General features: G+C 52.8%; 1 protein-coding gene across 1 annotated transcript; it reads right to left on the bottom strand.

Annotated features, from left to right (window-relative positions):
- Nucleotides 1-344: 344 nt before the first annotated feature.
- Nucleotides 345-31,694, bottom strand: PLCG1 (phospholipase C gamma 1). Its single transcript, XM_085313940.1, has 31 exons — nucleotides 31,546-31,694; nucleotides 30,319-30,412; nucleotides 29,932-29,979; nucleotides 23,849-23,933; nucleotides 22,466-22,549; nucleotides 21,862-21,884; nucleotides 20,611-20,683; nucleotides 19,697-19,798; nucleotides 18,698-18,816; nucleotides 17,271-17,356; nucleotides 16,806-16,926; nucleotides 16,182-16,350; nucleotides 15,724-15,846; nucleotides 14,684-14,785; nucleotides 14,262-14,449; nucleotides 13,713-13,913; nucleotides 13,081-13,200; nucleotides 12,164-12,344; nucleotides 11,731-11,808; nucleotides 10,262-10,365; nucleotides 9,955-10,051; nucleotides 9,711-9,780; nucleotides 8,751-8,908; nucleotides 8,110-8,206; nucleotides 7,332-7,556; nucleotides 6,290-6,438; nucleotides 3,832-3,946; nucleotides 2,941-3,102; nucleotides 2,608-2,696; nucleotides 1,608-1,792; nucleotides 345-1,012 (listed from the first exon to the last, which is right to left on the bottom strand). The coding sequence occupies exons 1-31, from the start codon at nucleotides 31,577-31,579 to the stop codon at nucleotides 970-972; spliced, it is 3,525 nt and encodes a 1,174-aa protein (XP_085170066.1). The 5' UTR covers nucleotides 31,580-31,694; the 3' UTR covers nucleotides 345-969.
- Nucleotides 31,695-55,295: the final 23,601 nt, after the last annotated feature.

The following is a 55,295-nucleotide window of genomic DNA, read 5'->3' as shown; positions in this document are numbered from 1 at the left end:
TTGCAGCACAGCTAGCTTCTAAATTGAACAGGGGCCCCAGGTGGGTTTCACCAGACTGGCAGGTTCCTTTAGCTCCCTAAGAGGAGCAGGAGGCAGCTCTTACCGCCCCGGAGCTGGACCGAAGGCAGCTCAGCRCCCTGCTCCCCGTCTCCAGCCCCAGCAGCAGCGACTGCAGCAGCTCCCTGCTACCTGGCGAGCGCCGTTCCCGCTCTTGCTGTGCTCCCCACGAGTCAGGACAACAACAACTGCCCCGAAGGTACAAAAATAAACCACAGCTCCCTGCCGCGAGCAAGGGCTGGTTCTGCAAGCAAGGCACGGTGCCAGCGAGCCGAGACATCACGCAGTTACTTAATACTGACACTTTTATTGTCGTTTAAAGCTAGAGTGGCCTTGTAAACGTGGAGTTTCACTACTGGACCCATAGGCAGTGGCTATACAGGTAGGTAGATGTAACACCGCCGGGACAGAGGGACGCGCTGCCTTGGTCTCGTATCCCCCGGCCCCGGGCGCGCTCCGGCCCAGCCCGGCAAACAGGCTGCTGGGGCGGCGGCGAGCGGTTACAGCAAATTAACGCTGCAAAAGGCTTCCCGGCAGCTGCGATCGGAGCCGCGCAGGATCAGGAGCGCCGTAAAAACAGTCAGAGCGGAGACGGCACAGGGCGCTCAGTCTCTTTTCCTTGCGGTTATAGACAGTTTTGTCTCTCACCTCGGCGGCTGGCAGGCTCTACACATCAATACGCTTCATTAAGGGCTTCATGGTGAAGGTTGGTGGGTGTTTTGGGTTGTTTTTTTTTTTTTTTTCTTTTTCTCCTCTTTTTTTTTTAGTTCTCCACTCGAACACACTTCAGCGGAGAAACTGGAAAAAGCTGCCTGAAAGTAGGCCATAGCAGTGCCGTTTCCATAGAAACCAGTTCACAGCGTGCCGTGAGAATCCCAAGCACTGGAGGTGCTTTCAGCAGGCCGAGCTGGGCTACAGCCGGTGGTCCCCGTTGACCCTGGTCCTCCGSAGTGCCCTGCAGGGTGGGCACAGAGAGGGGCGCAGAGCTGAGCCGGCGCCCCGGCCCGGCCGGGCGATACGTSGCTACGCTCCCGCACATCCGCGCCACAAAAAAAACCCCGCTCGGCGGCAGGAATGTCGGTGCTGGCGCAGGAGGTAAATGCCAGGGAGGATTGCTGGCTTCCCGCTGGCGCCGCGCCCCCGCCGGACCTCTACCGAGGCCACGCTGGTCAACAACCTACCGGCCCGCAGCTAAACCCCCGCTGCGAGGCCTCCCCGCTCTGCCGCGCTACGTCTCCCTTCACCACCCGGGTTCCAGCCCCACGTGTCCCCCCCGGCCCCCGCAGCGGGTTTTTTTTTCCATCTGGGCTCTCAAGACCGTGCCGTCACCTCTTCGCTGTCTGAGCAGCAAGGAGGGGGCTCGGCAAGTCAGCCAAGCTCGGAAAAAGCTCCATGAGCCAAAGCTCCCTCCTCCTCCTCCGCTAGCCCAGCTGCAGCCGGCTCACAGCCTCCTCGCGCCTCTACCACCGCCTAGGGCTCATCCCTCCCTTCACCAGGTTCGGGGGCTTGAGCTAGACAGAGCTCAGCCAGCCCCGACCCAGGCGGCGTACCTTCGCTCCCGGCTGTCGAAGTGGTCAGCTAGCTGCTCCTGCGATACCCGAAAGTCCTCGAACGGCTGCTGGTACCGGGACTCAAAGGACCCCTCTCTGGCTCTGCCTGCCAGGAGCTGATGTGAAGCGTCCCCAGCTCGTTCCCGGAGGACCGACGCGCTGAAGAGGTTGATTTCACCATTCTCCTGCTTGAATCGGAAACAGGCAGCGGTGAAGGGCTTGGGATGTCAGAGCGTGTGCAGCAGGACCTGCCTTTTCTACAAGATGTACAAGTGTAGCACGGGGCCCTGGCTGCACGGAGAGCTAACGTGCACGGGTGTCCTAGGGCTGACAGTGTCTCTGGGTTTGCACTGTGCAGCTGCTCTTGCCTTTAACAACCATCCCGGGCTCCCAGCAATATAGCTTTTAATGAAGAATTAAAAGAAACATCTGTCTCAAAGAACCCTACCYTGCCCTGCTCGTTCCAACACAGATGGTCCTGCATTGCCATGCTCCATGACATTAAGCTAGAACATACCCCAAGAGCACATGGAGATCTGGGATGGAGCAGATCTGCCTTCTTCAGCTTTTAGAGAAGGGATTTACAGGGAAGCCCAGGCAGGAACCTGCCTGCAACACCTCTCAGTGCAAGAATTGAGCCTGGTATGACCAGTGTTTCCCATTCCTGCAGCCCTCTGACTACAGAGCAAGACTTAAAAAACACCCTCGGACCACAGGAGAGAATAAGGGGAACAGAAACAACCCCAAGGAGACTCATCTGCAGCTGTGGCCAGGGCTCAGTGGGACTCAACTGTCCTGTGTGTGTACAGCTAATGCTGTGCTTCAACCTGACAGACGAGCAGAAGTTGAGGCTGCACCATTGTGGGTGTGGAAGGAAGCTTGCAAGGTGGGGAGGAAACCCAGCAGTATAACAGTGGTTAGCAAGGAGAAGTGGTGAGGGCTCTCTGGCTTTGCACCCAAGCTGTGTGGCCTGCTCACCTCTTGTGTGAACCACTCTTACCTTGCTAGGGAAAATGTCTATCTTGACGAGCAGGGAAGCTAACTCCAGGCTCTCACTGTAGTTGTTCTTCAAGGGTACAGCTCGGAAACCTAGTGCAGAGACAGCCTCAGCGTTACTCACAGCACAGGCAACGTGCTAGCTCCCATAGCACAGACCTCGGAGGGGGAATTTTCCAACTGCCCTCCCCTCCTCTGGTGGCCCTGAAGTGTCAGTGAACCCAAAGGATGTTAGCAAAGGGCTTCTTGCTTCCTTCTCCTACAAAACTTTGTATCTCTCTAGCTAATTATTTGATTAGCGGACCAACATGACACAGACACTCCCCGAGCACTTTACCTGTCTTCAAGCCTTTCACCAGGAAGGTAGCCTGAGCCAAGAAGTTCTCATCGCTGAACATGTCCTCTTCATACACCACAAAGCGGAGGAAGGCAAAGTCGGGATTGCTGACCTGAAAATGGAACTGCTTCGGGGTCCAGAGAGGGTTCAGGCCGTTGTCCGCTGTTCACAAAACACCACAATCACACAGCAGCCCCGGCACTCGCTCCGCAGAGCCACGCACCCCCTGCGCCCCTGCTGCTCCCYGGTCATGGTTCAGCCTATTTGTAGCCCAAAAGCAAGGAGTTGGAGGGGGCAGCAGCTCACCCTGGCACAGTGCTTTTCTGTGGTGCCCACGGTTTATGCAACGGTTGAGAAAACATGCCAGTCTGCCCCGTAAACCCCACTTATTCCCCTGCTGGGGAGGTTTCCAAACATGTGAACATCACCCTCCCTGCCTTATTATTGCAAAAACCGCCTAACAATACACCCAGGACACTGGCCAAATTTCAGGGGAAACAGAAACCCAACCCGCCAGTGTCACCTCTCCCTCCAAACACGCCGAAGAACGGGGCCTGGCACCACAGCTCCCGGGCGCGCAATAGCSACGGCTCCTTGGAGCAGCCTGGGAGGCCCCGCGGCTCAGCCCGGCCCCCGGGGAGCTGGGAGGGCACGGGGGTGCCCGCCGCGGCCCCGGTCCTCGTGCCGGTGCCCTGCCCTGGCGGGGCGAGCACAGCCTTCCAGGGACTAGCTACAACCGAAACCGCGTGTCTCGCTCGGCTCTCGGCTCCCCGCGGTCGCTAACGGGCCGCGCTGTCTCGTGCGTGACGGACCCCCAAAAGCTGCTGAGGACAGCCACGAGGCCAGCAAACGGCACCTCGCCCTCAGTGCAGGCGTTGCAAAGGAGCTCACCCACAATCTCAGTTTTCTGTTTCGCGTTGTCGTACTCAGCGCCGGACACCTCCACCTCCACAAATGGACAAACGATTCCCCTCCCRTTTTTGGGAAGGTGCCGGGCTCCCAGGACCTAGGGAAGAGAGCAGCAGAAAAACCTTGTAAAGACAGAAGCCAAGGAAAATACTTTGTTTGCACACCAAGGAATTTTCTTTCCAAACAGATCACCCCAGCTCTGCTGATCGGAGGGAGAAGGGACACGGCCCAGCCTGCCTCTCAGCAAAAAAGAGCTCCCAAACCTAGCGGCTACTGTTACCGATCACCCCTTTAATTTGCAAGCCACAAAAAAGCTAGCTGAACCACCTCAGGTCCCTGCACGCACTCTGGTAGCCAAGCCTGTGACTGCAGCATCTTTCCTAGAGCCAGTGAAGCAGGATTCGCAGTCTCCTCTGAGCCAGGCCACCGAGCCGGGACTCCTTTTCCTGGCTGTTCCCCGTCTCTTGCAGCACGGAGCATGTGGACCTACTTCACCAGAACTCCTGGGCCTCACTGCCTTGAGCGTCAAACAGCCCTCCTCTGCGGCTGTTCCCCCTCCTGCTTGCGGCACTGTCTGTGCTCAATGCAAACGACAACCTGCTTCCTCGCAGGAGAAAGAAATCCCAGTTCCCTCTTGCCCGTGGCCATATGTCGCTCCAGTGTGCTGTCTGCACGCTGCTGTTGCAGGGGAAGGACTCGCTGCCAACGCTGGATCATGTGCTTTGAGTCATGCCGGGCTCGAGACGGCTTCTCCATCCGTGAAAGCTGGCTTTGGTGGGGACATTGGGCAGTTTTGCCAGAGGACGAAAGGCTGAGCCCATCTCTTAAAGGGGACGGCGGTCGCAGCTTCACCTCAAGATGCAGGAAGAGTGTGTAGAGCGCTGTTTTGTAAACGGTGCCGAGAAACGGTGCCAGGGTTTCCTCGGGAGACACYGGTCATGGGGTCAATGATGCTGATGGAGCAGAATGGGGGCATCCTCTCCAAGCACGGTGCTGACCCTGCTCAGTGGCATGGCTCCAAAATGCAGGTTGCCTCAGAGGGGCTGGAGTTTTTGCACATTGTCAGAAAACTGCAAGCCCTTAAGGGCAAGATCTCTGCTGCCTCATGCCCGAGGTCTGTGTGAGATGAAGGGGACATGCAGAGATGACTGCTGACCTACAGGCAAAGGAGCAGCCAGCTCAGCTCCGGGACCACTAGGGATCTCTGTACAGGCTGGTGCAACAGCCACCGGTCCAAGCATGAAAGCCATCTGGTCTGGCAAAACCATGGCCCTCACAKCCCTCCACGGGCTTGTTGTGAGCACGGAGAGCTGCCCGGTGCCCTGCAGGCTCTCTGCACTGCGGCTCCACGAGTGGGACTGGAACAGGCCAGCCCCAGCCCAGCCAGCAGGGAAGGGAAAGATGCAGCGGGAATCTGCAGCTGATCCTCTGCTAACCCTGCAGCACAGGAAGGTAGAAACAGGCTGAAAAGTCTGCTCCGACCACGATYGAGCAGCTGTGAGGAGAGGGCCTTGGCACCACCTGAACCCAGCGCCTCTCCCCCCTGCCTGGCCCCTTCCCGGCCGCTGGATCAGGGTGTGCTGGGAGCACACACACTGACAAGGAAGGGAGGTCTGGCATGGCTGGGGCCGGCTGCGATTCGGGGAGAGCAGCTGGGCAGCGAGGCCCGGCTCTCCTGCTCCCAGTAAGGGACTCGTACGCATTTAGATAGCCCTAAGGGAGCGCAGGGACGAGGCCACACACCTCGTTCCCCTCCTCGCCCGCTGGGGCCAGCGTGCGGCTGCCCACCAGGCCAGGGTTGGCAGGACACGGGGCCTCTGCAGCTCACGATTGCCATCTGCTGGCACCAGCACCCTTGAAGACAGCACTGTATGGAGGGCATTGCTCCATGTTCCATCTTTGGGCTCCAGGGTTGCAGTTTGCTTCTGTGAGGCCACGATGAAGGCAGTAAAATAGCCTCTTCTTTCCCCATGTAGAGAGGCAGTAGGATTCTCTCCACACTCCAAGCAAAAAGATTCCCCAAATCAGCTGGCACTGGAGAGGGTCATCCAGTAGCTCCTGACACTCCTCTGCAGGGACCTGGGAGTCTGTTGGCACTTTCCACCTAAAGAAGCACCCCCAGATCTCCCCTTTCAGCTATTGCAGAGTCAGCTGAAGAACAGCAGTAGACAGAGGCCAGAAACCCATGCAAAAACGTTGTTTCACCCCACTTGCCCCAACTACTATAAACGCATGGGCTCAGCCCCGTCTCTCCCCCCACAAGGATAACCGTTCTTCTGCACCATCCGCTCAAGGGGATGCACGCTGCCTCCCCTGRAGATGGGCCCTCTGCCTCTAACAAGGGCAATGGAGCCAGGCCAAAGAGGTCTGCAGCCCCTCTCTGCCCTCCCAATGCTACTAAGGGTGGCAAGGAGGGATTGGAGTAGAAGAGAGCACCCACCTCAATGGAGATGGAGAGCGGCTCGACTCCACGCAGTGTGCTCTTGTCGAAGGGGTCGAAGAGGTCATCTCGCATGTTGGCCGGCTGCAAGACGTACCCRCACTGGCCGCTGGACATGAACAAGGCCTGGTTCATCTGCATGGGCTTGTCTAGGGAACATAGGCAGCAGATGGGTGGAGAAGGCCCTATGGCTCTTCCACCACCACAAGCCAGACCTCCTGGGCTATTTGTGCCTTGCAGGAAATCCTTTACTGGGGGATGCAGTTTATCCCTCCAGACCCCTTGCGTGCCATGGGCTAACTTAGTCACTGCAGCCCCTACATGCGCTTGGGCCAGGAGATGACTTCCCCATGTGCGATCTGCCCAACCACTCAGTGCTTCACTGGTCATCCCCCTTTTTCTTCTCCCTTCTCTTTCCACTTTTCTRGTGCTGGCTCTGGCATTTGCCAAACCCCTCTGTGAGATGCTTTAATTCACAAAATGAATAGAAAACCCAGCAGAAAAAAAAAACAGGTCGTTTTCTGGTGGGTTTGTGAGCTGAACCGGCACGTAGAAGGGTCTGGCAATAGCCAGTGAAAGAGAAGAGCTGGATAACACGGCCAGAGCAATGGCAGTGGGAAACAGAAGTTGGGGAAAAGCAAGTGAAGCCTCTGCTGCTGGCAGCAGCGAGAGGCAAGGGTGGGTCAGACCTTACAGCCACAGTTGTGTCAGTGTCCCAAGGCTAAGGCTTTGCTGTTCCCTTTGGTAAGTCTTCTGTGGGCTGCCAGGGCCTCAAGGGGATTCCCTGCTGCTTCTCTACTTCAAAGCTTCCCTTCAAGGCTTCCCTGCACCACAACCTCTTGGCTCAGCCTAGCTCCCCAGGTCAACCCAACTCCTGAGCATGTCCTCTCCGTGGTAATGCTGTGTGTGGACATGAACACAGGTCTGCRCAAGTCTCCCAGCACAGGGACTGCRGAGGTGCACTTGGCACATGGGCAGTTGACTTGGAGGAGGCACAGTCTACCCCAGGAGCCTGTCCAGCTCTTCCCTCCACTGCTCTCACCTGGTGTCTGGAAGTTGAGCGCTACCAGCTGGCTGCCACAGATCCACATGGGCAGGGGGTCGTAGTTGGAGGAGTCGAGGCGCTGGCCCTTGGGGTAGATGCGGGAGAGCTGCAGGCGGTTGTACTGCAGGAACTTCTTGCCTTTGATCTTGTTGACGTACTTTTCTGCCTTGGTCTCAGGGAAGGAGGACATATCCCGGTAACAGGCCCTCTCTGTGCCAATCTCTGGGAGAAGACAAGCGCAAGTCATGAACATTGATCGTGGCCTGGCAGGAAACCTGCTATGGGAAAACAGCCACCTCAGAGAGGTCTGGCTGCTCCAGCATGCTCCCTTCCTACACCAGCCACTTCAGCCTTGCCAGGCCCCTTCCTAACACTGCCCTCTCTTGCCCTGGCTCCGATACTGCCAGGTCTCACAGACCTGACTCTGCTCTGAACTGGGTTTGCTGGTGCCACAGCAAATGCAGACGGTTGAAAGCATCAATACCACTCTCTCTGATTAGACAGCCCCAGCTCCCCAGCCCCACTCCCCCAGCAGCTCTGGACAGTGCCAGATCTCAGCTGCAGGGAGACAGAGAAGGGGACTTCCACCCTCTGGAGGAGAAAATTTTCAGATCTTCAATATAAATTAATTCCAGAGTGCTTTGGACCCCCGTTCCCTACAGCAAAAGGCCAAGAGAGCCTTGTCCTTGGGGACACACAAGAGGGTCCACAATCCCATGGTCACTGCCTGCTACAGGCGGGAGATCAGGAGGGCCACCAGGAAACTGATGCTCACTCTCTTCATCGAAGGGCACAGGTCGGCAATAGACAACCAGCTCTGAGAGCTCCAGGGCAATCTTCTTCCTTCTCTCCATCATCTTGCCTTCGGAGAGCTGCCAAGAGAGGAAGAGAGGCTTCAGGCCCAGCTCAGCAGCTGCAGCCAAGGGCAGCATGCAGCCACCTCACCACAGGCTGGGAAAAGTTGGCAGGTCAGCTGGCCCTCACAGGGGCTACACAAGAGCACCCCTAAGAAGGGATCTCAGCAGGTCCAGCCTCCTGCTCAGAGTGGGACCGGCACCAGCACGAGAGCAAAGCAGCTGCAGCTTCATCTAGCTGAGGCCTGACACCCTCCAGGAAGGAGATCCTCCACCTCTCTGGGTAACTGGCTTAAGCTGCAACACCCTCCTGATGAACTTACCTTCCCGAATGCCCAGCCTGAACCTCCCAAGCTGCCACCTGTGGCCACTACCCCTTGTTATATTGCCCAAGAAAACTCTACTTTTACTGTCTTTGTACCTCTCCTCCCAGGAGTTGCAGGCAGCCATTAGATCACCCTCTCCCCCAGCCTAAACCTGCTCCCTTGAACTCTTCTCATTTACCTTGGAAAATCCAGGGCTTTGCTACAAGATGTCCCCATTCAGGGCTCTCCAGACTCACCCGGGCATCAGCYGTCTGGGCTGCCTCCCGGATCTTCTTCACCCAATCCAGCAAGTCCTCGTGTGTATCGGCTGCCACATCAAGGGACAAGCGCGACACCGAGGCCATGCTAATGGAGAAGACGAACATGCGGTTGTTCTTCCCCTCGGGGCGGATGGCTGTGCGGGGAGAGGGAGCAGAGGGGAGGGTCACTGGCAGGTGCTGCGCAGAGTCCTCCATACCAGGGAGGGAGCAAGGAGGAGACAGAGGCTATGGGGCTCTCATGACTGACTCAGTCTCTCCACCTGAGAACAGAAACTCCCACTTCTGCTGATCTAAGGCAGAAGTTGCCCAGGAAGCAGTAACTGATGATGCAGAGTGCATCCTGAGGGCACTGAGAAGATCCCTGTGGCCTTTGCATCACACTTTTCCTCCCTCTCCTGTACATTCCTCACTCCATGCCTTGAAATGCCCTTGCCCTCTGGGAAGAGCCATCTGGAATAAGACATCCTCTGGGCCAAGGGGGACAAAGAGGGGATGGCAGGGAGCTGCAAGCCAGACCCAGCTCTGGGTCTGGACAAATTGTTACAGAAAGGGTGAAGGAGAACGAAAAAAATCAGTCTGAGATCCATTGCCCTTTGGGTGACTGGGACTGACTCCTGCTGCTGCCCATTGAGAGAGCAGGTTCAAGGCATCCTGGACTGACTCCTTTGCATATCATTAAGGATTGTTCCTAGATGTCCAAATATGCTCCTAGGCTGTACTCAGGCTTAGAGAGACATGCCTACACCCAACTTCCAGAAGGCACCCTTGGTGCAGGGAGCTGCAGCAGCAGGGTGCATCACTGCACAGAAACAGGTACTGCAGACTCACATCCACTTGCAGCAGGCACAGGGGTGCCTACAGAGACCATGAGACCCACAAATGGACCATGAACGGGCCATAACATACCCCTATCCTCCATCCCTCTTTGACACTCACCGATCTGACAGGACGGCACATCCAGGACACCTCCGAGCAGGTCTCCCAAGGGGCTGTTCTCATCCAGCTGCTGCTGGGAATGAACCACAGGGACTAAGGATTGCGATGGAGATGACAACAGAACCGCAGGGGCCCCTGGCACACTGGTAGCCAGGCAGCTGGGCAGTGCGGCCTGTGGGCAGGGTGCTATGYACACACATCCCTCCTCACCACCCATCTTTGCTCCTTGCAGACACAAGCTCACCTCCCGCTCTGGCTCCAGGCTGCTGGGACTGGTGATTTCCTCCACATAGTTGGAAGGGAACCACAGCTGCTTCTTGCCCCCATAGTCCCCTCTCCACCTGGAATAACGGAAGGGGCAATGTCAGCACCCACTGTGGGGGATCCCARATCCTCCTGACTTGGGACGACATGTGCCAGGAAGATCCTTCATTGCCTGTCTTTAGGGTTCACGAGAACGCAGGGGGCTATTCCTAAAYGGACACCCCTAGATGGGACACCTCACTGTATGGACTGTTCCCTAGGGAAAAGGGAGGTCAAGATCAACTCACCAGCCTCCTTCTTGCTTCTCCACATTCTGGATGATGGCATTCTTGGTGAAGGTGAGCTCATCCTCCCGCTGCGCCCTRTAGTCAAACAGGGCTTTGACTGCACACTGCAAAGAGAAGGGCAACCAACACAGTCACATTTCAGATGAGGCCATGGCTGAGAGATTGGCTCCCTCCCCTATTTGTGTGGGGCAGCATGAGGCACATCACGTGCAGCCAGGAGCCAGCCCAGCTGCCAAACCCTGGTGACCCTTTACAAAACAAGTCAAGGCCCCCGTTTATGCCAATCCGCAGAGGCCAGAAGTCTGGCGTGGTCCTGCACAGGCTGAAGCGGCTGATGGGTTCAGTTTGGAGACTCCAGTGCACAACCAGAAAACGTGCACACTTAGCCTAGAGCACATGTTACAGGCTGGTCTAGAAACAAATGAGCAAAACGACATCCCTCTTCTTTGGAAAATAACAGGAGATACTTGCTAAGCTCTCAGATCTCAGGTAACACAAGGACTTGGAGAGCTGCAGTAATTGTGGTTATGCTGAGCAGAGAGGACAGAAATCAGACTGTTCAGCTGCAGCAAGCCCAGYGCTGGCCACAGCTGAGATGTTCTGGAAATCAGCTGCCTCCTGCAAAGCTGCCTGGCTCTATCAGTGGCCCTGCACATTATCAGGTAGGGCTGAGCTTTATAGAGCTTTAACATGCATGCTGAGGAGGAAGATGTGGGGATTTCTGCATGGCCATGGACTAGCAGGCCTCCCCCTGAGCAAGTTGAGTCTGTCTGGAGCTACACAGGGATCTTCCAGTTGCCCACACCGGCCCTGCTCAGAGCACAGGACACTACAGTCAAGAAGAGCTACACCTCGCTGAGTGCTAGCTCACAGGGACAGTCCCTATGAGGAAACCAAGTCTGTAATCCTCCTCTGAATCTTGCCTGCAGGGACTCACGTAAGTTGTGTTAAGCTCCGCAGGCTGACTGGATCACCAAAAGGGGGTTCAGAGGTGGGGCCTGGAGTGTCCTTGAACCACTGAAAATGAACAACTGTGATGCAGAAAGATCCTAAATGAAAAGGAATTACTACTAATRCCAGGGCTACTGCATCCCAGCAAGTTTCTGCAAGAAGCCTGCAGACCAGAGCAGGCACAGCATCACCCAGCCCAGCGCAGGAAAGCATGCRGAAGAACTCTTGCTCATTTAGGTTTTTCTATGAAGTAATAAACTCAAACTGATCCAAACATTCAGCCTGATTGGCTGGACCAGAGAGAAAATCTGTCCTCATCCTCCCCTGAGCTCCCAACAGAAGGTTGGGAATCAGACTCAGCAGCTTTAAGAGAGAAACAAACAGTGGCAAAAAGAGATGGGTCTTGCCTAACCCTACAGAAGGTCCTCCCTTGTTCTTGCCTTCCTCAGCAGAGATGAGGCAGAGAGGACTGAGAGCTGGCCTTACAGAGTGTTACACATCAAGCAGCAAGAGCGTACCTTGAAGGTCGGCATGGGGTTGGCTTCCACGTAGAACCCAGGATGGCGCCCCTCATACAGGGCTCCATAGTCCGGCTCCTGTGAAAACAAGGGCTGGTGATGAAAACAGTAATTCAGGAGAAGACTGCAAGAGAACAGGCTCTCTCCCTTTGGGGAGAGAGAGAACCTCTCCAGGGAAGATGAGCCTATTGAAGAGACACTTCACACTGCAAACAGATGCACAGCCCAAACTTCCTGCTGCTGTGGGTCAGAGAGGCAGCCACAAACCTCACTCAGACCAACAAATGTTTCAAACAGGTTGTGGAGGGTGATGAGGCACCAAGAGGTGGGGGCTGTAAAGCACGGAGATGGTCTCACGTAACTCCGCATTGGGGTATTAGCTCAAAACAGACTTSACCCTTCTCCTTTGGCTTCCACGCCTACCCACACTCACCGCTGTCCCTATCTTCTCCAGTGTTTCCTCATTGATGGGGTACCTCAGCTTCATCTTGCGGTAGAGCGGGTGCTTTTCATAGTAGCTGATCAAGTCCACTAGGCTTTCAAACTCAGAGTTGCCAAGCAGTACAGTCTGGCCCTCTTGCTGCACTCGACAGTGTTTGATCTTCCCTTCCGCCCTGGCAGGTCAAGAGAAACAGAGAAGCCACTTGGTGCATGGCAAGAGAGGGCCACTTCCTCCAAGAAAAAGACCCCTAACTGGAAAAGTGCTCTCCACGCTGGCTGCTGAGTGCAACAGCGAATGTTGGTCAGAGCCACCTCTGCGCTGAGGCACAGCCGTCGCCCACCACAACCACTTCACTTTAGGGAAGTATTTACACAGCTGCAGCACACCACGATCCCTGGCACCACTGCCAAGGATGCCCCACACCACATAGGGCAATGGAGGCAAGCAGCTAGACACTCCTTTCCTTGTAGAAACAGGGATAATTGGCAGAGAGAGGCAGAAAATGCTATGGACCCCAGGTTGATCAGCACCACCACAGCCAAGGAGAAACAGGGTCCTAAAAGCTCTAATAGGACCTAAAGCTTATATAGGGCCATCCCGGAGAGACCAAGAGCTCTGGAAAGGCTCATGTTAGGCCAGAAATGCTCCATCAGCCATGTGCCCATTGCCCTATAAAACGAGCTCCCACAACCTCTGGAGCATGGGAACAGTCGGAGAAGAGAAGGATAAGAAAGGGGCAAACTAGAGAAGACGAAAGATTCCCCAAGCCACATGCAAATCACTCTGACCCATCACACTGCTATTCCTGACTCATTTAGGCACATGTCCCTCTTTTGCTCTTTGCACACAGCCTCTGCAGCATCACAGCTCTGCTGCTCGTGCCCACCACCCTTCTTCCCAGGGTGTACCGGAAGGAGATGGCGTAGGAGCTCGGTTCACTTCTCTTGCGCACCAAGAAGGCTCCATCGCGCGGCACCCTCATCAGCATATGCTCGGCTTGGGCTCGGGTGAGGTTGGCATGGTACCACCTTTAGGGAAAGAAATGTCACTGTGAGCAAGCCTCTGCACTCATTTAGCTCATCCCAGACTCAGCCCAAAGCTCTGCCATGCAATACTCTTGCACCCCAAAAGCTGACCAAATCCTCAGGAAGAGGAAGGCAGCAGAGAGCACCATCACAGATATGCATTGCCACAGCGCTGTCTTCTCCCCTCTGTGGGACAGCCAGGGGACGCACCAGGAACAGAGTCAGTTGGAGACGTGTGGCACGGCCAAGGGAACTGTAAGCAAGTCCAGTACCTCCTTTCTTTGTTCAGAGCTCCCAAGGCAGCCACATCCAAAAGAAACAAAGCTGGCCAGCACTGCTGCCCAGGGAGCCGTGCTGCTGTGACACAGAGAGCCCCGCAGGGAGCAAGTGGGACCAGAGAGCCCCTGCAGAGAGACTTGGAAGGGTTTCCTACCAGGTACCAACTGCCCAGTCATTACAGAACATGACCCACCTTCTTCTCTCTTTCACACACACACACACACACACTCACTCACTCTTTGCTCTCGTGGGCATTGGTCTGAGGCACTGGCTCCGTCAGCCTCATCTCAAACTCGTTGCACCTCAGTGGCACCTCCTGGTAGTGGGTGATGAGGTCGTAGAGGCTGTCAAACACTAGGTTGTCGGTCAAGAAGAACTTGGGGCTGCCAGCATCCTGTCGTGAGTGGATCCGGCAATGCTGCACCTTCCCATTGCGCCTGCAGAAAGGGACAGGGTAAGCCAGGGTTGTTCACAGAGGTTTTACACTGGCCTCAGACACAGCTCCAGACAGGGTTAGCTGAGGAGGACATGATGTTCCTGCCCCACAGGAGACTGTTGCAAAAGGGTCTCCAGGGACTTTACCCTTCTGAATTGACACAGTGAGCTGATGGGACAGGAAGGCACAGGGAGGCATAGAGAGATGAAGAAATTTGCTTGCCGATCAGCGGCAGAGTGGGAAATGGGACTCCATTTAGGACACACCGCTGAAGACAATGTCAAGATGAAGATCACCCCAAAAACTGACACGCAGAGTAGTGAACAGGATGGTACCTGTGGACACTTACCAGAAGGAGAGGGTATAGTCTCCAACAAAGGTTTCACTTTCTCGCACAAGGAAGGAGCCATCGGGGGCCCCCGTCTCAATGCAGTACTCCATCAGCAGCCTTTCAGCTATGTGGCGCCCATCACGTCCTGCTCCCAGTTTGCCATGAAACCACTTCTCTGTGGAGTGAAGCTCAGTGCTGTTGCTTGCCTGGTAGGGGGACAATGCACAGCCTTGGGTCACTGARGGCTCACGGTGCCTGTGTCTGCTCTGCTCAGGGGGCCTCTAACTAGGACCAARGAGCTTCTGAATCAGCTCCTACCTTTTCCACCACAGAATCTCCCTCTGAAGTCAGGCTGCAGCAAAGATGTTCAGCCCCTTGGGCAGTCAGGTCCTTTCTCTAGGGCAACAGCTTACCCTCAGAAAAGGGAGTACTGTCCTTACCTCCTTTTGCTCTTCCTCATCCTCGTTTCCTTGGTCGCTAGTTGTCTCCCCAGAGTAATAGATCTTGCTGCTGGTCAGGACAAAGTAATGCGGGTTCCACTCCTGCAAAGAAAAGAGCTTTTGGCAAAGAGATCTGCAGAGGAAGCACCACGTGGCCCACGACCGACCAGTGGGATTTTCTCTTTCTGACTAGCACAAGCAGTGAGGGGTGACTGGGWTTGTGAGGAACAGTTGTCAACAACAGTGATTTAATGGAGAGCCACAGAAGCATCCAAGACATTCCCTGGATCCAAGACAGGGATTTATCAGCAGCAAAAAACAGCATGTGATAGATCTCACATACAAACKGACTGCACATCATGCTGCAACTCCCCAAGACAGGTTGAAGGAAGATGAACAAGGGAAGGGCAAATCAATGCGGAAAGAAAATACTTAGCATGGATTTGGCACAGGGGATATCAGAGATGGGAACAGCTCTACCACTGCACTTTTCTATTTTCCAAAAACCTGTTTTTTCCCCATATGATTATGCCTGAAAGATCCTCATGAAAGCACAGGCAGCTAAGTAAGTGGACTGTGTAAGCAAATGCCCACAGGAAAATGAATGCTCAACACTTTCCAAAGCAGAATGCTCATTTAGTTTTGTTATTAAGTGTTTAGGCACTTGATGACAAGCAGCCAGGTCTAGAAATGCAGGCCATCACTGTAACTTAACACATTATATGGATTACACAAGGGCAGAAGAGAAGCTGCAGCACCATCAGCCCAGAGCTCTCTCCAGCCCAGCCTGCTGCCTCTAACAAGGGTCAGCAGGAAATGTCTCCGGAAGAGCACAGGAGAGTCTCCCAGACTTCAGCTACCTGYGGCTCAGGGATTCTCGAGAAACAGGACAGGCCAACAGCCCCTTAGATCATTTGTAAGACAGATCTTCCTTCCAGCACCATGTGTTGCCTTACTGAGTTACTCACAGAGCCTGGTTTAGAGGTGGATACTTAAATGGCCCACAGAGAAGGGCCAGGGTGATAGTGGCAGAGACGTACATGATTGATGGGGTCTTCCAAGTAGAGGATCCCRTTCTTGATGGAGTTGCTGATGTCATTCTCTGAATACATTACAGACGTGGGGAGCTCCTCGTAAGCACTACCCTCTGCCAGCTTCTTGTGCTGTGGAACAAGAGAGTGGTCAGGCATGCTGAGAGGTGCAGGCATCCCAAAAGGCAGAATCAATTTCCTGGTGTCCAGATGTAAACCACCTGGTCAGCTGCAGTGGATTCCCTCCAGACTAAAATGACTAAGAAAAGACTCATACCACAGAGATTATCAAATGGCACTGAAGTCCCGCGCTTTTTTTCCCAGGGGTCATTTCTGTAGAAGAAATATCAATATACTAACCAAGTGCCTGAGAAAGGCAGCATCCAGCTTCCAAGCTGGGTCCCAAACTCTTACCCCATCCACTTCTATTTTCTCCTTTYAGAAAACTAGCTGGGAAAGAAGCTCACCTTTATGAGAATCTTCCTCCTCAGCTGGTTTGGAGAGGGGAGCCCATCAGCAGAAATATCTACTGGTTTGGTCAGGAGCATGTCCCCAAARACCTTCTTGAAATTCTGAGCCATGTTCCTCTGCTGAGCAATACTGCAATGGTCCTCAATGGACAAGATGACAGGGAAACTGGGAGAAGGAAAACAGCTATCAGTACTAGAGCACTATCTGTAGGGGATTTAATATCTTCCAAGCTTGGCTTCAAAAACTGGCTTCTGTGCCCTCTAAGAGCGTTTTTCAGTAAGAGCTATCTGTGCTGTGGCTGTGCTGTCTCAAGCCTTCAGCATAACCATACCACAGCAAGGTGTCCCCATCACGGCTGTCAACGCAGAGTAGAGAAGCACTGTTAAACTAYCAAGGTCCCCCAAAGCCTTCCCTCCCACAAGACCTTCTTCTGGGTGAACTCTCTCCTTGGCTGGAAGGAACAAAGACATGCTTTCTTCCCCTTGAATCCCAAGTATGTGTTTTTTGCCAGGTCTCTGTATAAAAGGCAGGCTTTTCGCTCTGCTACAGACTCAACTCCACCCACACTTTTCCTTTCTGACAGCTGTGCTTGGYGAAGTTCTGGTCCCTGCTGTACTCACTCAGAAGTGACAAAGGCATGCTCTTTGATAGTGATCAAGACGTCGGAGAACTTGATCTTGGTGGTTAAGGTGTGTCCATGGTAGATCACTGGCATCCCATCGGGACCATCCCAGCAATCCACTGAAAGAGACCCACAGGGGAAGCTTAGCCCAAAGGCCAGAGCACAGGCAGGACTYGGACACCAGACAGACCAAACTGAGCACTGCAGGGAACTCCCGTTGGATGGCAATAAAGGAGAGAGGGGAAAATCAAAATCCTTCTGGGGGAGCAGAAGCTCAGGCACATATCAAATAACCCTACAAAGCAAACAACCTTGCCCTTGCACGTCATGGTGATAATGCTGCCACCAGGACTTCGTCCTTCAGCCCTGCTTTCCCTGCAAATACTTCACCCACCACTGTAAACTGCCTTAATGATGGAGACAAAGCTGCCAGTACAGGAACCAACTCTGCTTTGGTACTCACATTCGATACATCGGCATCCCATGCGCAAGCAGCGGGCATATGCTTCCAGCGAAGACTCACTCGAAAACTGATCTCCTGTCAGGTACCTATCACATGAGAGAAGACATCAGGAGAATGGAGTTACCAGAGTGAATCTAGYGGATGGCTACTATGACGATTAAGGGACTAGAGCATCTCTCATATAAGGAAAGGCTACAAGAGCTGGGCCTGTTCAGTCTGGAGAAGAGATGACTTAGAGGGGATCTTAACAATGTGTTTAAGTATCTGAAGGGAGGGAGTAGAGGATGGAGCCAGACTCTTTTCAGTGGTGCCCAGCAATACAATGAGAGGCAACTGGCACAAACTGAAACATGGAAGTTCTGTCTGAACGTGAGGAAAAATTTCTTTACTATGAGGGTGACAGAGCACTGGAACAGGTTGCCCAGAGAGGYTGTGGAGTCTCCATCCTTGGAGAGATTCAAAAGCCATCTGGACATAATCCTGRGCAATGTGTTCTATGTGAACCTGCTTGAGTAGGGAGGGTTGGACTAGGTATCTTCAGAGGCCCCTTCCAACCTCAACCATTCTATGATTCTGTGAGAAGACAGACACGCACTACAGGAGGGTATGTCTGCTAAGACACMACAGACCTGCCTCTGTGCTGTAAGGAAAGGTGAGAGCAATTCCCACACAGYTCCTGTCATCTTGCCTAGGTAAGGTTCAACTCTATCCCTACTCTCAGGGGCTTCAAACACTACTTTACTGAGGCACAGTCTTGCTGCTGGCCCTTGAGATGAGCCTTAAGGAGTGATATCAGTATTGGTACCACAAAGAGCCACAAAGAGCCCCCTGAGCCAGCCTAAGGAAGCCATTCCCACAGCCCCAGAGCASGGTTAGCCCAGCTCTTGAAGGCAGACTGGAGCTTCCTGCTTGTGCTCCAGCTCAGTAATCAGCTGGCTTGGGAGATCAGACACTCCGGCTTTTAAATTAGGACTAACATGTTGCCATTGCACCAAGCCAACTGGGAGAACAGACAGAGTGTGTGTCTGCATGCAAGGATTCCAAGTCCTACAAGATTCTTCTATGCAGCTGAGAGGTATGTGGTCAACTTCAGCCTGCCAGGGTTTTATCACATCTGTTCCTAAAGGTTATGAAAGGTGATATTGCTAACGGTAAGACTCTGCCACGGTGACAGCCTGGGACCTGAAAGCATAGTCTGAGCAGACATGCATTGCTGAGAAAGCGAAACACTGATAATAAAACCACAGGCACAGGACTGGGGTATCAAGAGGAAAGTCTCTAATGTACTGATCTCAAGTTGGGAAAAGTCTACTTGTCACATCACTGGGATCAGGCAAAGTGGTTACTGGGAGAATTTCACCCTGGCATAGCAGAACAGGATGCTGGGAAAAGAAGGGCAGGGGAAGAGAGATCTCCCTCGTCCTTACGTGTTGTGTGAGGAAGAGATCCAGTAATGAGAGAGGGGGTTGTTCATGTTCTCCAGACACACCATGTCCAGTTGTGAGTCCCAGATACTGTTCTCTTTGGAAAACAGGAAGGTGAGAAACTGCTCAAGAGAAAAAAATAGAAGAGTGTTAATGACACAGGGGATTTGAGTGTGGCGGGTTAGTTTTACACACACAGYTCGCCTTCAGCGTCAGCAGCTACCAAGAGGGCAGCTGTTTTACAAGCCCTGCACAGACTGTATCATGCAGCAGGAGACTGACTATTGACTCCACCACCACCAAGTAGCCAAGGGCCTGATTCAGCTCCCACTGGAGGCAACTGAGACTCAGTGCACAGGTACCTGACCCAGTGTGCYCAAGTGACCACAGCTTCAGGTGTTACCACCTATCTATCTTCCATGTCACACCAGGTGTCTGTATACAGATCCTTACAATAGCCCAACTGGAGTCAAATCACTCTGCATTTTATTTTGCAAATCAGACATGCTCTCAGCTCACATGGCAGGCTATAGCTTATTAAGGCCATATGGCTATCTCCAGTTGTTTTTATTCTTTAGTTTTCAACTAGTTCTGGGTACTAACTTTCTTGCTTTGAACAGAGACATGCTGCAAAGGGGCAATAAGCCAAATACAATTTCTTYTTGTCTAGTAATTACATTGTTTGTAATCATCCATTGCCCAAATAAACTGCTTGATGAGTGCTCCCAACTGCACACCTTCAGCACAAGAAGAGAGCCCAGAAACTGCTCCCTCCACCAGCGGGGAGACATACCTGCTCTTGTGCCACATGGTTACCGTCTAAACCACCAAGCGCATCCTGCATAGCACTGCTGCTCAGAGGAGACCGCAGTCCTCTGACCACCACAACCACACAGYGAAGACACAAACAGGACAAACGGCACAGCCAGTCACACCACAGCACCCATCGTACYAGGAACGCTGCACCCCGTTCCCCCTCGGTCCACGCACAAGGTGTCTTACCTCATCTAGGGAGAAATACGGCTCGTCAATCTCTCTCAAAGGGTCTCTCAGAAAGCTGAACATGAATTCCTGCACCTGAAGGATATCTGTAGCCCAGAGCTCCTGCAAACCCACAGAGAGGCATAAAAAAAAAAAAAGAAAAAAGAAAAAAAAAGCTATTTCAGAAAGTGTTATTCAAAACCACATGCAGCACATCCAGCTAGAAGCTTTAACCATTACAGAGGCAATTCTTAATGTAAGGTCATCCCCGCCTGGGGATTCAGCTATCAGCACAAACACTGGCTGGCACGCAACTGCGGAAACCCGACCCATTCTTAAGTGGTCTTCATTTTCTCGGTTTCACATATTTTTCTCCCTCCTAGCGCTGCCGCACACATCTGCTGGGCCGGCCCCCTCCGCAGCACAAGCCAACTCGGCTTCCTTTTGTTTATTCCTCTCCCGACGCGTCTTTCATTAGCTCATCAAAATGGCTGCATCTCGCCGCTGGTTAATTTTCTATCTGCTGCAGATGAGGCAGCAGGGAGGCAGCCACGGGAGAGAGGGCACCCGGCGTGAAGCGGGCGGTGCTGGGCACCGCTCTCTCCGCGCACCCAGCCTCGCGCGGAGCAAGGCTGGTGGCAACGGAGCCTCCACCCCCCAGGTCCTCTCTCTGGGAGCCCCTGCCTCACTCAGGCCTTGCAGGAATCTTCTGCTCTGCATCTCTTCTCCAACAAAGGTGCCTGGCTGAGGCCATGCTTATCAGTGCTCCCCTTCACCCRTTCCAGACCCAGGCAAGGTGGTCTCAAGTGGTGGCCCTGGGCCAAGTAGAGCTCCCCATGGCCCAGTCATTCCAGCTGCAGGTAAAAGCTATCCCCCAAGTGCAGGATCCCTATGGATATGACTGCCTGCCCTGTGTCCTGTGCCCCACAGCTCACCATCTGGCACTCCAGCAAGAACTTCTGAAAGTCCAGCAGCGACACCCTGACATGTTCAGACCTTTCTCCACCCCTGCGAGGAGACAGAGAAGTTTCAAGTAATGTCACAACACGTCATTAAAAATAGCCGCTGGGATCATGGGAGCGGCCACCGGCAAACAGCATGGCACGTGCAGGTGACACACACCGTCTCCCCCCACAGACGGCACCGCGAGAATGAAGGGGATTCACACCAAGCACCACAAAGGCAGGATGGCAAACGCCCAGCAGCTGAGCTTACGTGTCCACATCCCAGAGAGAGGGGCACCTCGAGCAGTCCAGGAGTCACACCACCAAGGGTAGGACAGCATGAAACTCCAGTGGAGAGCAGCAAAAATAATCAGGAAGCCAGAGGGACTGAGTTGTACAAAAGGGAAAAAGAACTAAATAGGTGCGGGGCAGTCAAGGGCTGGCTGCGGACAGGACAGACCTACAGATATTCAGAGCGCATGGACTCAGCTGCTGGGAATGAAGGGAGGACTGTTTGCAGCTGATTATCTCAAAAGGCTACTTGTCCCCGAGAGCACCTGGCTGCAGTGGACAGCCAAGGGCCGTGCTGGGGACTAACAGGAGGAAAAAACAAAACAAAACAAAAAAAAAACGATTGGGCAGGGGTGACTGCCTTGGGCAGGATGAACCTCATGGTCCCTTCCAACTCTCTTTTCTATGATTGTTATATGAAAAAAGAGAGGGAATCAAATTATCTGGACAGGTTAACATGTTTTTCATTCTTTAACTTCTGGGTCTTAATTGAGGCTCTTTTTATCACAGCCGAGATGTGCAYGGGTCAGGGAAAGGCACCGYCGGCAACAGCTCTGCAGGCACAACCTGGAGCAGGGCCAGCGGCGAGTCGCTGCTGCTGCGCTGCGCAGTCCCTGGCACAGCATCCACCTAGCACAAGCTACGAGGTGACTCTGGGGAAGCAGCACAATGTCTGCTTTATTTCACATAAAACAACTGACAATATTTTGAATGCAGCTGACCTGAGCTAGGTCTCAGTCAGAGGCCTGGGAGAAAGGAAGTCCCTTACTGACCCAAGYTGAAGTGTCTAGAATGCAAATGCTGATTCACAAAATGCAAAAACACAAGCAGCACTGTGACAAGCAAGAGSCGTGCAGCGTGCCAGATAGGCTGCTGCAGACACCAAAACATGCTAGGAAGCAAAAGGAAACAGCTCGGCCCCTTCCCCAGCAAACAGAGAGAATTATCCACCTTTCTAGGAATGGGACGTCCATCTGCAAAAGAAAAAGCACAAGTATCAGGTTTGCATCAGTGTCGTCAAGGTATGTGAAAGCGCAACTTGATCAAGAAGGAGACAGAAGAAGTAAAACCGCTTTTTCCATGGCCCTGGTCTCCTGCTCGCTGTGGGCAGACCTCTTCCCCCGGACACCAGGCCTTGGTGCTGTACGAAGGCAAACACAGCCAGCTCCCACCTCTCCGGGAGCAGCTGTAGGTGTCTGGCCATCACCCTTCTCTATCCTGCTCCTTGTGCCACCGCTCACAGCGGTCTCAGGCACAGACCCCAGGGAAGGACACTGAGTTGCAAGGTGTCCCAGCCTGGCTTCATCGTGAGCAAGGACAGCAGGGCTTGGTCCTGCTTTACTAATCTTACAGCTACTGCTCRTGCAGTCCTTGAAGCACTGTGCTAATCAGGTTGAAGCAAAAAYGTATTTACTCCCTGCCTTCCCTGGCCCAGAGGTAGGAAACAAGCTATTTGTTGAGGGAGGCAGGGTTTAAAAAGGCAATTAATAGAAAATGCCCAGTAACAAACACAGCTCTCCTTCCCCGCTTCTGCCCTAGAGAATTCAGCTCTTACCATTTTYTGGGCACTGAACATCAGGCTGCGGTACAGCTGTGCAAACTGCCCGTATGTTATATCTCCATTCCTCTGTTCCACGTCCTATAATCAAGAAGAGCAGAAGTTTTAGAGGGCCCACAGGCAGCCCTGGAGAGGATCTGCAGGGCTTGTGGCTACGGAGCCCCACCTGCTCTCAATATCCCCCCACGGCAGGGCTGGAGATGCTCCTGCAGAGGAGGAAAAGGAGAAGAAAAGCCCAAACYTTGGCCTGGCTTTGCTTCCACCTTCATATCTCTCCGCCACGAACACAGGACCACAGCAGTGCCCAGAGACATGAGCACATCCTAAACCCCCCTACTACCAGCGTTTCCCAAGCTCACTCACACAGAGGCATCACTGCGCTGGTCATTAAAGCATTGCAGCTTGCTTAAATAGTTACAAAAGGATCATTTTGTTTTTCATTTGCAGCAAATATTTGAAGTGTCTGCAATCTGCAACACATGAAGTATATGCTCTTCTTGGCATGCAATGATCTTTGGCCCTGGAGTTTATTGCTGGTGGAAGTGACTGACAGAGAYGACCCTGGTGCTTGAGGTCAGAAATGTTGACTTTGCAAAGCACACACCCTGTGTTAGAARCACACAGAACTACCCATCTGCGAGTGGGGCTGTAAAGCATGTGTTGGTACAGCACTGCCTGCCCTCAGCCCAGCTAAGGGACCCCAGCAGGATCCAACTTCCCTGCTCCTTCACCCCTCGTACGGAGCAGGGGTCCTTGGGAAGGCTGGTGGGAGCAGCAGGATCTTCCTTAGGAAGACCGAATCCCAGGCGAGCAGAGATGACTGCAGCAGCGTGCAAAGAGCAAGGCCCTCCAGTAACTCAGGGAGGGTTGGAAGCAGCAGAGTTTCTCAGCTCTGCTCTCGACTCTGCTCAGCCTCATGAGAACGTAGCTCWGTCGCTTCTGCCTCTGCCCCTTATCTTCTTACTACAAAATTGTTCGATTTACTTTCTCCCAGTAGTGTTATGAAACTCAACTGCAGGCAGCAGGACCCTAGGTGGGGGCTGGTGCTACTAAGCTCTACCCCGGCAGGGCAAAACCTGCAACAGGAGCCAGTGCCAGGGCTCCCCTGGGGACTCGGGGGGCCCTGGGGAGRAGCGGGCGAGCGTGGGAGGCAGGGTGCAGGAGCAAGGGGTGCTGRCCACAAGCGGGCCAGGGTGCGGCACCCAGTGGGAGCAGGCACCTCTTCAGACACGGCAGCAGGTAGGGGCCCTCCCGGGAAAGGCTGGGAGCCTCTGCAACATGCAAACGCACCGTGGGAGTTTAGGCACTGCAGTCTTGCAGGCAGCAGGCTGCTGAGGGTCCTCGGTGCAAATGAGGGGAGTGAAGGGGCTGCAGACTCACCGTCAGTCTCTCCCGCAGGAACCTCATGTTGGGGACACGGTAGTTGACCTGAGACAGCATGCTCTTCAGGTCCTTGGCAGAAATCCTGGCTCAGCAGGGGAGAGAGGGGAAACATTCAGGAGCTGTGGGACCAAAGGTYTTACCCTGGCACATGGGCACTGCATGCAAAGAGCAGCCATGCCCCAGGGGGCATCAGCAGTGAAACACGGGGACGGATGCACATCCCTGGAAAGACAYAGTTGTTGGGACCCAAGGCAAAACACAACATTTATCACTTAGATACACAYTGTACGTATGTCCTGCGCAGGGAGCAGAGCTAGGAGCAACCAGCATTTTTAAGGTATTTGGGCTCCATCATGGAAGATRGGTGGCTGAATCCTTTCCAAAACCTGTTTTCTGACACGTGGAGAGAGCTGGAAGTGGGCAGGCTTTGCAAGCAGTTTAAGCCTGGCTAATTTTATCCTAAAGAGATAAAAACCTGTTTTCGGCATCTCTAGCCACAGTTACAAACCTGCCACATCATATGCAGCCACGCTTGGTGGGAGGAAGTATGGGGACATCTCCCATCTACAGGCTTTAAAGAGCTGAGACATCTGCATGCAATAACTTTTTGGCACCCCACACCTTAAAAACTAGACCTCGAGCCTGCCCCGGCAATCACAGATGCTGCTTTTGCYCCCCAGACAGGGGCTCAGGAGTTTATAAGCTGCTTCCCCACAGCAAGGGGGTCAGGGTGGGTCTGACACCAGGACACCCACCGCTCTGGGCCCAAATAGGCACACCAGGGCCGACGCAGTGCACATCGAAGCACGCGTGTTCATCTTTGAGCGATGCAGAGCCCTCGGCTCTCGCACTGTCCCCCCGGAAACGAGGCAAAGCCAAAATACACAAGAAGGAAAAGGGACGTAGGGAATTCCAAAGAGAGAAAYTGGTGCCAGGTGTCGCAGAGACGAGGGCCTCCTGCAGCTGCCGGCACAGAGCGCCGCTGTGCCGCCGAGCCGAGCCGTGCCGCGCCGCGCCGTCCCTCCGCGCAGGGGAACGGGATGCCAGCACGTTCACACCACCGCGTCGCAGCACAGCGGGGGCTCACGTGTCGGGAGCCCAGGAGAGGACCCTGGCTCTGGCTCCTGCACCATCTCCTCTGCCAGCATGTGGCCAGTTCGGGACCGTGCAGGCAACCTGCTTCTACTTGCCACCAGGACCAAAAAAACCCACTGGCACGTGGTCCCAGCCTCCTGCCCTCTCTGCATGGTTAAACGAGCTACAGAGCCAGAAACAGCCTCAACTCGAGCCGTTGCTCATGTATTTTCCTCCCCAGCAGGAAGAGCTGCCCTCGCGGCGCGGACGGAGCCTTTCGGGAAGCAGAGCCTGCCCCGCACTGCCTCCAACGGACAACCCGCTGCCTCGCACAGCTGCCTGCRGCCTGCTGCGCGGTCTGGAGAGGGGACAGGGCCGAGCAAGAGCAGTGCAGCTGCCAGGCCCTGGGCGGACGCGAAGCGGGCAACACGCACGGGAATGAGACAGGACTGCAAAGCACGGAGGAGAAGGTGGCTCACGGGACATGCCCTCGCGCGTCAAGGACTGTCGCGTGCAGCAGCCCTGAGGGAGGCCCAGGGCCCCCAAAAGAGCAGCTGGGGGAACTATCTGGGTGCTAATATCCACTTCTTTAGCTCCTGTCTCTGCCCTGGCCTGGAGGGTTTTCTTCCCAGAGAGGCCATGGTSTGGAGAAGGAAGGACACAGGGCTGGGGGAGAGCCCACGGTGGGAACCTCATGGCACTAGAGCACAGCCCCAACAGGAGGGGACGGGGGCACAGCACCACTGTGCCAGCTCACGCTGCGCCAGTTACAGTTGCGCTGGGGAAGATGCCCCGAATTTGGTGCCCCACGTGGACCAGCCAGGTAGCTGGCAGGCACGGGCAGGGACCTCAGCGGCGAGCACAGCGGCAGCAGCCAGCCCTTCCCTTCCGCGCTCCGCACACTCTGCTAGGCGCAGGTCACGCCAGGGAACGCCTGGAGCGGGCGCAGAGCACGGCACAACTCACTCCAGTTTCGCTGGGCTGTTTTCAGAGTCCGAGGAAGGACTAAGCTCTGGATGTACGAGGCTTGGACACCAACAGGAGCAGTACGAGCACAGGACAAGAGCAGCGTGTCACTACCCCGGCAGGCTGGGATTAGCCCTGCGGCCACCGGGGACTCGGCTGGTGACCCCCGAGCACCACCCGCCACGAGAAGCCTGCAGAAACAGCATCTCCCACGCCGAGCCGGGGGCAGCCRCCGGGCCGTATTCTGCTGCCGCTTYCCGACGGCCTCGAGCGATGACCCYGTTGTCACAGGGGCCGGGAACAGCTGGGAAAGAGGTCTGCAAGCCAAGGGAGGTGCCGTGCCACGGACTGCTGGGCTACGTGACCGCGCTGGTAAGTGGAAAACAGCAATCCCTCTAAAAGCTACRGCCAGCATTTCCCCCTCCGCTCCTGGTAGGAGAACAGGGTACAGAATGACTTTATYTACTGTGTTATTAATAATATTAAAGCGCTCAAAACCTTGGCTAAACAGCTTGGTACTATTTTAAGACAAGAAAGTAAAAAAATAAACAAACTAATCTCCTCTACGGAAGTTCTTTTTTTTTTTTCTTTTTTTTTTTTAAAAAAAAAAGGTTTCATGGCAAACAGGCCAAAGGACAGATCCAGCCATCTCAGAGGGGATGGAAACGTTCCCCACATCCCGCCCCCCACGCTGTAATTCTGCAGCTTTCCGAGCCCGAGGTGAAACACTTTCCTCCAGGGCAGTTTGGAAAAGAACAGCATCCTGTTATCCTCCTTCCACCTGACTTCCCTTGAAAAAACAAACACCCGGCTGCCGGAGMAAACAGCCCCCGCCTGCGTGCGTGCCGGCGCGCGCACCCGTGCCGGCGCCGAGCCCCGCCGAAGCCCGGGGCTCCGCCGGACTTGGACCCCGCGCAGGGCCGGAACGGGAAACAGCGCCTGCAGCTTCCCAAAACCTGCTGCTCTGGAAAGCACCGAGGCGGCTGCTGATTTGTAAGAGAAGTGTTTTTTTCTTTTTTTCTTTTTTTCTTTAAAAAAAATCACGACTCACTATTCCCGTATCAAATCTGTTTCGAGGCTCTAAAGCAAAAGTAAAAAGCCCCAGGGACACCAAAGCGAATGCTGAAACACCTCAGAAGGGCGAGGATTTCATCCAAGAGCCCTACAACGTCTGTCCCCGCTTTGCRGGAAACGTACGGTTGCTTGTAAAATAGGGAGACATAAAATCTTTCGGTGTTCCCTCTCTACGCTGTGGCATTTCTATTTTGCACTTTCTGCACTTTGGGCTGGAATGGTTTGTATTTAATCCTCTCCCCCTGACCAGCAGCTAGGGAATACGCTGTATTTTGCTGCCTTAGTTCTAAATGCTAATAGAAAGATCATATTAAAAATTAAAAAAAAAAATAAAAATAAATAAAAAAAAAAAGCCCACCCACACACAGGAGGAACAGCCCGGGCCGGCTGTCAGCTCTGCTGAACGTACCTCGGGCAGACGAGTCTTTTGTCCTGCCAGAAAGCCATTTTATTAGCTTTACTCCGAAAACAGATGAGATAAAATAAGGACCAACTTTTTCCCCTTCCTCTCGGAGCCACGCTCCAAAGCCTCGCGCAGCCCTCCCCGYGCCTGCCCTAGCCTTCTCCACGGCTGAGCACGCAGAAATCCCGCTTGCCAGCCCCGGGGTCCGCGGCGCGGGCGAAGGAGAGCGCCAGCGCTCCCACCCGGAGCGACGGGACCGGGCACCTCCAGCAGAGCCGGATTCGCCCCCGGGGAACGCCGGCGCTGCCGAAAGGAGCCAGCGCACCGCACTCCTGCCGCCTTCCCCCTCGCGCCCGGCCGCCGACGGCGACCAGCACGCCGAGCGTTACGACACAGGAAAATCAAGCCTCGATTCGAAAGGGGTGCACCACGGCGCCCGATTTCTGGCGCTCGGAGGCGGCTCCGGAGCCCGTAAAGCCCGTGTTCACTCAAGCTGGGATCTCAGCCACCCGCATCCGCGAGCCGTGGGCAGGAGACAGGCCCCTCCAAAACACTCCCTCTCCTCCGACAAGGGAGAGCGGAGCCTGATTTTGGCCACGTCGGTTCTTTGGTTACAGCTAAGCAGGACAGAGAGGGCCTTCGTCTAGAGAGGTGTGCACAGCACCTACACGTTGCCACACACTACCGACCACCTCCAGACGCCTCTCTGATAAGTTTAAGCTCAAGCCGCCCTGGGAAGACAGCAGGAGAGATGAGGCCCTGCTAGTTCCAAGGGAAAATCCCAAAGAGGATTCCCAATGGGATTTCTTAGGGGAAAACGCCCAACACGCAGAGATCTCCACAATGCAAGACACCCCCTCTCCCACTCTGCTCTACTTCAAGTTTTTGCCAGGTTTAATTTAACYCCAGGCTGCCCCACAGCAGCCTTTTCTGTCTGTCCTGGCTGGCATGGGGCAGCACGCAAAGTCTCGAAGGGAGGCAGAAACACAGCACCACGAACCAAAGCAGGATGGAGGACCCGCTCGCTCCACCGCTCCCGGCTGACTACCGAGCTATTACTTTGGCTGGCTGCTCTGCAGGGTGGACCTGGCTGACCGCGGTGCAAACTCACCCATGGCTCCCCCAGCCAGGAGCCCCCGCCGCGGAGAGCCAGGTTCACGAGAGCAGCTATGAAAAGTTTCTTGGCAGGAGCTTCCTGCAAGGACCAGGAGGACTCCAGGGCTCAGGGTGAAACGTGGAAATCGTTAGCACTGCTAGATTAATACCAGGGAAGAAGCAAAAAGTGGAAGGTCCTCTGGAATAGAGCGATCCGCCAGGTGCTCCGTTGCCAGGGCAGAAAGCTGAGCCCAAACAAATAAAGGGAGCAGATGGAGCCCAGGTGCTCCAGCGCTGCCGCAGGGCATGTACTGCTGTATCCACAACATCTCCAGCTCTTCCCTCTGCTCTCCCCTYTCTCGATCGGGCCTGCTGTCTCAGGGCAGCCGAGGAGCACAGAAATAATACCACAAGGTTAACACGCTTGGTTAATCTCTCTGGAGAAAATTATGCCCAAGTGACGAAAGGAAGCAAATAACAGCACCTTGAGAGGAGAAGACTACTAGCCACCATGTGTCCTGTGCAAAGCAGACTGCAGGAGTAGGGAGAGCACAGGCAGAGAGCTGAAAGTAATTTCCACAACAGGGCCTATACCCCCCCCCTTCCTCGATCTCCCCCAGATTGACCAGATGCTCCTTGTGACGGGTCCAGGCATGACATTTCATCTACTAGGACATCACCAGATATTCACACATGAACCCCACAGGCAGCAGCCCTRCTGCAACCCACCAACCTGGAAATCAAGCAGTGGGAAGATCCACAGCTTCACAAACCTCAGAGGAGGAGAATAAGATGAACTGGGTGGCATGGGGTGGTGAGTAACAAGCACAGTCCAGTTTAGCCCCAAACTGGGTGGTCAGAGCTGTCTGTTGGCTCTTTCATATTTGTTCCCTTTGGTGATGCCAGCTAAGGGGTGAAGGTGCTTYGCAGCTACTGGGTCTCAAAGTGTTACTGGGTCCAAACAGCAGAGAAACAGGTCAGGGAAACAAAGATGATGGAGTTTTTTTAATGTTTTAATACAGTGAGAATGAGCCAGGAAAGGATTTAAGGTCTCTTGGAAATGAAAACTAAAAATATAGGAAACACAAAAGAAGCCTCTGCTTTGGATTTTTAAGTCGAAGGGAAACCCTTCTAGTGCAATCTCTCTCCTGGAAGCAGTACCAGCCAAGGGTCTTACTCAGCACCTGAGTCCAGGTAGACAAGTCTCGCCATGACTCTCCACGCCCAGGACAAGAGCAGGACTGCTCTGTGCACGTGACGGCTCCCACTGGGAGCCCCCGCGGCTCAGGACAGTCAGAAAGGGTCAAAAAGATGTCAAGCTGGCGGGGARCGGGGAGCCTTTAAAGCGTCATATGGATAGTTTGAATGAGGAGTGTCTTAAATATTGAGGCTTTGGCACCAGGTGAAACAGGCCTTGCCTCTGTGAATATACAAGTCTCTGTAAGTGAGAGCTTCACTCTCTTTTTACCTGTCTTCCCGGTTACGATCCAGCGAGTAGAACTGCTTCCGGAGCCATCTAAAAGGCAAGGCACAAACACGCACACACTCAGCCTTAACTTCTCAACAACGAGCCCATTCTGCTTGCTGCTACAGCCAGAAGACGATCACACAACCCCCCTTCCCCTGGCTCTGYTCCCCTTCCAGGGCAGCCTGCTGTATTTTCATGCAAAACTCTCCCTGTCTGAAAGTGAGAGCACAGATAAGTCTGCACAAAATCAAAGGTATGGGGAGCTGGCAGCTTTCTGGGATAAAATCCAAGCCCTGGACAAAGGCAGAAGGACCCAGCTGAGAAGCTGCCTGCTCTGTTCCCTTAGCCGAGGCCTCTCACTCCCCAGGACACGGACAAGGCTCTCACCTTTCAATCTGCAGGGGGGTGGCAGCCTTTAAAGTGTCTGCCACCAGCCAGTTCAGTCCTTTGATCCACATGTTGACTTCGTCCTCGGAGGTGGCTGTAGAAAGAAGGAACAGGAGAGATGGCAGGAAGGGACACAGAGGCTTACTAACCCAAACCTCCCCAGCGCCAGAGATCCCTTCCCTCATCCCACGGGAGGGAGCTGCTGYCAGACAGGAACTCTCCTAGCAGAGCTTTTCCAGTTGGTTCCTTTCTCTGCTGAGCTTCTGCTCATCTCCTGCAGGACGTGCACAGCAGGCTGGACACCATCCCCTCCACAGCACACGCTTTGCACCGTTCAGTTCCTGAGCACTAGGGTGTTACCCCTGTACCCAAGGAGTAATGCTCAGGCTGCCCTGGGTGACAGGTCAGGAACTCCCTGGGAACGTGTACCAACTCCTCCTTAGCTGCATCCTTTCCAAAGGCCGAAGTGCTATCTCTGTTCCTGCACGCTGCAGCAAGCACTAGGCAGAAGGCAGATTTGCCATGCACATTCAGTGTGACTGCCTCCATCACGGTTTGTTTAAACAAGACACAAGATTGAGTACTGTTAGTGGGAAAAGTTATTATCTATCTGCTAAACTACAGCAAGGGATTATGAGCCCGTTTTCCACCCATCCCAGAGAGAAGGTAGCTCAACAGCACAGACTTCTCATCAACAGCAGAACGCACAACTGACTGCTCCCAGTCCAGCCTCAGTCAACCAACAAGATGTTTAGGAAAATTGAAACAACATGTCAGGGTTACCGAGACTTTAAGAACTACCATTTGTCACCAGCAGTAACTGGCAGCATACTCTTGTGCTCAGAATTGCAAAGCAGAAACAACTGGGCTTTTACCGCTTCATGTGCATGGCCAGTTACCACAACTCACCTGACGAACGCTAACATGCCAAGCTGAGATAACACAATTTATTTCAAGCAGACATTTGAACTAGAGGGTTCACTTCACACAGCTTTTGGTTTTACCAGGTGAGTTAACTGGTTTAACTAGATCAGTGTGAGCATCAGTGAAACAGTGTCACTTCTTCCAAAGACACCCCTTGAGCATGCTGAAAACATCTGCCCACGGATATACTCCCCGTGCTCCTGGAAGGACGTATGCAAAGTCCAGGCGCTGTGGTGACGATGGCCTTACTGTGAGGGCTGTTCTGTCCTCACTGGCAGAGCCCTGGGGTCACGAGTGCTTTACCTTGCAAGCTGAGGGTCTTCAGCCTGAACTCCATGCCATAAAGGACAACGAAGCAGTGCGACTGGTCCGGTCGGAAACATGGATCCTCCTGGTACCGGTCAAAGTCACGTGAATTCTTTCCTGGACGAATCTCTTTGATTTCACGAATATCCACTAAGAGATAAAGGGAGAAGGAAAGGAGGGTTAGTGATGGCTTGAAACTCCTGTGAAGATGAAAGTCTTGAGTTCTTAAACACACAGAAGGTGAGACAAGGTGTGGAGCGGGTGTATGCGAGAGTGGAGTAGACCCCCTTGTTCTGCCACAGCCTGTTCATACACAAATGTTGTGAAAACCATTTGGCTGCTCTGTGCCCTGCCTGCAAAGAGGGATGATACTACAGAATCACATATTCCTGTCTAAGCTCATGGGAAGGTCTGCAACAACCAGCCAATGCTTGCCGGCATCGGAGCGCAGGGCAGAGCTCCGGGGACGGCGAGCTCCTCAGCCCTTTGGCTTCATGCCCCTTGCTTTCCTCTTCCTCCCACCAGCAGGCATCTGCAAGCTGTGCCTTTTTTTTTTTTTTTTTTTTTTTCCCTTTGCTTTGCTTATTTTTCCCCTGCCTTTCGAGAGAGCAGCCTTTCCGCTGAGGCAAAACCTCCGCAGGCAGAGCCTTCTGCCCAGCCAGGGGACGACCCCCTTGCAGCTCCCGCGCCTTACSAGTGCCATGAATTAAGGTCCATTCCTTCCCAAATTCGAGTTAGACGCTAAAGCTGCCTTGACTCCTGGTTTACACAACTAAACCGTGCCCCTTCCCCTGCTCCCCAACATACACACTTTCACCCCAGATTTTGGTGCAGTTTCCGGCGCGGTGGCAGATTCGCCCGGAGACGCGTGAAGGTTGTAAATCTGCAGACGCAGCTCCGGCCAACACACAGCAGCGAGCTCCGTGCGGGCTGCCTCGGCGCCGCGAGCTCCTTGGCTCGGCGAGGCCGCGAGCGCTCCAGCACGTTACAAACGCAGAGAGACGGGAGGGAGCTGGAGAAGAGCTGGTAGGGGAACGTCTGGCAGCCGCTCACCTCCCTCCCCAGGGGAAATTCTGGGAAAGGATCCTCATTACCATAAAACAAAGAGAAAACAACAACAGCAGCTACACCACCACCAAAAAACCCACCAAACCCCAAGAATCTTTGCTTCCTGGAAAAATAAAGTTTCTTAAATGCTCGGGGGAATCAAACAACAACATTTCTGAGTCACGTTTCCAAAGCAGATGATGCTTCTGAGCAACGTGGGATGGAGATTACTGCAAACCTGGCGTGTAATTCATCCCAATTAAACTCCACTTACCGCAGTCGCTGCGGATCAACCTGCCCTTCATTTCAATTTGCTGCAGTTTAATGCTAGGCAGAAATGTGACCTGCTCATCAACAACAGCAGGGGCTGGCAGCTCTGAGCTGGATTGTGAGCAACGACACTCACTCCAAACACATACAGTGGCAAGCCCCAAAATTCAGCACGACTTTGGGGAGACTTGTGATAAACACTGCAGGAGAAAAGCGGGATCCTCTTTAAACCCAACTCTCTCTGCTGGGGAAGCAGAGTCACAGCAGCCTTTGGACTGGAGACACTTGWTTTAAAATCGCTTTTGTGCTGTGATTTGCACACTCTGCACATGCACCAAACGCTCATGGAGAAAATAACCCACCGAAACCTGGATGGTCTTCTACCTTTTGACAGGATATACTGTGCAGCACAGTAAATTTGCATCTAGAGATGGTTGCAACTTGCTCACTTGCCTGGCCWGGGACATAGCTAGTTCAGATCATTGCGATAACCCTCAAAACTCTGCAAATAATGGCAAGTGCACAAAAAGATTCAGTTCCTTGGGACTGTGAAGGGCATGCAGACAAGTTCCCTAAAGCAAGCAAGGTGTGACTTTCTAAGGCATCACCCACCCTGTGGAAACTAGCTGGCTGAACATTCAAACATTTGCTTGGCCTGTCATAATCTGTCCATGTACTCATATCCTTAGTGAAAGGGCATGTTATTTTATCCCTAAAAAATTGTATCACAGTATTCAAAAGCTAGTCTTTGCATCCATGACATACTGCAGGGCTGAAGACTATTCCTATCTTTAAAGGACACATCACTTGACAAAATCTGTTGGAAAGAGCTGCCAGCTGGGTTTTCACAATAGTTTACCAGGCAATAATTAATAAGTACATACTGTCCCTCAGTGGAAAGAAGGTGTCAGAATGGTTATGGCCTTCCTTTGCATGAGATCTCAAGCATCTTGTCTCTACTGAGGGACACTGCAGCGTATTAACTATGCACTGCATTCGCTTCTTGCTGCAAAGAGTGCTCGTGGGTCAGTGGAGATACAGCTGGTGTTGCAACCTGTATGCCTAAAATCCATGCTATGGAGAAAACCTCAGAGGAAAYGAGGAGGTTCTCAAAGGCAGGAGCAAGCAGGGAATTCATACGCCCAAAAGCAGTCCCTGGGAGGACACCATGCACCTGGAGGGAGCAAGGCAAAAAGCTCTACCCACGCATGCTTGCAGCTGCTTGCTCAGCTCTCTCATCCTCCTAAACATGCCTGTGTGTGCTGGGGAGAAGGTGGTTTGGGGCTTGGTTTATGCAGCCCTCTTCACATCACACTGATCTACTGCAGATCAGCTCTCTCTAGCTCCACTATCTTTAGTGACTCAGATACCTTCCAGCGCCTTTGCACCGTGGAAGGAAATGACTCTTCAGCAGGAAGCTCAGCAAGCACAAATGCCACCATCCCAATCAAGCAAGCACTGACATGCTGCTTCCCTGAACAACCTCATGCCCCTTTGGTTCAGATACGCCTCCATGCCTCCACAGTGCCTGCTTCCAGGTCTCCTCTGAGCCCACCGTAACACCATCCTCCCATCCCTCCTGCTGCAGCACTGCYCTGTCCTACCACTTTCCGGGCCAGACAGACTATCCAGACAACAAACCAAATGCCAGCTCAGAAGTATTTCCACCTCAGCTTGCAAGAGCCACAAGCACAACACAGACATCTTAGCAAACACCAGCCACCCTCCTGAAGGCAAACAGGAAACCCAGCACCCTGCTGCAGTCTCCATGTCCTTGCAAGCTTGGGCAACCTTTCCCCTCCTTCCCACCCTTGCAGCCTGCTCTGACCATGATTGCTGTAGCAAGTGCCAAAGGCTGCTGATCCCACGCACTTGGATCTGCTCRCCAGTGCCTGCATTTGCAGGGGGAGAGCAGAGTCCCTGGCAGRGAGCGCTGTGTGGGGGAGCATGGTCCCTCCAGGGCAGGCAGGTGGGGGGAACTGGCACCCAGCCTTGAGGAGGGAGTGGAAATTCAAAAGGAAAAGGTAGACAARTGGAGGCCAGCTGAAAACATGGCAGAAGTTCCCCATGCGGGCAATCGAGAACAACTGGAGAGCACATGCTTGAAGTGGAAAGTCAAGCCACAGTTCTGTCGCCTTCAGCATTGGTGAGCTCCCTGAAGCGAGGAGTGGTTTGGGGTCTGTCATGTACCCCACTGCTCACATGTACCACTTCAGCCAACAAGGAGCTAGAAACTCACCTACACTGCAGGGCACAGGAGGACTGATCTGGCCCTCACAGAAAAAGGCTCCTTTGGTGGCCTGCTTTGCTCTTCCCCCTTGTGCAGCTGAGGAGGAGGAGGCCAGGCACCAAGGAGGACTGACAGATGGTGAAGCTCTAGCACAGAGAAGTGGTGAAAGACCTCCAAGGCACAGGGAAGAGACCATCTAGTGGGGCCATCGAGCGCTATGGTCCTACAGCACTGGAGGCCATATATGCATCAGGGCAGAGAAAGCAACTGCCAGATCTAGGCTGAATCTTCTAAGGACAAGCAATCGCTCAGCAGGGTACACCACATCTCTTCAGTTGCTGCAGAAGACAGAAAGTGGTCCCTTCCTGCACAGACAGGTGCAGGAGGAGGTAGCACTTGGTGCCACAGCAATAGCAGAAGGGAGGGCAGCCATATCCCACGCTGGTCCAGCAGGTCCAAGAGACTTGATGTCTCAGAGTGGAGACTACCAGCAGACTTGGACAGATGAGCCCCAGATGGTAACTGAGGCCTGGAGCATRTAGGTCACCCTCCAGCTTCCCTAGGGTGGTGTGCAGACAGTACTTCTTTGGCTGGAGCCAGGAGAGGCTCTGTGAAAGAGGCAGCAAAGCCCATCTGACCTGAGCCTCATCTGCAGCTGGCAACGCTCTCAGCTTCTGCTCACATGCTGTCACTTTGCATACTGAGCTGCGCCATGGCTTTGCAAACAGGTTGTACCCTTCAGAGCCCGAGCCCCGCAGCCTCCCAAGCTTACCTCCATCCAAGGGAAAGGCCGGGACCTAGCACACAGTGGGCTGCATCCAGCTGCACCAGCAAATGCCTTTCCATGGYCTCGTGACCACAAGGAGCCTCATGGCCTGCCCCAAGCATCCATGGGACTGTAGAGGGATGGCCAGCAGAAAGGCCCTGYGTGACTCGGATGCCTGCCTAAATCCCGTGGGACTTGACTTCAGAGCAGGCTTCCTGAGGCACTGTAGGAAAATCACTTGGAACCTCTCTGCCTGGCCCTGGACCAACTGGAGGGTGTGCAAAGGGYGCATCTTGTTCACGGGAGGACTGCAGCAGGAGCAGCAAGGGCTTGGGGTCAGGGAATAGGCGAGCAGAGGGGCTAGGTGGATGGAGCTTCTGCGAGGAGCTGAACCTCTCTGGCTTGAGGACCTTCCCATGCCTGCATGCTCAATGCCCCATCCGCATGGAGAAATCCTGCCAGCTATGTCCTGTCTTTGCATTAAGGTAACACCAACCTCTAAATTGCTTGGCTTAACTGGGTCAGATAAACACTGCCACAATGTACCCAACATCCAACACGGTCTGTCTCCTCCAGCACTCTGCAAAGGACATGGTCACATTTCTGGGCACAAAGCCTTCCCCTCCAGCATGAGTGGTTGCATCAGAAAGAAAAAGCTGCCCTACACTCACCCCCATCACCACTTACAGAAGAAACCAAATTAYCTTCTGGTTACATGAAAAACAGATCCACCCTTAAAGTGATTCAAAACTGAAACCTCATCCAAGCCTCACTTAACTGCTGATGAATAGGGTGCTGTAACGTGCAAGGATAAGGACACTCTGGAACAGACTGCCAAAGGTTGCAAAATTCCCATCTCTGCAGAATTTTTGGAAAGACTTTTCTTTAAAAAAATGCTGATAAAAAGAGATTTTAACCCAAATTACCTTCCAGAATAGATTTATCAAGGACAGCCTTCAAGGAAACATCCACYCCCTTCCACTAGCAATGCTCAGTGCAACGTGTGTGCATGGGGACAAACAGTGCACCRGTGGCTACATACTCGCTCATATTACAGCTTGACCCCAGCTGGCTGAGGTAGACTAATCCAGCCTGGGGCAGCAGGTTAGTCACTCTGTTTTTTTTTCCCCTAAAAAAAAAACAAACAAAAAAAAATCCATGATATTTAACACTGTAGATTCCACTGAGCATCACCTGCGTGATTATTTCTAGCCTTCTCAGCACTCAGAGGTGGCACTGGTCATGTTCCAGAGAAAGAAAGCTAAGTGAGAAAGGGAAAAAAAAAAGGCATGACTCTTATGCGCATGAGAGCATAAACCTACTACACAAGAGCATGGAGAATGAAGTGATGGTATTTACCTCTTAATATTTCAATAGAAGCCYATTGAATCTGATATTCAGGCCAGCACTAGCCATTAAAAATTGCAGAAGTTTAAGGAAGGATTTCAGACTGCCTTCGTTATGCACGAGTTTACCACGTAGCGAAGGGATTTCAGGACCACTCAGCTAGCACGCAGCTCACCAGACACCTACTGAGCTCAGGGCAGGCTTGGCCTCCCGTAGGGATTTTCAGCTAGGCTTGCTCTCTACATACACTTGGCTCGATACCAGGTTAGCTAGGACAATTCTGATCTGCCAACCGCAAGCGAATACCACTCAGAAAAACAAAAATCCCACATGATTTCAAGGGAACGGTCAAGCATGCATTAAGTGCTTTGCTGGACTGAGGCCAGAGTCTTCAGCACCTTGCAGTCTGGAGCCACGTACCATGCCTTTCAGCATTTATAAAGCCCCTTCCATCTCAGGGCTCTGCATGGGCTCGCSAGCCTGCTTTCAGTCCACGTGTAAACCCATCTCCACTGAAGTGCAGCCACCTCCAGGGGGGCAGGTGTTTTGCAACCCAGAAACACTCTCCCAGCAGCCCATCTAGTGTGGACACCACCATGTCCAGCAGCAATGATAGAGGCATCAATCAGGTGGACAGTAAGCAGTCGAGCTTGAATTTGGCCGGACTGCAAAATTAAGGCTGCTCTTAATGAAATGCATGTTACACCCGTAACGAACACAAACTGGGCCCTACAATTCATGTATCTCATGTAAAAGAAACCCAAAAGTAACTCTATTCTATTAAAAATCAACCTCTTTTAAAGGGAAGAACCACACACCTCTCATTTTTGAAGTGACAATAGCTCAACCTCTCAACTCCGCAAGCTTTCCTGAACAGATCAGTCCGAATCAGAGAACATAACGGCAAATTGAATGTGCCTGTGCATGAAGACACCGAGCGATGGGGTTACTGCATCCTCTTCCTGGCCTCACTTACTGCCGTGCCTGCCATCAGCACTTCTGGGCACTAGCTATCAGGTTTCTGAAGTGTCGGTAACAGATGGCTTTCCCAGACAGCACAACAATAAACCAGCTGAGGCCTCTAATTTAGCCTTACTGCTTCTCTGGAGGCCAGGAGTAAGATGCTCCATCTGCTCCACTTCCCAGCCGCGAGAGAGAAGAGGTGTGATGGGGACGCCTGCCCCTCATGGGCCTGCCGTGAAGGTGAAGTCCCGTCCTCACACCCGTGATGAGGAACGCCGCGATGAAGAACCACAGCAGCAGGGCCTACACGCGCTGGGAGGTCTCTCGCATGCTACCTGCTTGCGAGCGCAGCACATCAGCCAGCAGCACTGCCTGCTCGAAGCTGCTGCATTCTGCTGTGAGGTGGCTGGTGTGCTGTCCCAGGAGCAGCAGCACCCACGTGGAGGGCATCTGGTGAGGGAAAAATGTAGCTCAAAGATAAAATAAGACAGGATGATGGGGAGCTCCTGATTTGCCAGGATGACTAGGAATGGCCCCGATCCAGATTCAGATCCTGGCTCATCTCTGAACAATTGTTGCCCAACAGCAAAGGGCAGAAGGATTTGGCYGGCAGCGTTCCAGGAGCACTGGGCATCCCCACGGCTGCAAGGCCATCACTGGGAACCAGCCCCTCTCACCAGCGCCTGGCGAGCGCAGTTTGCACCAGCTGTGCACCAAGTGGCTCGGGCAGCCCACGTGGGCACGCTCCCCGGCACACCCGCTGCTTCGCGCGGCTTCTTTGCGGGCACGAGTATTTCCTGCCCTCGTCTCAAGCTGCAGCTGTCTCAGCTTCACCTCTGCATCACGTGTCCTGCGGTTTCCATGCTCCAGTTCCCCCCTCCCCAGCTCCCCCCACCCAACAAATCATTATCAAACATGAAGGAAGCTGCAGGGGATGTGCARGGAGATTACCAGGAGCTGCTCAGCTCTGTGGCCCCATGGGTCTAAGGAGAGGGCGCAGGACCCCAAGCACTACCCTCTCTCCTTCTGCTGGCCCTCCCATGTTGTGCGAGGGCTATGGGCTGAGCTTCTGCTCAGACATCAGCCTCCTTCCRCAGGGCAGTTCAGATCACCTCCTGGATATTCCCGTACCTTGCTGCTCTACTGACACGATCAGCTTTGGCCTCACACAGATGACCCCCAAGAATTTGTGAACATCCTCCTGATGCTGGAAGCAGAGGTAGCTGCAGGCTGGCAACTGCTAAAGCCCTTAGGCTTACCCATAGCTACAAGAAATTATGAGTTAAGAAAACCAAATCAGATCCCACAGCAAGCAAAGCAGGATGTTCCTATCTCTCAATCTCTGCCCATCAGCCAACAAAGACAGGGGATGTAAAAGCTAGCAGTTTGCACTGTGCTGGTGTCAGCATCTGAAAGATAACGTCATACCCAGATTCACCTGGCCTGAGTGAGTCCTCAGCTGTGCCCATCTCCATCACTTGGCCGCAGCACAGTTTAGGTAGGAAGGTAGCAGGTCTCCCATCACGGCATGTCTCTATTTCCAAGGGGCTGCATGACTTCGGCAAAAAATCCTTCCCCCTGCTGCTGCTGCTGCAGCCACCGCAGTTGCACCTCAGGAGCTACAGGGACAGGAGAKTATCTCACGGAGGTGCGTACCAGCCCGGAGCACACTGTTGCAAACTCCAATATTGTGTGTAATATTACATAAGTACAATAGCCCAAGAGCCAGAATATGGTCTGACATCCTTGTCTTAAATAAACAGACAGCCAAGAGACCACACCAGCAAATAAAGCAAAGGAGTTGATGCTGGATCCCTGCTCCTGGCCCTGGCCCCGGCCCCTGGTTTCAGTTACAGCCCGAACCTCTGATTAAGAGCCAGGGGTCCCAGACCTGCAAACAGCTCCAGACTCCCAAAACGGTGCCATGGCTCACAAACCGGCTGCCAGGACCTATGCCCTGCTCAGGATGGTGTAGCATTCACCCACCTCAGGAAGGCACTACGACACACCAGAGCCCTGGGCTGCAGCCCACAGCAACCAGGTGTGGRTAGTAGAGAGCCCTGGGAGAGATGGGGGTAGAAGAGATTCACCACTGCATCCTGCCCCAACGCTGGTTGATTGCCAACTAGATCAGCATTTTAATGGAGTTATGGCAGRGAATACCTCCAAACACCCTTGCAGGGACTGGCTGGAATTTCTCCTCAGCTGGCTTTGCTGCCACCAGAGCATTTGGCCAGGGTGTTTGCAGGTGTTGCAGGAGGAGATTGCTGAACGCAAAAGGCAAACATTGCCGAAGTCCCTCAGCCAGGTTCTCCTCCCTGAGCAGACGAGCTTTCCCTATGAGATACTGTGCTCCTGCTGCCTCTCCCGTTCTCCCCCAATGGTGAGATGCTCTCGCACATCAGTAGAAATCCAGTGTCTAACACAAGTTGGTCACTAGGGCTCCCTCCACAAACCAAGGAGAGATGGGCACTTCATTCCAGTCCTTGTACAAGTGTATAAGGTCTTGCATAAGTGTACAAGGTAGGCAAAAAGAAATATCCCAGGAGACACATCCTTGATGACTATTGGAGACARACCATCTAGCCCCAATACAATGTCTCTGGGGTGACCAGCACGGAACAGCCAGGGGAGAGCTAAGAACAGGGCAAGCCTACGGGACACCTTCCTCTGAATACTTTCCCACTGTCCAACACTTTGCAGTTTGAGGTCTTTCAGAGCAGTGGTGTTTTATCTGTCTTGAATTTTCACTCATGACAACAGCAGGATGCAAGCACTCAATCTGAGGACCACCACTGTTAGAAGGAATGAGCCCAGGCTGCATGACTAGTCTACAAAATGCAAAAACAGAGTCACAATTTCTGATGCAGAATTCACCCAGCTCAGTGCTTGGGTCCAGGAAACATAAACTTCCTCCTTGCTGGACTCCAGCTATCCCAGGGGAGAGAATGACATGCCACTGCTTCCACCCATTGAAGGCAGTGGCAAAGMGCTCCAGGAGACAAGCAACTACATGGCAAACACATCATGCAGATGCCCCTGCAGCGCGCTTCRTGGGAAGCTCCAGAATTCCTCTTGTTCTCTGTGGAAATTTTGYGCGGGTAAAGTCATGGGATCTTGTACTGGGATTTCTGGATCGTGCTGAATTGAAAGCTGGGCATCCAAAATGCTTGCCGTGCCCACTCCACAGAATGCACAAAGCTGGCACCCATCAAAGTCTTGTACTCCTTCCACTTCACCACATGGGACCAGGGAGCACCTTTCCATCCCAGCACGACCACAATGACGCCAACTTCACCTACTTCTAGGTAGGGCAGGCCAAGGCACTGCCTACAGAGATGCTGCTCTAGAGAAATCTGCACCCAGTCCCCAGATCAAACCCCAAGAGTGGCAGCTGGCAGAGCTGCCTCTAGCCATCACTCTGCTCTGCTTGAGAGGCAAAAGGTTCCATTGACTCAAATGGAAACAGGAAGCTCAATGCTGGATGAATGGTCTGTCTAAGGGTGGCTCTGCATGTGGTGCCCAAGGTGACCTTCCCCCTGCATGGCACCAAGGGCTCCATCCCCCAGCCTCGGCTAGAAACGTAATCACCTTACAGGAACATAACACAGCAACGGGAAGGGGGGAAGAACTGAGTACGGCTCCTCCAGCCTGTGTCTCACATTCTCCCTCCAGGGTGGATATGCAGCGGTAACAAGATCTGAGAGGTACTGCAGAGGACGCAGATGGATCGATGAGAGTCTGACACAACACCGCGTCTCTGCACAGAGGGGGCTGGGAGCAGGCAGCAGAAAGATGAGAAGCAAAAGAAAACTTCCTCACCAGGCCAGTCTCCATGGACAGGTTTCTCTGACAGAAAGGGCCTGGCAGGGGACACTTCTGTGCAACTGCCCCTGTGGTGCTGTAGCTAAGGGGGTGAGCTGACAAACACGCAAGTCTCCACAGCTCTCCTATTACCAGTCAGCTAGAGGACCCCAGCCCACTGCCAACACAGCTCTCTGCACTGTCTTGGGGGGGAACTGGATGGACCAAGAGCAGAAGCCAGTAACATCCTGAGCACCCAAAGGTAAAGCTCACAGCAAGGCAGCTGGGAATTGGCAGGGCCAGCGAGGAAGCCACGAGGTATCTAACAGCAGCAAGCTCTTGTTGGAGTCACTGGGGGATTTTTGCATTCAACCTACGTGTATTCTTGACTCCTCCATGCCCAGGGAGAGGCACAGCGAGTCACCGAAGGCAAATGGAGAAGAGAGTTGATGCTCTGTCCTCAGGAAGGACTACAGAGAGGAAAGGGGCAAAAGCTGAAGGGCAAAAAAGATTTGTCATGTTCTCAGTAATTATCAGGGATATTCCAATGACACAACTACTTCATTTTCATCCATCCCCCTCATCCATGCAGTCAGGCTTCTCCGATAGCAGYCAAACAGCAAAGATGATTGCTAGCCAGGAAGTTCAGTGGGCAGCAGGGAGATGGCTTATTTCTGTCAGTACAAGCCCCTGAGCTCTTTATTGMCAGAGTAAAGTTGAGAAGAAAACAACGGGATACAGATCCCATCTGTTGCTGTGTCACTTCAGGTCACGACAACAGCCTGACCTCTTCTCCCCGCCCATGCCTGACTCTAAAGCTGTTTTCAGACAGCAAGGCCAGAGCAGTCACCGAAGCATAGATCTGATTACCAGATGTGTGCCCTCTCCTGCATCTCCCCACGTGCCACATCCACAGAAGGGACTCCAGCGAGCTGCACCATCCCCATGGGGAGCCTAAGGCAGCCAGCTGGGCTGGGTGACACAGCTGGGTGACATGACTGCTCCTTGACTCTCAGCACAGCTCCCTCCTGCCTGTCACATCATGGGAGCCAGGGAAAAAGTCAGGAGTTACCTGAGTGTCTACTCTCAAAGGTAAACCACTTGGAGATAGGCACGTGCTCCTGTCCCAAGGCAGATAAAAACAGAACCAACGACTCTTCTTCCCTTTCCACCACTTTTACTCCATCTGCATTAACTGTGCTGAGGCCAGAAAACATGCTGGCTTCACTTTCTATTGCCAGGGCAATGGCTTGATTGACAATCAGTCATGGTGACATGTCGTTACAGCACCTTCTGGCGGAAGATCTTCAAGGGCTGAGAGATATTAGCAAACCCACACACAGCCCTAGCAGAATACGCCAGAGTTGTTAGCTTCAGGTTACACAGGAGATGGTGGTGACTGTCAGCATGCACACACAGCCAGCCCAACAACTTGCTGGGTTACTTCTGTCTTAATGACCTGACCTGGGATATATTTGCTCCCTGAACTGGAGACCTCCTCCTGCTTCAATACCAACCTGCTTCATAGTTAACTCCAAACCTGGTGCACTAAGGCTCTAAAGTTGCTTGGCCACGTCTCCAGGCCTTCTTCTAACACACGTTAGCACCTGAGCCACTGGGGACTACAGAGACGTCCAGCACAAGCAGCCTGGTGCAAGGCATTATATGACATAGGAGGCACAGGAGAGAAAAAAAGAGAAAATGTTCCAGCATGTTAGGATCCAGTTGAGTCGTACCCAGCAGCAGGACAAACTCCCTGCTGTACAAACAGCTTGGGGAACACAGTACTGTTCAAGGTCTGCTCTGGCACAAGGACAACCCTTAAAGAATGATGAGAGTTTTGAGCTGCAGCTTCCCACAGGGTCTGGATGGCAGCCAGGGCCAGGAGTGAAACTCCACTGCCTGTCTCTGGCTCAAGCTGCCCACATCAAGCATCATCCAGCATGGGGTTTTCCCCCAGGCACTGCAGACCACCACCCCTGCCCTCACTGCTGGCTGGAAAGCTCTGCTCTAGCCGCTGTGGGGCTGCTCCTGCCCCAGAGCCAACCACTGACTTCCCACACCTGCACCAGGAGCCCCAGCAGTGCCACCCCTCTGGGCCCACCACTGTCCCTAACCACCAGCAGGTTCCTGTCAAAAGCCTTCTCCTACAGCATGAGTAGTCAAGGACCAACAGGTCAAGGATGGTGGGCTTGCAAGAAAGGGGGAAGTGCCCACAACAGACCCCTGGCCAGAGGGAAGGACCATCCCTCCAGTGGTGCAGAGGGGACAAGCAATGCCTTGTGCTACAGTTGCTGGCCTAAGCCCTAACAGGAGAACACATGCACCTCTGTATGATAGCTCAGGAAGCGATAGGGTAGCAGACTATCTGCTTTTGATCTAATACAACCTGGGCATAAGTGAAACCTGCTCTGAGCTTGCATTTAGGAAGAACCTGGTGTAGGGCAACGCCCAAACACTTGACAAGCGGAACCAGCCCGGCCTCCTGCCCAACTCCTCCATCAGCCACAGAGCAGATTTATGGGGTGTAGATTTACGGGGCAGGGTGCCGAGGGGCTAAAGTCCTCTTAGACACCCTGCACTCCCACGCTCCCACACCAACCCTGTTATCTGACCTGGCTTGTGGATGGGGAACTGCACACGTAGAGCAGTTGCCAAATGATTTGGGGAAAGCAAAAGTTCGGTCACAGAGAGAGCAATAAAGCCAGGAGTGCAGTTCCCACAGCTAGAAAGCAGAGGAGGAGAAGAGAAATAAAGCCACGCACACCTCAAAGAAGTGACAGTCACCTATGTGATTTAAGGTTCCCTGAGATGCTGAGAAGTTAATGCAGTAACAGTGTGACCCCAGAAAAAGGTCCATGAGGAGGGAGGAACAATACAAGCGCACACAGGAGGGATATCTTTTAATCACCACACCACTCGACACTTCTTGGAGCAAGTAAACAGGAAAAAGTCTCTTAAACAGCTGCTCTACCCCGTGTCCCCGCGGAGAGCAGTCTGCCACGACAGCCTTCCTTGATGTCTCTCCAGCATGAGAGCGCTCATGAGATCTTCTCAGGGACAAGGAATGCAGAGAAACCACTTGCCCTGGCATGGAAAGCCAAGCTGCCCGGGTCATGTCATCTGAAATCAGCTCAGATGACTGCAGTCCTGGGTTGGGGGAGGCAAGTCAGAAGCAGAGGGAGCAGCTCTATAAAGCAGAAGGGGCATATTCCCTCCCTACAATCATCTAACAGGGTAAGATCCAGGAAGGTAGATCTGCCTTACAGCAAGAATGATTTTTAACCCTGACTGGTCCAGCCCTAGCATGGATGAATGCTCACAAGAGACACCAAGGGAAAAAACAAGATGCCCATTCAACCCTCTGGGAACCCCAGCTCTGACCATGGCGCTGTGACCTAGGCATGGCTGAAGATGGAAAACATCCATCTCACCTTCTCCAGCAGAGACCCCAGGAGATGAATGTGGGGCATCTCACAGGCACCATCAGCAGAGAGGGGAGCCAGTCACCACTGTGCTGGGGTGGGGTCTACCACCCACAGATAGAGCAGCAAGCCAGGTCCACACATAGGTGCGGGGCACTGGAAGAGAGCACAGCACCCACAACACCTCTGTGCTGTGTGCCACCAGGCTGCACCAAGGGATGAACAAAGATCCCACAGATGGGATAACCCTCCTACATCCTCCTGCTTTGGTGAGGCTCTTCTCAGACCACACACGTCCGCATCTGGTTTGCCCTCTCCCTCCGGCTCTTCACGTGCCCACATGCTGACCTCCCCGTCCGCGGCTCCGCACTGCGGGCTGCACCACCCCAGAGGCATGCAGCCACTGCAGCCAGCACATCTGGCTCCTGATCCCTGGGTGACAGGTTGTGAAGTTAAAGGGCAAGGCCCTGAAGTGACTCAAAGCAACCTCAACCCTTGAGAACTATTCACCTAGCACATATTTCCTCTAAGAGCCATGGGCTGGCCAGCAGCAACAGCAACTCGACTACAGGTCTGACGTGCCTGCATGGCTCCATTTGTGGGAAAGCAGCAGCTGTACATCACCCTCATGGGGTGGGAGGTAAAGGCCTGTGGGAGCAGACAGGCTGAGCAGGGAAAGCAATAGGCAGCAGAGTTCACAGCTTGGTGAGGATTTCACGTGTCAGGACAAAAGTGAAGTTACATTCCAAGAAAAAGAAAGTTATGTCCACTTGTAACAGGGGCTGGGGGAAGAAAGCAACCCCTAAGGCACAGTTACGACACTTCTGCTGCAGGCCTGTTACCCAGCTCATCGTCAAGGGCTGGGGACAACGCCAGTCTGGCAAAGCATTCAGATTGTGCAAACTCACTTGCTAGATTGCAACCTTCGCCTGGAACATTTTTAAAGCAACAATGTGGGTTGGTTTGCCTGCAGAACGCCAGGCACACTTCTGGGCACTGTACTGATGACACAAGAGGAGATTATTGACTGAAACCTCAGAACCACAAGAAGTTTTTGCGAACAAAAGAGCTACAGAAGAAAGAGAAAGGGAAAGAGAGAGAGGTCCTTCTCCAACACTGGAAAGTTTTACATGACCGTCCATCCAGCTGAACTCACAATTCACAACTCCAAATCTAACTGAAAAGCCATCCAACCTTGCATTTAGCAGAGATGGAGCTGGAAAGCAATTTAAAAATCACAGCTTTTGGTGAGACTTTTAGAGTATGGGCTGTCAGCTATGTAAAGTGCTGCTGATTTCTACAGATTTCATGCTGCCTGCTTCCATTAGAGACTCTAGCTCTTAGCCTTTTTCTTTTTGGGGCAGACAGAGACWATCTCCTAGACGCTCCATTTCACACTACAAGCTGACTTATATTCACCCCAGCTCCAGGCCATGCCAACAGAGGCTGCAGCTATATAACAGCTAAGAGCAGACTCTAAAGCACCCTGACCCCGCAACCAGCAGGATCCCAAGCTGTACTGTCAGCCCTTAGCCCAGCTGTAGCTCCATGCCCACACTACACTGGTGGAAAGAGCCTTACACAATGCATCTGCCCACTGGATAAGCCACCTGCTACCGAAGACAAAAACGCAGCAAGGTCTTCCAAGATTGGCAGTATAAGAAGAGTGGACGTTCAATGGCAGAGGCACAGAGAGTCTTAGTCATGCGTCCTCCCACTACTTGATGCATCAATGTGTCCAGGAGAGGTAGCATGATACCCAGAGATCAGGAGGGCTAGAAAAGGAAGGACAAAAGGTACACAGCCAGCACAGACAAGGGCCATCCTGCAGGAGCAGATACTGCAGCTTGTCACTTGGAAGTGCCAGAGGCGGGGAAGGGGAAGTCTGCAGAGACACAGAAAGTTCTGAGACCAGAAAGTTTCTAACTTGAATCAATCTTGAAAGCTCAGAAAAAAAGGTGACATATTCCATGAAAAACAGCTCTCTGTGGAATGCACGAGTCCTCAAAAACTAAACTTCCAAAGGAAAACCTTCCTTAGCCCTATGAAGTCTCTTTGGGAACAGCCGTTGCCCCTATGTCCCCTTCTCGAGAACTCCAGCCTGCCTGCTCCAGGGAGAAACACTCCCACTTCTGCTTGGTGTAACATCTCAGCCACAGAAAGTTTGTTCAATGGAACAGATGACCACGGAAGTTGGAGCAGAGGAAGAGCTATGAGATCATCAAACCCACCCCCAGGCAAGGCAGGATACAGTCACTCTGCAGAGGATACGGTAGATATTAAACTGACCTTACATGCGATACCAGAACAAGTGAAGGAGCAGTAACGAACTGAAAACAGGGGCATGAGTCAACAAGACTCACAGGCACGTTTGCCTGGACAGTTGCAGGTTTCTGAGAGCATCCCTGACTGTCAGATACCGAATCATTTTCTCCACATTGGTTCAAGTATCTGTTAAACACACAAACCTTTTTCTGACACCAGCTTATTTCACCCTGTCCTAAGTAGCTACTCTTCCAGTTGTTCTCCTTCATCTTCAACCTCTACCCTCAGCTCTCGAAGCTCATCTTGCCAAGGGGAAAGTGTGTGTGGGGGGGTAGCTTTTCAAAAGTACTGCAAGGACTTTGAAGTCCCACAAATTTCCACTGCCCTTAAATCTTGGAGCACACTGAAAAAAAAAAGAAAGAAAGAAAGAAAAAAGCTTTCCACTGACTTCAGACATTCCCTTTTACTATATAATAAGGTTCAGTTGATAGGTTAAACTCAGAGCCACATGCTTTTGCGATCAAAGCCCTGCATCTCCTCACCACATGCTGTAAGCTCTTCCTGGACTCCCCAACACTACCTTTCATTATGCATTTTACAGTACGTCTTCTAAAGTCCATAACCACTGAGAAATGAAAACACAGCACAACAAGCGCACGCCAGCCATAGTCAGTCCACCCACCTCCAAGAAGTCTTTTCACACACCTCCTAACCTAAGATGCTTGCCTTGTTTTTGGTTGATCTGTCACTAAGACTAGATTGTTGCTGCTGGCCCCTTCATCTAACGCGCTGTGGTGTGCCAGAGAGACTGCTGCACAAATACAGCAGGACTGGGTGCTTGTAGTTACGGAGCTTCTGCTACATTAAAAGTGTTGTGGAGCCCTAAAGTTGTGGCAGTTTGACACACAGCCGTCCCACGTGGAGGACAAGAAAAACACGTAGAGAACAGACAACAATTTCCACAGGCACGTCCAGGAGCCTGGCAGGCAGGCAGAACGTCACAGGCTGGCCTTGAATGGGACCACAGCAATTCCTGCTCCACTACGCATCTCAAATAACTTAGCTCCTTGAGTTTTACATCCCAGGCAGATGATGTCCACTCTGGCAGCGGGATCACAGTGGCACATGGTGACGAGGCTACCATCTCCCAGGCGTAGCTCCTTCCCATAACAATCTACTTGCATCCTGCCAGTGCGCCAGAAGGACGTGTCCCCAGCAGAAGGCAGGGCAGTCAAGAGGGACCACAGCCATTCCACGTAGCCAGAGTGGAGATGAGTCATTTGCTTCACTTGCAGCAGTGAAACACTTACAGCTACACCCAGGAAAGGACACTGACGGCTCTGAAGGCATGTGACTCCATCCATGTTCCCCCTAAGACTGCATATTACGGAGCAGCAATGTCCCCTAGGTCACTTCTTAGGGGACGGGACAAGTCCAGAAGGGAAGGTCTCAGTCTAAGTGCAGCGCCCAAGTTCCCACAACCACAGAAATTAAATGAAGGCAGCATTCCCAAGGCAACTCGGTGGTCAAGCCAGTTCTACCACATACAGTGCTCGGGGATGGGAACTTCAGCACCAGCTCCCAGCAGGAGCACAGGCTCCTGCTGGGACTTCAGGCAAATCTCCTCTCCTCTATCTGCAATCTGCAAGATAGGCAGAAGGTCACACGCCCGCTCTCACAAGGTGCTGAGGGACAGGCGAGAGTATCACCAAGAGTATCGCTAACAGTCCGTACGTCTTCGCAATGTTTGTGGCTCACATAGCGATTAGATAACGAAGCTGAGCAAAGGCTTCGCTGGCATTGATAAGCACAACTACCCCCACTGAGCAGACAAGGAAGCTAAAACAACGAGTAGTTAAGAGGTCACAGACTGGGTCAGATGACTGCTGGCCCAATGCAGAGACAGGGCACGTCAAAAATCRTGTAAGCAGCCCCACGACAAAGGTGTCCTTGGGATGGGAGCTGATGATATCAAGCAAATGAGATACTCCTCTGCAAAACCAAACGTTCAGAGTCTGCTTATGTAGACCATCTTTCTCATCACGCTCAGATATCCAGCCAGCACGGCTGCCTGCTTTTGTGGCAGATTCAGAGAAAGCCAGGCCACGTCTGCCGTGTTGCCTGAAAAAATCTGCAGCATTCAAGCCCTCAGTGCAGGCAAGAATTCAGTCCAACACTACTTAAAGTCTCTCCAGCACTTTTTAATTAGTAGGCTTAAAAACCATAAGCTGATATCTTCCATATGGCTGACTGGCAAGTGTTGTCCAGATGGATGGACAACATAGTCACAGCAGAAGCACAGGTCTCACGACCTGCCCACAGACCTGTTATCTTTCCGATGCTCTTTAGGTTGCCAGAGAAGATCTTAAAGATGATAAGGGAAGAGGTAATTTCTGACATAACTCTCCACTGCGTAAGTAACAGTACTGTAACTTGCTTCTCCTGGAAGACATGACTGAGAAGGGAGGTGACAAAGGGATGAAAAGCAAGGAAAAGAGACTGCTTCAGCTCAGAGATGAAGGTGGGATAGAGCTTATTTGTGTTAAAATCCAGTTTAACGCAAATATCCTAGCAAGCAGGAAGGGGGAGAGAGCTGTTTGGTACAGATACAAAAACACGGCTGAAGCCTTCATTTACGTTAAGAAAGTTCCCAAGGTGCACGACAGACCTTCAGCAGGCGAACCTTCAGCTTTAACCATTCCCGACAATAAGTCAAGCTTCCAGCTTCCTGCACCCCTAGCTCAGAGATCTGAGCTTCGTGGGCTGCAAAACAGTGGGAGACGCAACCTCCTCTCCAACGCTACCCACCTACAAAAGGGCCATGCGCTGCACGAACAACCCAGACTGAGGACCCTGCTGCCCCACAACTAAGTCAGCCCAGTTTTTACCACGCAGACTTGACTGTGAGGCTTGCTTACTCCTGAAGGCCGTTTCTGGCTTGCTTGTTTTTCAAGAAAGTGTTCCAAATCCTACATTTATTCAGACGATCTCAAACAAAAATGCTCTGCCTCAGTGGATTAAAGAAAAGTACAGGCAGTTGAAAAGGACGAAGCAAGTAGGAACTGCTCTTCAAAGTAATTTTGTATTAATATTTCACAGTTCCTGTCGTTTCTTTTTCACAGGCCTGTGCTCAGAGTAGTGGCTTTTTTCCACCTCCTCAGAACTGAGCTCATTTCACTGAAAGCAAGAATGCAGTTTTTTAAGGTGTTTTTTCCCCCTCCCCTCCCCTATAAAGCAAACATCTGCTCCAAATTTTCAGCTCGCTCTCTGAGCAAACTCTCTGAATTTTCTGACGTGTCTCAAGGAAAACAGATCAATTAGAAACCGGCCTATAACCCCCCAGCATGTGGAGTTATGAATGCTGGACCCTTTTACAGAAAAGAATTACATAACACAGGAAGTTTAAAAAAAACGCATAAAAGACATCTGACTCAAGGGACTAGCTCTACTTTGCTTTGGGTGATTAACAAAAAGAATAGAAAATTATTAAAGCTCTTCCCATCGTAACAGCCAGGCCCTTTCATAGYGCAGATTAGGAAGAAAGCAATGCATTGATAATTAGAGTCAGCTGGAATCATTTAGGATAAAAAAAATATTAATTGAAAAATAGCTTTCTTGGACAAACCATTACAGCTTTTCAAAACTCAGTTATAGGCAAAAAAGAAAAAAAAAAAGAAAAAGAAAGAAAAAAGAAAAAGAAAGAAAGTGGGAGAGAAGGAGGGTACCATTTTTCCCAAAGCAAAAGGCTCCCCTCATGCAAAAGTTTGCATCCTCCTCCCAGTTCATCAGCTGACTCTGATCATGGAGAGCCACAGAGCTCTCGAGCGAGCTGAGCAGCTTAACGAAGAGCCAGAGCTGGCAGGCAGATGGGCCCTTTCAAACAGAAGAGGTTCTTCATGGCCGAGCCCAGCTGGCCGGAGCCCCGTCCTGCCCGCTGCCAAGCCAGGGCCACCAGGGAGGGGAGGGGAGGGGAGGGGGACGCACATGCTGACAATTAACACTGCCTGTCGCACAAGGTCACTCTTCATGCAAGACGCGCAATGCGCTGCAGAGGGTCATCGTGCAAGGCCGCGAGGAGAGGGGACATTAGACGGGCAAGGATTCCCCTCCCTTCGCCGCACCCTTGTAGCACAGCCTCAACAACCCCCCGCAAAAAGGGCCAGGAGGACGGCAAGGCTGACCGGTGTACGTGGGAGGTGCACACCCGGGGATCCAACCCCTAGATAGGGTGTATGGTGGTGCCACCCACCTCCACCAAACACACCAGCTGTTCCACAGCCAGCACCAAGGGGCTTGTTGTTACGTGCCACTAGTCATCTGCCAGAACCCAGCTTAGAGCCTGCTTACTTCAACAAGTTACCTGAAATAAAAGATGTCCCGTTACCTCCAAGCACAAACAGAGTGGGCTGGGGAGCTGGTGGCCACACGTTTGTTTTGTCAGGCAAGAGCTGTGGAACTGATAACACACTCTCAGTACAATATCAAAGACACGGGGACCTTCCCGGAGGCAAGCTCCTTTCCAGGATGAGACAACCTGAGGCTGCTTAGGCTCTGCTCCCCTGCTCTTCAAGCACAGGGTCAGAACGCACCAGACCAAACACCACTGAAATGTAGCCTTTGGCAAAGGCAAACAACTAGTGGACTATTTTAACCACACAGCACTCAGAAGAGATCATAAATGCTGATGTCCAGAGACCCTGGGGAGACAGCTACTTTCCAACACCACCTGGAATGATGTCAGAGCTCTAAAATGAACCTCTGCGCATGGGGATGACTACCAGGATCCTGCTCTCGACCCCCCTGTTGCTGGCACATCACAGCTTTAGCCTCTGAGCCTGAGGCAACCTGGAAATTAGCCAGCTAACCCCAGTCCTTCTTGCATTGCCAAGCCATGCAACGCGGGAGAACTTGGGCTGCAGGTACTGGCATCATGCTCCTTCTGACATGGTGGGTTATGTAGCCACATACCCTAGCGCTGCCCATCCCAGTCTGGGACAGACGTGTGTCTCTTCCACAAAGCCTACCACCTGCAGAGAAAAGAGCAGATCCTCCATGTTGGGGTCTTCAAATCCCTTTCCAAGCCACAGATATCTACAGATAAGCGCCCTGAGACTGAGGCCTCTGTATGTGGTATGCTGCAGATACTCACATGTTCTGAAATGTATAAAAAAGATCACTCTTAATCATTATTTAAACAACTAGCTCATGTCCAGGGCAAGAGCAAAGCTCCTTTTAGTTCTCCAGATCTCATGAAACATGACAAATTCATTACTGACCCAGGAACACAGCACTTTTTGAATTGTAGACCCTCAAGCATTGCCCAGTGGAGATGCTGTTCCACACAAAGRAACAGCGAACGGCCTGACAACAGGCTGCTCTGCTCAGCTCACGGCCTTGTGTGTATGGGACAGGAGGGCCAAGCCAGTACTGTCACTGAAAGACGACCTCAACCTTTCCCGACAGCCCCAACCACCAGCTCCTGGCCCTGGCATCATTTGCCTTCACRAGAACTGAATCAAGTCACTGCTCTCGGTTACAACTCACCCACACTGCAAATGGACAGCTTGACTCCACTCAGACTCTCCACCCTAAGTCAGACATGGCCACGTGAGCCCTGTGCCAGTCAAGGGTAGGTTTCAAGGGTGGGATGAGCCAGAAGAAAAATAAGCCAAGGTAGTTGCCATATAAAATACATGAAGCATACAATTACCATGTTTTTTATGACTTTATACATCGCAGTTTTCCCAGGTACCCTTTTTCCAACCAGAAAGCACATCCAGACAAAAATGGGAATATTGGTCAACTGTCCAGGACTGCTGGACATAAGAGTGGCTCTGCCTAGATACACAGTCTCCGTTTAAGTACACAAGCTGATGTTTTCACCTGAAATTCCCACGTTTCTGTACCTAAAGTCTTAAATGCAAAGTAGTACTTCTTAGCCTTGTAAAGGGAGATAGGCAACAGGACACCCTTCCTTTTGGGTGCTGGTAAAGACATCAGAGGAGAGAACTAAGGCCAGCAGTTAAGGTAGGAAGAGGTGGGCACAGAGAAGAAGCCAGGGGGAGAATCTGCCAATGACAACAAAGTTGCTTGGCTGGGCATTAGTGCATCTGGCATCAGAGACAGCTTGCGGAGGAGGAAACCGTAACCCTTCAGGGTAGTCTTCTTTCTGCAGCACCACCCACCTCGATGTGTCAGAAAGCACACGGCTTAGGAGGGCTGCATTCAGCAGAACACAGCTTTCGTTGCGAGGAAAGTTCTGGGAACCATGAGCACATAGCCACCATGGTCTACAAACTCACCAACAACTTTCTGTTGCAGTGTTTACAGGGATGTAAAGGAATTAGGTGTTCAGAGTCCACTGTCTCTTACTTTTCGTTTGCTAGAAACGCAGGGATTGTCTTTATTTGATCACCTCGGTCCCTGGGACATGTTCTCTGCTTTTACTGGTCTGGTCTTCACCATATGCACAGCACAGGAAGTCCTCACAGACAACACACTAATTTCTCATACCAAAACTGCAGCAGTTAACAGCGATTAKAAAGTTCTCCGTATTTCCCTAAAGTTAAGGCTTTAGCATTTACATCTTCACATGGGAATAATCTCRCATGTAGAGGACAGCAGGTACCACAGCCCCTCTAGAGGTTCCTCCCCCACAGGCCCAGGACCCTCACGCTCTGCAGTCACTGCCACAAAACACAGAGTCTTGCCAGCGAAACAAACTGGTGCTTTGCCCTAATTTAAAATGACTTTAATCCAAGGCAAATCATGCCTCTGGCTCCTCTTGCTTTCTCCCATTACCTGAAAGCTCCTAGAGGCCACCCTGAGAAAGGCAGGGAGGGCTACCATCCCGTGATGTTAGCAGGGCCAGGGAACCTAAGTGTCCTCCAGATCTGCCTGGAGGAGCTGCTGCGGGAGAAGCTGGAGGACCGCAAGGGCATTGAGGGAAACGAAAGCCCCACGTCGGCCACGCTGCTGTTCGGGGTCCTCCTAAMGAGCAGTACCATCATTTCCACCTCCACTCCTCATCTGAGCCCTCCAGCCACGTTAATTATTTCCAACCTTTCCCGCAGCACTTAGCAGAGGACGGATGACGGCCTCCCCCGCAGCCGCACTGCGCCTCGGTCGCATCCCTCAACGCACGGGACGGGACGGTGCTAACGCGCCACAGCGGTGGCRCCGGGCTTTACGTCTTGAGCACGTCAACTCTTCCTCGCCCGCAGAGCTGAACCAGAGACACTGCGCTGAGACCGGCGCGTGGGGGGGCGGAAAGGTAACTTAAAAGAAACAGCAGTAACCTAGGCAACCAAAGCAGAGGTTAAAAGTTTCCTGGTGCGGGGCCTCCCTGCTCTCTCYCTTCCCACCCGTCTTTGTGGTTTGATGCTCACATTTCTTAGCAATCTTTTCCCCCATCCTCGTGCTGAAGGCCCGCACCACCCACGGGAAGCCGAGGCCGGCGAGAGGGGCCCGGCGGGACCCGCGCCGGGACCGGGCAGGGGGCAGCGCCGGCGCCTCGCCGTGCTTGTTCCCCTTGGGATTCGGTTTTTTAGTTGCTTCGCTCCGTCCGCTGCACGGAGCCGAAAGCCCCGAGGGGCGCGAACGGCCGCTGCGCCTCCCCCCGAGGGCGGCC

The sequence above is a fragment of the Rhea americana genome, unplaced genomic scaffold (genome assembly GCF_003343005.1).
Source record: "Rhea americana isolate MKP2758 unplaced genomic scaffold, rheAme1 scaffold_4, whole genome shotgun sequence".
Classification (NCBI taxonomy): Eukaryota; Metazoa; Chordata; class Aves; order Rheiformes; family Rheidae; genus Rhea; species Rhea americana.
The sequence above is the reverse complement of the archived record's forward strand: the minus strand, read 5'-3'. Positions and strand labels throughout refer to the sequence as shown.